This window comes from Hoplias malabaricus, chromosome 7, assembly GCF_029633855.1.
Source record: "Hoplias malabaricus isolate fHopMal1 chromosome 7, fHopMal1.hap1, whole genome shotgun sequence".
Lineage (NCBI taxonomy): Eukaryota > Metazoa > Chordata > Actinopteri > Characiformes > Erythrinidae > Hoplias > Hoplias malabaricus.
The window spans coordinates 27467511-27537024 of record NC_089806.1 but is presented as its reverse complement, the minus strand read 5'-3'; the positions used below and the strand labels follow the sequence as shown (position 1 = coordinate 27537024).

Genomic DNA, 69514 nt, shown 5'->3' with positions numbered 1-69514 from the left:
TCTTGTCCCCATTTTTCAGTAACCTAAAAATAGACCCAATCGAAACTCCCAAGACTGAAGACTCCTCCCAAATTCAGTTTCCAGTCCAGCCTTAAACAGGTGTTTTTTTCTCCTTAATCCCTCCAAGCACAACAGCTTTTCTCGCTCTCTCTATTTAATTCATGTTAATTCTGTATTATACTATGGATTTGATGAATGAGTCTCCACAGTAAAAAAAAAAACAGCATTTACCATCCCACGTTGTGGATGTGTAATGTATTAATTTTGGACTGTTTTTTTTCAATCAGTAGGCGTAGATGAGGGGAGCTTACAGTGACTGCTGTTAAAAAGGAATCTGAAAAGCATCAAGTGCCTTTACCACGCATAAGATGTTGAAAACGTCAGACCAAAGCCCTGTTTCTCCAAAGACAATGGAAAGCATTTTAGTGTAAAGTATGATCCAGAGATATTTTTTAGGTGATGATGTTAGCTGAGTATTTCTTCTTATCTGTTTGGGTTGTTTGTGCATGATTATTTACATTACGCTGCTTAAATATATTCACAATTAAAAGAAAAAAAAGAAAAACATTTTGCTAGCTCTCCAGTCTGTTTGTATGGTAGAAACCTGTCTAGTGTATGTGCGTTTATGAAGACCCAGTGTCAGTAAATGGCTAGAAAAATAAAAGGGCCTCAGTCCTGTGTGCTAGGCTTTGCTCAGAAAACAGCATCTGTACAACAAATAGATCGAATATTGAAAAGCATGAACTGAGATGAGGATTTTGCTCTATTCCTGCAACATAGGTGGATAATATTATTTACTTATTTTTGCTGTTTTGTCTTAAGGTGGAAATGTCTCCAAATTCAGGAGAGTGCTAACTATAGGAAGGCGCAAACAGACCAAAGGGCTACAAAACTAAACAACTCGACTTACAAATGAGTTTCTGTGGTAATTCAAACATAGAAGCATTTTACCACAATTGTAGACATTACCAATGTAATTAAGTCAAAATGTAATGTTGCAGTCATTAAACTAGAGGGTCCTGGGGTTGGGAGTTCAAGCCCTGCCTCGGGTGATTGTGTGTGAGGAGTTTGGTGTGTTCTTCTCGTGTCCACGTGGGTTTCCTCTGGGGATCTGATTTCCTCCAACAGTCCAAAAACACAGATTAGTAGGTGGATTGGCCGTGCAAATCTGTCCATAGTTGCGAGTGTGTCAGTGAATATGAGGTGCTCTGCGAAGGACTGACGTACAGGGTGTGTCCCTTTTTTGCATTCAGTGATCCTAGGTTTGCTCCGGACCCACTGACCTGAGTAGGATAAGTGGTTACAGACAATCAGTGAATAGTTTTGCAATTGTACCAGTATGAGATGATTCAAGATTTGGTGAGGGGAAAATTTATATGAAAAAAAAAGTTAAAATGTTGTGGATAAGATTGGTGACCCATGCTCTATACGGTTAGACTGAGACTGTACCAATTACTGAAAGGCCTTGAACGCACTTAGGCTCTAATTTTATTTGTTTCTTTCTTTCTAGGCATCAGCACTGACCTCTGTACCTGACAGTATTTTTACTTGAGGATATTCTGGACTTGAAACTGTTTGCATTGGCTAGGATGCATTCGTTTGGGTTGGACCCCAAGAAAAGACTCCACTGAAGCCTGTAAAAATGTTAAATTCATGTCGCCGTCGGGTTAAATACACATATCTACTAAAAGCTTTTCAGGAACAGGAAAAATATTGTATTTCTCTCACAGTAACAGTAAAAAATAAACCACAGATAATGTGATTTATACCCATTACAGCTCAAATGTATAAATATATTTATTGGGATGCTGCAGTGTATTCTCCCAAAACACTGCCGTTATGAATCTTCCTGATTACTTTATTGGATTGAAATCAGCATATTTAAAACTTACTGTGATTACATTTACATGATTAATTATAGCCACACTGGTCTAATATTTCACGTGAGTAAAAGTAAAGAGCCGTTAACTTCAGCACCGATACTATGGAGTGAGATCACTGTCTTTTATGCGAGAGTGCAAAAACGACACTAAATCAAGCAAGTCAGACTCAATGAGCGCATTGAATCAAGAAAACAGCAAGAGCAGAAAATCTAGCACTGTGCTCGCTTTCTGTTGGAGGAAGGGTATCTCTGCAGGCCGGAGGCAGCTCCAAGTGGGCCGTACAGCTCCGAGTAAGCACGGAAGGACATTTTAAGCATGACTCAAGCACGTCTCTGGCTTCGAGATATGTAGTTGGCATAAAGGCTCTGAAGATGACCCAGAGGCTAAAGAATCCTTTTTATTTGTTTTTGAAAACGGGTGATATGGAGCTGTTTCTGAAAGCTTGTGTTGATGAGCAGGGTCTCAGGGTCAATGCGATGTTTGTGGTTATGACATGCCCCTCACCCCAGAATTTTTAAGGCATGGAAACTGGACTGTAGGGCCCTCACCTCAATTCTTAAGGCAGAGATACTAGACTGCAGGGCACCTTATACACCACAGTTCAGATAGTGTGTGTAGTTTGATACTTTTAGAAACCTACCGAGGCTGTCTGGTTAACTTTGATGTCGTGCTTTGTGTAAAATGACCTGCACAAAATAGGTATCCTAGGTATTTTCTTTCTTCTAACACATTTCTATAACTAATGCAGCTCAAATTGCTGTTTGAGAATTGTTTGGAAGTTTAAGAGAATGTCAGTGAGTTCTTTGGGATATTGTGTTAGATTATTGTGTATTTTTTAGTACAGCTGTATGCCTGGTGACCATGTAATAACTGTTTTGTTTTCAGTATTAATATTGTGCCTTGTAAACATTGAGTACATTATATGGAGTACATTTTCAGCATTATGTGATTTACAGACTTATTTGTGGTTGGCTTAATATGTGTAATTCTTGCAATAAAAAGAGAATAACCATTTAACTGAGACCACTGAGAATGATAATGTTTGCTTATATATAGCCTACTACTCACTCCCTAACAAGAGACATGACAGTAAATATGGGTTCATCAGCACAGCTCAGTGCTGGGGTGCTATATATTCTTCGCCTGGCATTAGGTTCATGTTTCTCTAGTCCAGAGAATCCAATTCTATTCTATCCAATTCTATCACAGTATTTCTCTACAGGGATTAGAGATGCAGTGTGTACACGTTTGCACATCTCGGTTAGTAATGGGTGCAACATAATGTAGAATACATTCATTACAAATTTGTCCTCAAATATTTGTACATATGGTGTATTTCTGAAATAAATTAAACTGAATAAATTAACTTTATTAAAATAAATTGATAGCCCTTCGGGCGGCACGGTGGTGCAGCAGGTAGTGTTGCAGTCACACAGCTCCAGGGAACTGGAGGTTGTGCGTTTGAGCTACACTCCATGTGACTGTCTGTGAGGATTGGCGACTCAGTGTGAGTGAATGTGCCGCCCTGTGAGGGACTGGTGTGTTCCTGCCTTGCACCCAGTGATTCCGGTTAGGCTCCGGACTGGACCCACCGCGACCCTGAATTGGATAAGCAATTTCAGACAATGAATGAATGAATGATAGTCCTTCTACAAATTCACATGCACAATCCAGGTAAGAAGAAAGGGAGGCTTTCTGACAGTCTAAGCCAGTGTTATCCAACTCTGGTCCTATTCTACCTGTTCAAACAAACTTGATTCAACTAATTTTGTGAGTAGGGTGTTCCAGGACCTGGTTCTGATGCCAAATCAAAGCATATGTGATCATCTGAACACAAAGAGTAATACATAATACTCTACAACCAGGACATACTTCTATAAAGAATCATTTAAAACCATGCAAAGGAACTAAATGAAGTACAGTGATTTTCTCTGAATGTCTGTTTATATTATATGTTGAGCCAAATTTCCTGACAGGTTGCACCACTATCTTGGAGTTCATTATACCATAACTATATTACAGTGAATTTCCATCTTATTAGGTTCACCTAACTTGTAGCTACATGCACTGACTATACTGTCATATACACCCACTACGACTGAGTGCTCATGGTAGGTTTGCTGAATATTATGATTATTTGCAAATTATTAGCACTATTTCTCCCATGTTTATTTATGGAAAGGAGCTGTTTTAAATATTTATTTGAACAGTGGGCCATTTTCTATAGTGTTACTTAAGGGTTTACACATTTAAACTGTTTATAATCCAATACTGTGCTGAGTACAAAACAAATAATACAGTCCTATAGTTCTGTAATCAAATTAAAATAATGATTGTAGACATGAGAGACCTAATGGATTTCTTACGTTTGCAGTTCACCCCATAATCAGATTACCAAATGTATATAATTAAAATATCAGAAGTGCTATGTATTTCGTTTTCACTGAAACCTAATATTTTAAACTATATAACTAGTAGAGGGTATCTAGTCCTTTTTCAAATCACAAAGGCTGCTTTTCCTACATTCACCTTCCCAAAAAACATTGATCGCCCACTTGCTGCGTACGCCCCCCAACTTGCTGGCCTCCGGCCTGCAAAGATATGTAGTTGGGTGACCAAAACCTCAAAGTGCTCTGTGTATCTCGCGAACAGATGTCACATTATACAGCTTTTAAAACCGTGTTTTGTGTGCATTACAACCATGCATTAGTTGTTTAAATAAAATAAACCACTAAAACTAAATTGTTGTGCATTTCTTCAATATCTCATTGCTGATTTGGCAGAAAACTTTAATGTATGAATAATATATTCTGTTACAATACATAAAACAGTAATATATTAAAAATAAGTTTAGAATACACTTATAACACACCCTGATGAGGCACATTGGGAAAACTATACTGTTGTAATTACATTCACAGTGTTGCAAGTTGGCACTTCGTATGATATTCGGTTAATATCTAAAATTATAATATTCTTGCACAAACACTTGAGCAGGGCTTTCGATAATACATTTACATTTATTACTGTGCAAATCCATTGCCTGTTTTTTCATTAGGCGAGGCTCATATGGGCTTGCTTTATGAGGTATTTAACATGAGAGAATTTTGTGTGCATGCCTTCAAGCTTCAGCTTTAAGAGTGCCATCACTAGGAATCGGTTACCAGGTTTTGAATCTGTGACGTATTTCCTGTTAAAACCAAGAAGCCAGCAGATTTTTGAGAAGCAGCTCAAATTTTTGAAGCGAGGAAAAAACGCGCACTGAAAATAGTGAAACATGATTAAGGTTACCAACCGCCCCGTATTTGGAAAATAATAACGGCGTTCTGTTTGGAAACGATACGGTAGGCGTTTTATTCCGTATTTCTGAGGTGAAACTGTTAAGACGAAGCTCCACAGCTCTCCCTCAGGCAGAGCGATAAGCTAATACTCCACATCAGGAGAGAACGTGCTTCACATTGGTTGTCACTATAGCCAATCAGCAGCCAGAGTTAGCTGTCCATCATTCTGTGCTGCAGCCAATGGTGTCAAAGTCCTTCCTAGATAAACTGCACAGGAATACAGTTTTAATCTTACTTTAATAGCCGATCAGAGATATTCAGTTTAATAAATATTAAACCATATTTGTTTTAATGAATTGCACAGGTTCATGTATAAGTATGTTCAAACTGGGAATTCAGCATGCACCCTGTTGATAAATTGAAACATTTAAGAGTTCAAATCAAATCAAATCAAATTTATTTATATAGCGCTTTTCACAACTGATGTTGTCACAAAGCAGCTTCACAGAATTCCAGTAAGACAAGATTTGACATGAAATGTAAAGACAAATGTAAAACCCTCAAGTGAGCAAGCCAGGGGCGACAGTGGCAAGGAAAAACTCCCCCAGCTGAGGAAGAAACCTTGGGAGGAACCAAGGCTCACAAGGGGTGACCCATCCTCCTCTGGTCAATCTACTGGTGATGATAGTTAGTAGTCCATGAGAACTTCAGTGTAGGGACAGCTTCAAGGCACTTGGTGGTTGCTGGAGCGTGGGCAGCTGGTCTGAAGCGTGGAGGAGGATCTCGACAGTCATCCATCAGTGTCCAGACAGACAGGTGGGCAGTCGTTTACTCGGAAAGATGTAAAGGGATGGAATTAGTTTTGAACTGTTTTGTGTTTGTAAAGTAGAAAATATGAAAATTTCCAGAGTGTGGCTAATGACTCCGGCAGATCTGACTATGACAGCATTAACTAAAAGGAGAGAACCAGAAGGACACACAGACACGGGAGCATCCTGAAACACTGGCATCCCTCCGCTCCACCGTCAACAAACCTGAGTGATCGCGAGAAGCGGCGGGACGACAGCACCAGCGTCTCAGTATACTATAATTCCCTGTGTCCATGGACCCCCCGGATCTGCCGCCTTTATCTATGGGGGAGCATTAGCTATCAAATGATAAACTAAACAAATGAGTTTTTAGCCTACATTTGAAGATTGCGACTGTGTCTGAGTCCCGAACATTTTTTGGAAGATCATTCCAGAGTTGGGGGGCTTTATAAGAAAAGGCTCTTCCCCCAGCTGAGGCCTTCTGAATTCTGGGAACATTTAAAAATCCAGTATTCTGTGATCTGAGTGAACGTGGAGGCTCATAATAGGAAATTGTATCTTGAAGATATTCAGGAGCAAGCCCATGTAGAGCTTTATATGTTAATAACAAAATTTTGTAGTCAATGCGGAATTTAACAGGCAGCCAATGAAGTGATGATAAAACTGGGCTGATATGTTCAAATTTTCTAGTTTTAGTGAGGACCCTAGCTGCAGCATTTTGAACTAGTTGAAGTTTTCTTAAATTGCTGCTGGTGCATCCTGACAGTAGTGCGTTACAGTAGTCAAGCCTTGAAGTAATAAAGGCATGTACTAATGTTTCTGCGTCCTGGAGGGATAAGGCATTTCTAATCTTAGCAATATTGCGAAGATGTAAAAAAGCTGTCCTAGTGATACTACCTATGTGTTGATCAAATGATAAATCCGGGTCAATTATGACACCAAGATTTTTTGCTGCTGAACCAGGTTTAACTGGAAAGTTAGCTAGATCTAAAATTAAATCTGATAATTTATTTCTTGGACCCAAAAGCAGGACCTCTGTTTTGTTGCTGTTTAGAAGGAGGAAGTTACGCAACATCCAGCCTTTCACGTCTTTTACACAGTCCTCTATTTTCTTTAATCTGTGTTTGTCATCGGGCTTGGCTGAAATATACAATTGTGTGTCGTCTGCGTAACAGTGAAAGTTAATGTCATGGTTTCTTATAACTGTGCCTAGCGGTAACATGTATAATGTAAATAATAATGGTCCTAAAATAGAGCCTTGTGGAATTCCAAATCTTACTTTAGAATAATTTGAATTTAGATTGTTTACTTTTACGAATTGATAACGTTCCGTTAAGTAAGATTTGAACCATAATAGGGCTGTCCCTGTGATTCCAACCATGTTTTCTAACCTTTCTATGAGAATATTGTGGTCTATTGTATCGAAGGCTGCGCTTAGGTCAAGAAGCACCAACAGGGATACGTGGCCTTGATCAGAGGCAAGAAGAAGATCATTTGTTATCTTGACTAGAGCTGTCTCTGTACTATGATGTTGCCTGAATCCAGATTGGAATTTTTCATATATATGATTCTTATGTAGATATGAACTAAGTTGTTGGGCCACAGCTCTTTCTAAGATCTTAGACAGAAATGGCAAATTAGAAATAGGCCTGTAATTAGACAGTGTACTAGCATCAAGATTTGGTTTCTTGATCATAGGTTTAATAACTGCTAGTTTAAAAGCTTTGGGTACATGGCCCAGACTAAGCGATGAGTTTACTATAGTTAAAAGAGGATCAATAATAGCTGGTAGTACTTCTTTGAGCAACTTTGTGGGAATTGCGTCAAGTGTGCAAGTTGTACAGTTTGCGGAGGTGATAATCTTCTCTAGTTCTAATTGTGGGAGTGGGTAAAAGGTTTCAAGTCTTTCTTTTACAGTTATATTATGTTTTATTTCATTCACATCAGGTGGCAGCCAGGATGGATTTGATCCTGTGGCTAGAGTTTGTTGTCTAATATTCTCAATTTTATTATTAAAAAAGTCCATAAAATCTTTACTGGTGAGAGTTGCTGGAATTAGTTGTTCAGAACCTGCTTGATTTTTTGTAATTCTAGAAAACACACTAAACAGTGCTCTCGGATTATTTTTATTATTGGAGATCAGCGAGGCCAGATATGCTGAGCGAGCTTTAGTGAGGGCATTTCTATACTCTATACTCTATACTCTATAAGAGTTGCTGCTGATTTGTAATTGATTAAAGCTTTTGGGGTCTGGCCCACCTGATATTGAACTGAATGTAATGTGGCCTGCTACCCACTGAGTTTGACACCCCTGGTTTAGTGTATTTAGCACAGTACTGCAGTTTTTCCTCAATGTGGCAAAAATGCCCTGTGTTTTTCTATGTTGTTGTTTACACCATGCTATTTTGAGTGTATTAGTTAAGTACTCACATATTAAATTAATCTCAAAAGCAATTTCCATGTGCAACCAACACATTAATTTATGCAGTTTTAGTAGAACTGTACTATTATACCAAAGCCCCTCATAGTAAGATCTGTATTCCTGCTGGGTTTGACCTTACAAACATTGGGTAAAGATTTCATAGAGCATTTCTTCTTGAGGCTAATCCCTGGGTCTCCTCGCAGTCTAGGCACGCCCCTGTTAGCTGCTATGAACAGATAGAGATAAATGGCCACACTTAACACATGTAAAAAAAAAAAAAAATTGAAAACCGCTTAAAAATGGAGATGTGTTTTTAATCGGATTTGTAAGAGGTGTCTAAGAGGGTTCACGCACTTGGAAAAGCATTTGGTATCATTTATTTTTGCATTTTCATGGTGGAAATACAAAGTAATTTTTTTGCGTTTTGTCAATTTATATATATATATATATATATATATATATATATATATATATATATATATATATATACACACACGCACACACACTGTACACTGGAGTTAAAATGACTTCGGCATATAATAGGACACAAATCATTGGGTCATTTGTCGTTTGGCTACGATTTATATTCTATCTACCTTCCCCATAACCATGCAGTTCTGCTCATGGCGCCATTTCTGTGCACTTATGTTAATAGCTTTATTTAACATGGATGAGATTAAGAAACTGGCACATGGACACATTGGAGTGGCAGAATCGAGACCGGGAACCCACATTAAGGCCACAAAAGCTTCTTTGTTTTTTATTTAAAATGATAAAATCCTATTGTCCACATCCCTGCACAAGCCACATCTTCTTGACTACTGCAGAATAGTCAAAGTCCTGTGCTGTATTTATGTGATTTGACTTCACAATTTTGCAGTTCCTTAAACCCTATTTCATGAACTGTTGAGTTGATTTGATTAAAATATGTATGTCACCATTTACCTGTGAATGTAGTATATCACATCAACACAATTATTGCCAAAGGTCACATAAAACACAAAACTGTGCTGAACAAATTTGGTTGTTGTAGATGCAGAAATGCTCAACTCATTTGAGTCAATTCAGTGCCATACTTTTTTCATGGTTGTGTAAAACCAAAACAAATATGGAACTGCATGATCAGAGAAAGAGCTCAGATACTGTAGATGTGACCTGGGCAGGAGACACACACACACAAACATTGGATGTCCATCGAGAATAACCATATGGCCGGAAGTACGCCACATTTCCCTCGAATAAAAGCATTAAAGGCTTCCAACGATGCATGCTATGCTATGAACTTGGAGAAAGCGACTTAAGTTCTGAGAAGCTGGGGTGGATCGGCTCCTCCTACTTGCCCACTTCATCCAGGTATTTGCGGTTTAGCTCTGCCTGTTCCCTTTGGTTCTCGATCCGTGCCATTTCAATCATGTTGCGGAGCAGGTGGAAGGTCAGGTCAATCGATATGGGGGGCTCCTCATTCCTCTTGGAGAAGCCCACCAGCTCTTCCCTGGAGATGCTCTGGTCCTCATGCCAGTGTCCTCTCTCTGGAGCCTCGGCGCCTTGCCCCAACCCCTGTCCTAGCTCCAGCTGCACTGCAGGGGGATTTAAGGCTGTGCTTCTGTGAGTGGGCTTCCTCTGCTGCAGATACTGCATGAGCTTCTCTCCCAGCAGATAAGACACAGCACTGTCCCCTGCCCTCAGCAGCACCTCGTCCAGCTGCTTTTTATACCCACGCCCATCCAGAACACTCAGGTCCCAGGGTCGACACACACTGAGGGGTATGTGGGTGGTCAGGAGGACAGTGGCCAGCAAGAGGACAACGGGAATGGGCTTCATGCTGGACACACAGGGCTACAGACAGAAATTTGACAAAAGATTTAAGGCAAATAGATTTTTTTGTCAGACCACATACATTGGAGAACAACAGCTTTACACTGATGTTAAGATGAAAGTAAATGTGAATTGAATACATTCTTGAGAAATTCGCCCTTAAAAAGGTACTGCAATGGTTCTGTTTTAAAGTCAGTAGTAACACAGAAGCCTTAAAACTCAAAGACATCAAAGAGCCATGTGGATGAATGGAATGATATATAGACCTTTAATTTTTATATACTTTAGACATTGTACATTTTTATTTTTCTATTAATATCCTTTTCTGGTAATGCTTTAATTTGGTATATATGCTATAATATTATATTATTATTTATACTTAGTGTTGTAAAGCACTTTGAGTTGCACCTTACCTTATTTGTGCTATATAAATAAAGCCTATTATTATTGTATTGTGATTATTATTAATAGTTTATCACCATAAAAGATTCCATTCTTGTCACAATAATGATTAAAAAGAAACATTTACTGTATATACATTAAAACGTTATTTTAAGTGTATTGTTCTATATAAAATAGGGAAGAGTGATCCAAATGTATAAAACACATCTGGAATTTGGGAGAACTCTGGAAATATATATTTTAAAATTTGTCCAAAAACTATACAGTCAGGAAAAACAGGCATGTTTTGTTCACTAAAAATACAACCAGTTTAAATGTACCCTCAAATATTTGTTCCCTAGAATTACTCTACATTCACCCTTCCTCATGAAAAAGTAGATCTTTCTGTGAGATTTCATATTAAAAGCCTTTTAAATAAAAAACCATGAAGCCTGGAGTTTAAAAGCGTGTATAAAATCAATGAAACATAAAAATATTCTATTATAATTTAATATGGTACAAATATGTTGCCTGATTAAATACACTAGGATGTACTCTTATATGGTCCACCACAGAGTGTGTACAACAGGTGGTCCATTAGAGAGAAGAAACAATTTACCACGCAAACAAACAAACTAATGTTCCCTCGAAGAATATTTATTTTTATTTATTTATTTTTTTAAACGTGTAGCGAAGTAAAATCGGGTTTATTGAGCATTAGCCAATAGGAAAATAGAGTGTCAAAGAAGACAGGAAAAAATAAACAAATAACAATGAAATAACCCACATCAGCTGCCCTTCACAGGGTACAGAGAAAGAAACTTACTGAGCGCGTTCCGAGTCTTCAGGAGTTGAGACGGTGTGTGAGGTTAGAGTCTAGACTTGAAGAGGATGAGTCCTTCCACACAGCTTTGGGAGTGGAGCGCCTGCAGCTGAGAGGTTATATACATCCAAGATAGCCCCATTGACGTCAGTGCGAGTGCATAAACCCCGCTGTAAATGAGGCAGCTCAGGACGCGTCCGGACGGAGACTAGGCTCTGCGGGAACAGAACGAGACTCCGAGAGAGAGAGAAAGAGTTAAAGTCCGCTCACGCCGAAAAAGAGAACAGAAATTTCTCCTGTTAGAGCTCGAAGGACTCACACTACAAGCTTTGCTCATATTGAGTCTAAACCGTCCTCACACAGGTTACATAGCCGAAGTTTGTCATTGGATTGCCTTGTGTGTGTGTGTGTGTGTGTGTATGAGGGAGAGAGAAAGAGGATAGAAAGCGGAGCTCTATGGGGGAACTGACACTCAAAGGTGTCCACGGTACTAAGCCCCTCATGACTGGACTGTGGAACCGCAGAACTGCATTCCCAGGAGAGGGATCTCCATCCTAAACCGTTAGGATTTGCGAGTGTGGTGGTGTATGAGATTCAGGACTAACCATCCAACATCCAAACCTGATCCCACTGGTGTTCTTAAGGCTGAATGCCATTCTCCCATGCCATTTCAGCAGTTCCCTACGAATAGTGCAAATATTTGTAACACTTGAGAGTCCTCTGCTTTAATTGTAGCTTCATGTTTGTGGTACAGGTTTGGAGTCCATAGCATTCCTATAACAGAAGTTTTGCCCTCTTTACGTTATTCTAGTCTCATGGGCTGCCTACCTTACACTGAAATTTTCATGGACTCCTAACTATTCTTCTACTACTACTACTACTAATAATAATAACACTATCTTCATCATTGCTTACATTACACATGCTATGATTGTATCATTACCCATGAGCATAACAGCAGACCTATATGATGTATAGGGCCCATTTATTTTGGTCAATAATTTGTAAGTAGATTGACCAACAGAAGATAGGTCCATCCTTGTGAGCCTTAGTTCCTGCCTAGGTTTCTTCCTCAGCGCTGAGGGAGTTTTTCCTTGCTACTGTTAGATGTTATATATTTCTGAAGCTGAAGAATGGTTCAAACTGCTGCATGAGATCATTAAATGTTGAGCAGAGGTTTGGTCATAAAATTAGAATAACATGGAAAAAGTTGATTTATTTCAGTAATTCCACTGAAAACGTGAACCTTGTATATTAGACTTATTCCGTACACACAGACTGATACATTTCAAGTGTTTATTTCTTTTTATTTGAAGATTATAACTGACAACTAATGAAAACCCCAAATTCAGTATCTCAGAAAATTACAAAAAAAAAAAAAATACTTAGTTGGGGCTTATTTTCCCTGAATTAGTGCAGCAGTGTGACGTGGCATGGAGTGGATCAGTCTGGCGTATTGCATCTTCCTATTCACAATACCCAATAGATTTTCTTGGGGGGTTAAGGTCAGGCGAGTTTGCTGGCCAATTAAGAACCGGGAGACCATGGTCCTTAAACAATTTACCATTTAGTCCTGTTGGAAAATGAAATTGCATCTCCATAAAGTTGGTCAGCAGCAGGAAGCATGAAGTGCTCTAAAACCTCAGAAAACACAGTGGACAAACACCAGCAGATGACATGGCACCCCAAACCATCACTGACTGTGGAAATTTTACACTGGACCGCAAGTTGGATTCTGTGACTCTCATCTCTTCCTCCAGACTCTGGGACCTTGCAACTCTGGAGAATGCACTAGCTCCGATATCAACTACCCTCGCTTCTATCCGCCAACTGGCAGACTCACAGAACCAACGTATCACAGATTTAGAATCTGCGTTATCAAGCTACAGCAATAGGATTGTTAACATGGAAGAGACACTCACTCAACTAAAGACAGACAACAGACGTCTCGTCGATAAAGTGAACGACCTAGAAAACCATTGTAGACGCTCCAATATGTGGATTATAGGCCTGCCGGTGGGAGCTGAATGCTCAGATGCAGTGGGCTTTGTAGCCGATCTGCTTTCAGAAACGCTGGGCCTGGAATGTCTTCCTACACAGAATTCGTAGAGTGGACAATACGCACTCGAAATCCAGAGCAATGATCGTTCGCTTCCATTATTTTCAGGACAAAGATAAAGTGCTTCGGAAGAGCAGAGAAATCGCGAACCACCTTACTTTCAAAGACAGGAAGATCAGCTTTTTCCCAGATTTCAGTGCCAGTGTCGTCCAGAGGAGAGCGGGTTTCAAACAAGTGAAGTCTCGACTAATTGAAAGAGGGATGAATTTTGGAGTTCAGTACCCTGCTCGTCTGTGGATCCTGTTTGACATCAACAAACGCTTTTTCGAAACTCCCCAGGATGCACAGACGTTTCTGGACCGTCTGAATCCTCCAGAGTGAGAATGTTCGGAGCTAAATATTCATCTGTACCAGAAGTGTCACACGAAGCGGTTATTATAGCTCCAAATATCCTTAACTTTCATTATGTTGTCGCTCTGTTATTCCCTTTATTATCAGTTTATTTCGCATGGAGCCCCTTGTTGATATAATCTAAATCTTTTGTCTTAATGACAGTATTAGTTAAATGGGAACCAAAAGGTTTTGTTGGCCCGCTGCCGTCTTTGTTTGGGGAAAGGGGCTTAGGGCATAAAGTGTATATTTGTTACACCTTAAGTGGAAATCTGTTAGCACACACATATGATGTAATCAAGGAGACATATATGCAAACCCTTTGTTGGTGATATTACTTTTGCAAACAAACTACTATCCTCAATACCTGATTATGGATACCCACACTTTATTTTTCGGAGGAGACCTCAATTGTGTTATTGACCCCCTGTTGGACCATTCAAACCCAAAATTTCTAACACCCTCAGCGATGTCTAAAGTCTTTTCTTTTATGAACAGAAACGGCATGGTTGATCCTTGGAGACACTATAATCCCAACAGAAAGAAATTCTCATTTTACTCCATGGTCCACCAAACTTTCTCACGTATAGACTACTTTTTTATTGACTGTAAACTAATAACAGCTGTAACCAGAACAGAATACTTGCCGGCCGTCATCTCTGATCACAATCCCTTATTACTCAAAATGAATCTTTCTCACTTTCCCCAACCCAAAGCTAACTGGAGACTTGATCCTCTTTTACTTTCGGATAAGGTATTTATTATATATATATATATATATATATATATACATATATATACATATATATATATATATCCTCTGCTATAGATACATTGTTAAGTATAAATAAAACAGACGGAATTTCACATTCGCTGCTCTGGGAATCCTTAAAAGCTTATCTTCGAGGCCAAATAATCTCCTACTCAGCCCATGTTTATAAGGCTCAACACACAGAGCTCGACAACTTAATAAATTCCATTACAAACTTAGACAATCAGATCTCTTCTAATTTTAATCCCCACCTACTCAAAAAGAAAATTGAACTACAAGCTAAATTTAACTTACTATCTACAACTACTAATATGAATATGGAGAAAAAGCCAATCGGCTGTTGGCTCATCAACTAAAACAGAAAGAATCTTCCAGATGGATCGATAAAATTAAAAATGAGGCTGGAGATATCATTTCTGATCCCTTAGAAATCAATAATACCTTCCTTGCATACTACTCTACCCTTTATAAGACAGAGTTCCCAACAGGTGGTTCATTTATGGAAAAATTTTTGACGATATACAAATTCCTAAGTTAAATCCACATGCAATGTATCAGTTAGAGACCCCCCTCACACTAGAATATATTATTAAAACCATTCATAGTATGCACAATCACAAAACCCCAGGCCCAGATGGGTATCCAGCAGATTTTTTTTAAATTTAGCAATCAATTAGCTAGCACCCATACTTTTAGAAATGTATAATGAAGCATTTCAAGATAGATTTCTTCCTTCTACACTTACACAAGCAACCATAATTTTACTTCCAAAGAAAGGAAAAGACCCAATAGAATACACATCATACAGGCCCATATCACTTTTAAACAGACTTTAAAATTCTATCCAAAACTTTAGCAACTAGACTGAGTCCGTTTATGCCATCCATCATTGCCGAAGTACAGACCGGTTTTATACCTGGACGACATCTTTTTTCCAACATAAGGAAGTTGTTAAGCATAGTTTACACCTCTTCGCAATCAGACGATTCTGAGGCTGTAATTTCATTAGATGCCGAAACAGCTTTTGACCGGATCGAATGGCAATATCTGTTTACTACCCTTAGAAAGTTTGGTTTTGGAAACAACTTAATTAATTGGATCCAACTTTTATACGCCTCTCCACAAGCAAGTGTTTGCACCAACAACAACAGATCAAAATACTTTTCGCTAACTAGAGGTACACGCCAAGGTTGCCCATTGTCTCCTTTATTATTTGCAATTGGATTAGAGCCACTTTCTATAGTTTTAAGAACATCCTCTATTTTCCATGGTATTTTTAGAAATAATCGCGAATACCGACTGTCTTAATATGCTGATGATCTTGTACTGTTTGTTTCCAGTCCACTGACATCCACCCCTAAAATATTTTCTATTCTCGAAAAATTTGGTAGCTTCTCAGGTTATAAATTAAATTATCAAAAAAGTGAATATTTTCCCATCACTCAACAAGTCCCCTCCTCTCAGCTATCTACGTTACATTTTTGTATCTCTGAATCAGGCTTCAAATATCTAGGCATCTTCATTACTCCTATATTCTCCGAACTACACAAAGCCAATTTAGACACACTAATCCTTAAAACAAAATCAGACCTCCAGAAAAGGAAAAGTCTCCCTCTTACTCTTATGGGTAGAATACATGTGATCAAGATGACAGTATTACCTAAATTTTTATTTATCTTTCAATGTATTCCTTTATTTATACCCACAATCCACAAACCAGCTTATTTCTTCCTTTATATGGAATGGTAAACCTCCCAGAATAAGTTTAAAAGCTCTTCAAAATTCTCGCTCACAAGGTGGCTTAACTTTACCCAATTTTCTCTATTACTATTGGGCGGCTAACATCCAGAAAATCATCTTTTGGCTTCAGACCCCTGAAGCTGACTGGTGCCTTCTTGAGGCCTCTTCATGCCGTCATTTTTTCAATTCCAGCCCTAGTACACTCTTCACTTCCCATAGTATTGGGCAAAAAAATTTCCAACCCTATAGTCTATTCAACTTTATGAATATGGTCCCAATTTCATTCGCACATTAAAGCCCCTCATTTTTCCTTAAATGCTCCTATTAGAAACAACCATCTTTTTCTTCCATCTGTTATGGACTCTTCTTATGCACCTTGGCAAAATTGTGGCTAAGTCAGGTTCAGAGACCTATTCGATGAGAATTCGAAAATTTTCCTCACGTTTTCTGACCTTCGTAAAAAATTTAATCTTCCTGAGCGGAACTTATTCCGATACTTTCAAGTCAGAAAATTTGTACACACCCACTGCCCATCATTTCCAGTTCTTCCTGAAGTTGACCCCATTCACTTTTTAGATAAATTCACACACAGCCAGAAAGGTCTAATCTCTCATTTGTACAGTCATATTTTGACTCAAAATAGTGAAGACTTTGCGTCAAAGCAGAGGTCTAAATGGGAGGGGGAACTAGATACCAGGTTTGACGATGAGTGGTGGGAGACGGCCTTAAGCCGGGTTCATTCTTCAGCTTCTTGTGCTCGTCTTAAACTCATTCAATTGGTGCGGTGGTATACCTGCTAATTTAACACACATGTTCTGGGCATGTCACAAACTCCAGTCTTACTAGATCTCCATTTTTAAAGTGATATCTAATATCATTAAGGTTACTATAACACCATCGCCTCTGGTTACTATTTTAGGGACTCTGGATAACTCTTTGCAATTATCCTCTAAACAATCAGACATTATCGCTTACCCTATGAGGCTCAACGGACCGCGTCTACTTCTACTGGAGCACTTTTATTGACTATATTGCATCTTTGACAACTCTCCCCTCTTTCTGAATAAATATATATTTTACAGCTGTTTAGTACTTACCTATTCAAAGAGAAAAGGTTTATATGAATTATATTTATTTATTTTATTTTTTATGAATTTTTTCTATTTTTTTATTTTTTTTCTCCATACAGATGTGTGTGTATATACATTGTGCAATGGGTAGGGTGGGGTGGGTTGGGTTGTTAATATGTTATGTTTACTGTAAAGTGTTCTCTGGAAAAAATCCATAAATAAAGCTTTAAAAAAAAAAAATAGTGTGGCTTGACACAAGGAATGTGACAGCTGAAACCCATGTCTTGCATACGTCTGTGCGTGGTGGTTCTTGAAGCACTGACTCAAGTTGCAGTCCAGTCTTTGTGAATCTTCCCCCACATTTTTGAATGGGTTTTGTTTCATAATCCTCTCCAGGGTGCGGTTATCCCTATTTTATTTAGTGGTTAGCATGTTCGCCTCCCAGCGCTGGGATCTTGGGTTCAAGTCCCATCTGGGTGGAGTTTCCATGTTCTCCCCGTGTCTGCGTGGGTTTCCTCCGGGGGCTCCGGTTTCCTCCCACAGTCCAAAAACATGGAGGGTAGGTGAAATGACTTCTCTAATAACTGTCCTGCTGTGTGAATGAATGTCTTTATGTGTGAGTGAATGTGTGTGTGAGCCCAGATATGGATTGGTGCTGTGTCCTGGGTGAAACCCTATTGCCCGATTCAGTCCTCCAGGTGGACAGTCGTTCCTGGTCGAGAGTACGCTGTGCGCGTTTGGCTGCCGCTTCTCACCAGTGTGTGTGTGGATTGAGTGTTCTGAGCAGTGTGGATTGCAAAGCGTCCTTGGGTGTCTAGAAAGGCTCTATATAAGTGTAAAGATACATACATGCTTGTATGCTTGTGCTTTTTTCCACCACATCTTTTTCTTCCCTTTGCCTCTCTATTAATGTGCTTGGACACAGAGCTCTGAACAGCCAGCCTCTTTAACAATGAGCTTTTGTGTCTTGCCTTGTGTAAGGTGTCAATGGTCATCTTTTGGACTACTGTGAAGTCAGCAGTCTTCCCCATGATTGTGTAGCCTACAGAACTAGACTGAGAGACCGTTTAAAGGCCTTTGTAGGTGTTTTGAGTTAATTAGCTGATTAGGGTGTGGCAACAGGCGTCTTCAATATTAAACCTTTTCACAATATTCTAATTTTGAGATAATGAATTTGAGGTTTTCATTAGATTTCATTAATTATAATCATCAAATTAAAAGAAATAAACACTTGAAATATACCAGTCTGTGTGTAATGAATGAGTATAATATACAAGTTTCACTTTCTGAATGGAATTATTGAAATAAATCAACTTTTTCATGATATTCTCATTTTATGACCAGTACATGTATGTGAAGATTTAGATGGAGCTTTCTCTGTGAAAGGGTTGGGAGGACTTGATGTGTGAACTGAGTTTGTTGTCCTGTCTGCACTTTTTTCTTTGTGGTTGCAGTGGAACAAGTTGAACAGTTGAGGTTTGTAACATAGAAAAATCTTTATAGGCTTTGCCACATAAAAGAATGGGGAGGCAAGGGAGAGGGGGATGATTTCCTACTGTCCTCCATAATTTACATAGTGCAGAGCCCAAAGTCAATGGAGGTCAATAGAGCATCACCACGATGTTGAAGTTGTAATTTTAAGGCAAATATATTATATAGTAATATGTAAGATTTAGGTTTTGCCCCTGTGGCTCCCCCTAGTGTAGTTGATTGTCTGTTTGCATACTCAAAACCAGCCCAATATGTTTACGAAACCCTGGTGTCAGTACACAGGTAAAAAACGGTGTCTTTTCCAGTATGCAAAGCTTCTTCTCTCTCTCTGCTCATGACAGAGCAAAGGCACCTGGAGATTTAGACAATGGAGAGAACTCCAAACACTGAAAAGCATGAATCAAGATGAGGATATTGCTCTATTTCTGCTCCATAGATGGCCAATATAAACTTATTTTTGTTATTTTTAATTCCTTAAGGTGGAATGTCTTAAGATTTAGGAGACAGCTAACTGCATGAAAGTAAACCAAAGTCAAAAGGACTACAACACTAAATAACTCAAGTTAAAAATAAGTTTGTGATAATTCAAAGAGTGATTAAAAACTTACAGCCATGTAGAAACAAGTCATCTTTTCCTCTCAAACATACCATTCTACCTTAAAACTCACAGAGCTTCTGAATATAAACAAACTAAAGGACATTTGTAGACATCCCCTTTAAGGGTTTAAACCACACCCATTCATCATCCTTTGCCTCATCTTCAACCAACAATTCATTATAACATCTATATATGGACCTAAGATTGTCCAAGTATTAAAATATTCTTCATCTGCTTAAAGACATGACATGTCTCCTGTATGTTTAAGTATAAGATTTTTCCGTTTTTTTTTTTTTCTTTAGATGCATACTCACTCAATTCTAGTCTTATGGCTGCATTTAGGGGCTAGACCTGACATGGACCTCAACACATTTTTTATAGTGTCAGCCATGCTTGTTTTTTAATTAAAGCTGGAGCAAACCAGTTTATCCAACACCATCACCCTACCTCATGTCTTGTTCACATATAAGAAAACCCACACTAGCTACCTTGATGTTCCTTCTGGCTTCATCGAGGCTCTTTTTGTTGGAAGTCTTCTCTACTGCCTTCCATAATTTCTTTGTTTCTTTGCACATATACTGTTTGGGCCACTTCAAGCTCACCTCTTTTCTGAAATGTTGGCATATGTGCTCAATACAGAACATGTCTTTTAGTGTCCATATACATGACAGTTCTGTGTTTTACAGGACAACTTATTTGGTGGGGCTAAAGTAATTATTTTATTTTTTAAAATCTGGTCTAATGATGCCACTGTCAAGTCTTAATTTCTATCCCTTCGAACAATCTAGTCTTTTCAGAGAGTCTCCTATAGCATGACTCTTTAAAGCACCCAAGGGTACATATTCTTTATTCTATTATAATTGTAGTAAACAATCTATTGATTTCAAAAGCCCAATTTCATTTCCAGGATTCCTTTTACTTTACACACTTTTATAACGAAATCTTATAAATATTCAACTCTCCCACTGAAGAGAATGTAATGTACTTTTAGGGAACACAATAGGGTTTTAAAACTGCTGTTGTTCTTTTAAAGGTACATTTAAACATTTTGACCCGTTTCTCTTAGCATCACCACAAAACAAATCCCTGTAGGCAGGACTGTGACTCCATTGGCTGCAGAACTAAATGATGGACAGGTAACTCTGGCTGCTGATTGGCTATATAAAAGTGACGAGAATGAGAAACGCATTCTCTATTTAGGAGCTGTGGATTATCTGCCCCTCCTTCCAGCTGAGGGAGAGTAGAGTGTCTCAAAGAAATCATGGTATTAACAGTCTCACCTCAAAAATACGAGATAAAAATACAAGACACTAGTGAGTCCAAAACACAACACTGCTTTTAGTGTCCAAATATGGGATGGTTGGTGACCCTAATCACATCCCCTCTCACTACAACTCCAAATCTGACTCGCGGGAATGTGGGTTTGTCTGGAAAAATCAGAAAGTAATGTGTCCGCAAACGTGCACTCATGCACGGGAGTTAACTCTGGCTGAATGGCTGGGTCAGGCCCACCCGTGGCTACACCCCTAGTCACAACAAATAAAAACATGGCTCTGCTCAGATCAGCAGTTAGAACACCGTTAGCTGTTAGACAGACCGTGAGCGGGAGACACTCCTCTCGCTCTGCTGCTATTCTGCTCCTAGAGACGGAGCTGCGGGAGTCACAGGGTCTCTGCTCCAGAGCTGGAGCGTTGAGAGACGGGGCTCTCTCTATGTGGCTCCTCTGCTCCAGAGATGAAGCTGCAGGAGAAACAGCTCCCTCGACACAGCTCCTGTTCCCTGAGACGGAGCAGAACAGTCTGTCTGCATTGCAGTTCACACAGATCAAAATGTGCAAAAAGTGCTACCAAAGACACATTTGCTTTATGTTGAATTAATTTATTTTTCTTAAGTCCTGAACTGAGATCACATAATTGATTGAGACATTCAGCTTTATTCAAACAGTAAACACATGAGTTATGAATGTATGACACAGGACTGAGAAACAGCGAAACATCACGTGTGGCGTCACTTAACAAGCAGATACAAAGTATGTGAAGTTCAAACTGCGGTTCTTTGTAGAACAAACCTGGTGAGTTCAACTCGCGAGTACAAACTCCAGAGGACAGGAGGACGCTATGGTCATTTTGTAATTGGAACGCTAAACATACTTAACTCACTTTCACAGAGATGGGAAAAAGGCCATTACACTGAGGTTGGTGCAAAATGCATTTTGGGATATCAGAATCTCTCGAATCTACAGAAGTCACGTCCCAGTGCATCCTCTACATTACAAGCAGAGAATGAAAACATCCTGGTATTTGGACTGTACTTGGCTAGATGTGGACTTTTAAAATGGAACAGTACTTGGGCTACAACTGATTACATTTCCCGAGAACACGAGAATGTAAAAACACACAAGAATGCATATTGAGCTAAAGTGAAGTCGTGATGAGGACCCACTACCGTGGCCAGCAAAGTCAGATCACAACAACATTTACAATGTGTTTACAGGAGCAGGAGCAAGTGTGAGCTTGCCACCTAGAGGAAATGGAGGATCAGACTTAAGATCGACCTCAATTAAGATAAAACAGATGAGTAAAATAATGTTTTTTAAAAAGAATAGGTTGCTCTCAAGAGTTCAGTGAATTCCAGTGTGGTACAGTGATGGTATACCACCTGTAAATTTGTGAAATTCTACTAAATATTCAACAGTCAACTGTCGGTGGTATTATAATAAAGTGAAAATGATTGGGAATGACAGCAACTCAGCCACATAGTGGAAGGCCACATAAAATGACAGAGCATGGTCAGCAGTTGCTGAGGTGCATAGTGCACAGATGTCACCAACTTTCTGCAGTCAATCTTGACAGACCTCCAAATTTCATATGGCCTTCAGATTAGCTTAGGAACAGTGCATGCAGAGCTTCATGGAATAGATTTCCTTGGCCAACTGCTGCATACAAGCCTTACATTACCAAGCACAATGCAAAGCATCAGATTACATGGTGTAAAGGAGTTGGGCTCTGCCCCCTAGTTCCAGTGATAAGGACTCAATGTTTCAGCATACCATGAGATTTTGGACAATTTCATGCTCCCAAATTTGTGGGAATAGTGTGGGGATGGCCCCTTCCTGTTTAAATATGACTGCACACCAGTGCACAAAGCAAGACATGGATGAGCAAGTTTGGTATGGAAGAACTTGACTGGGCTGCACAGAGTACTGATCTTCACCCAATATAACACATTTGGGATAAATTGGAGATTGCGAGCCAGGCCTTCTCATCCAAAATCAGTGTCTGATCTCACAAGTGCACTTCTGGAAGAGTGGTCAATTCAGCCTTCAATAATAACAAACTAAATTATTTTATAGGTACTATTTATAACAATTAAAAGGCTATTGGGAAAGACTGTAACTGGCAAGACGTGTTTTTTTTATATATATGGAATATTGAAATGTTGCACTAAAGTCATATATCCCAAAATACACTGGAAAAGGAAACCTTGCAGGTATTAGTTTATGTGCTTCTTAACAAGTCTCCTTTAGAATAAAGGGACAGAATGAGGCTAAAGGAAGCACACTAGTAAAGAATTATTTTATTCAAAATTTAGGATACACGTGTCATGTGCATATAAACACTACATAGTACTGACAATTATACAAAAAATAAAATACAACTTAATTGTGTTAACATAATCATAGCGATTTTCTGTTAAATCCTGTTTCCCTCCTAAAATGTATCATGACCACTCTTAAGCATTGCATTCCAACAAAGACATTTTTTACGTACGATATAAGAAAAGGGACTTGTGAGAAGTTTCATTATAACTTATTGGCTTTCCAGGAAAGGTAGGAATTCCAAACCACAGCAACAATTTGGACAACGGCTAATCTGCAAACAGCAAACACAGAAAAAAGAAGAAAAAATTTATCAGCATTTCAGATGATATATGGTGATTACATGGAAATTCTATTACATCTTCAAACACACACAAGAACATTCACAATGAAGCATTATTCTAGATGTCTCTTACCTGTGATGAAGTGGGATGAAATAAAAGTTGGCAATCTGAACAGCTGGCCACAGCTGATAAAAATCAGACCCAAAATTTTGTGGATTAGTTTCAGAGCATTAGAACCAGACGGTATACACAGCAGTTCTAATTCATCAAAACTGTATAAAAATGAGTGTTATGCTTGACCATGCTGAATGATGTACGAACTATTCATTTTCTGATTCATAACATTTTCGTACAAGGTGGGACAAGTGGTGTTTCAGAACAGCTTATGAATCAGTTTCAATGTGTGAAATCAAGTGTTGCCTGTCTGAGCCTCATTTCCATATAACTTACATGAAGCCAGCCCTACTTCATGAAAATGTTTGGGTAGTGAGCAAATGATAATATGGTATTCTTAGGCTTGTGAGACAGAGGATAGTCTGGTTGGAGAAATATACCAAAGAGGAAACTGATGAATATCATAATGGCCAGTGAAATTAATATGCCCTATTTTTACGATGAAATGTGACTCTACACAACTTTAAAAAGTAAAGAACAAATGCTCAAAAATGAGTGTTCTATTTAAATGAGGGAAACCATTGTGAAAACAAGTATTCTGTTATACATGCACAGCTTGTATAATCTCCACAGAAAAGCATGAAGCGATACTGAGCAGCACATTTCAATGACAAATCTGTAATACAGACAGTCAGTTAGTTTACAACGCTAATACTGATGCTATTTGCCATTCAGCATTCTTATCTGAATTTCTGGTTCCACCTTAAATAGGCGATTATTTAAAGCTAAAGTTAGTGTTGCAGAAATGCTTATTCTCAATTTTATTGATTTTAAACTCAAATAAAATGGCTTTTGCATCCTTTAATCTGTTAAATTTATCTGTCTAAAACTCAAACTGCAGAGTTCACATGTCTCATCTGCTCTGTTAATTAATTTTATTTATTTAAAACACACGTTTGCATCTGTGGTCGTAACTCACTTATTTGTTAAAAACACACAAATCACAGAGTTTAATCTGTTATCTGCTCTTCAAACACATACATCTTTTACACCTTTTATCCATACATAAGCATCTTTACATTTACAGTTCTTTAGAACTGACTTGCTTACCTGTTAAGGAGAAAACAGCCAAATCTGCATGCCTCTTATAGTCTATAGGCTCTAACATGCCTACATCTTTCAAATCCATCACCATTATTTTCTCTCATTTTACTATGTATTTGGTCATAGAGCTTTTTAGCAGGATGCCAAAGCTTTATTTTTCAATAAAATCTAGCGTCTCTCTTCCACTGCTCCCTTTTTTTTTTTTACCTGACATTTTTTATTTATGGTTTTATTTATGGAATCCAGTTACCAATAGGACTCTGCCCTGGAATGGGCATTTCTCAAAGAGGAATATCTTGGCTGAAGCACTGCTCTCAGGGATGCCAGTGATTTAACTTAGCATGTTTCCTTAATCTCAGATGAAATATACTGGCTATTTTATTATTTAGTACACTTAATCTATTACAGATGGTTTCTAAAATTAATATTACCACTGTTTTAAATAAATAAATAAATACTGAAGATTAGTCTGCTGCTTAAAAATGATAGTTAAACATGGACTAATTGAACTTGGCTAAAGAAAGCATGGATGGAGGGAGATACGGACTGAAACAATGGTAAGGATTATAAAATGCCTTTAAAAAGGAAACACAACATGGCATGCAGCAAAAGTGCTGAACACACTAACACTGGCCCTTGTTCATCAGTAACTCTCAAAAACCTGATTCTAACACTTTGTCTTTGAGTTCCACTGACTCAAAGTGCAACTTTGGCCATTATAAACACACAGCAAATTTCAGAATCATTGTCTAACACTAAAAAAAGGGCTATTTCGGCTAAAGTTAGCAGACTCAAACCCTGGGTGACTGCTCAGAACGCGCAAAAACCTGATAACACTTTCATCAACAGAACTTATCACTAACTAAATGAGCAACACATGGAAAAAGGGCAAGAAATACTTAATACTCCAACTTGTGTCTTCATGTCTGTTAGAGCTCACTCTACTAAGTAAAAACAGTTCAATATTAACTCTAACAGCCGCTCACTCTCTTGCTCTCTCTGCCATGTCTATATTTGGAAAACCAAGCTAGATTCTCCTTGTAGTGAGGTAAACACCCATGAGTTATGTGCCGAAAAGCGTTACACATTTCTTGCGCGAGATCTATGCCCCGTGGTTGTGAAGTTTCATGGCCAAGTTTTTTTTTTTTTTTGAGAGAAGGCCTGGGAGCTGTGAGAGAGGCACTATTCTTCCAATTACAGTCCGGAGGATCTTCACAATCTTTTTAAAGCTGTCATTTTTTAGGTAAAAATAAAGGGATAGTGTTCCTTTAATGTCCTTTAGGTGTAGTTAACATTTTTGACAAGTGGTTGTATGTTTAACTTCAGAAAAAAATGTTGGATGAGCAAGTATCCACAAACTTCTGGCCATATAGTGTACAGATGTGTCAGTACTAAGAACTTTGTCTGACTGTGGTGTCTAGACACTGCTTGAAATTTGAACAATTTCTGGTACGGAAATTGAATCATTCTTCAAGAAGAAGTGACCCAGTATCACTCTAAAGGGTTCAGGGCTCCTTAAGACTGTAAGAACTGCAATAAACTGGATGTGATCCATCATTTTATTGACTTTATTACAGGGGAAACATCCCAAATAACACAATGATGATAGTGTTAGTACAACTGGATTACTTTGTACATAAACTGCCACCTGCAATCAGTCCACTCCAGGTACATGATGGCTGTATGGTAAATTCACAGCATACTATCTGCTATTGCTTTAATTTAGTATTTATACAGATCCAAAATCTAAATATTAAAGTTTGGTCCATTTTAACACACATAATATATGGCCAAAGCATACCAGCTTGTCCAAGGTTTCTTCTGAAAACAGGATCTATCAGGCAGTTCTTTCCTTCTTTGATGTAGTAACCTTCTATTCTAGGAGGACTTTATGCTAAACACAGGAACAATGCGCAGTGGACTTTTGCCACATAAACAATACTGGAGAACATTATACAATTCATATCCACACTGTTCTCAATTCTATTGGCATTGCTTTTCCATGAAAATTATGCAAGCTCTGTGTTTACAACTGAAACTGTGACAGAAATAAGTGCACATTAAAATAGCTGAAATCACTCAAAAGGCAGTGTGTCTACAAGATTTAAGAATATAGTGTACCCAACTCATGCTTTGAACATGTCCACTCGTAAACTTACATAGTAATTGGAGATCAAGGCATCTTTATAGTCCTGAGGAAAAAAACAAAAACAAACAAACAAACAAAAAAAACATCGGTTAAAACAGGTGCTCAATGTGTCACATGCATTTTGGTGAACATGCATGTCCAGAGTACTTGTTTTCTCTGAAACCCAAGCAAAGAATAGACAGTACAATATTTGTAATAAAATTAGTTCAACTTGATCTGTCTTCTACAGGCAAAATACATTTTTTGAATAGGAAGATTAAGTGAAGTTTTAAGGTATACGTACACAGTTACAGTAAAGCACGTGAAGTTTTATGTGGCTGTGTGCAGCTATATGGAGTTTTATAAACACATTAATGCCACAAAATGTCTCCCCACAATTCCCTTTACCATATTTCAGTTTTTATTTAAGACACACACTCACAAGAAATAAGAAAAACTAAGATGTCCTCCTCTCACTCCTCTCTCACGCATGCATATTGCAACATTAGGAGTCAGTCAGTAAGGGAAAATGCCTCTTCTAGGCCCGCCCATTAGGCAGTCCGGCAAAAATAGATATTAAGCCAAAAAGTTATTTGCACCCCTGCGTTAAAACATTCAAAAAATTTTAGGGAATTATTTGCTATCATAGTAACTATTCTCTGTTTTATCATTTGTGTAAATCTCTCAATTGAAGATTAATTGCTTTTATCTGATTTCACTGTGCTGTAGCCCAGCCTTGTAGAATCTGAATTATCAAATCCTTTACCAGAACAGTTGGGACATGTTCTAAAAACTGAAATTTGTGATTTGTTCATTCACTTAAACCATTATTTAACAAAGAACAAATAAAATATTTTTAGTTTTCCATGAAAAACTTTGTATTTGTTAAATATATACAATTTAGAAACTGATACCTAAGAAAACAAAACAAAACAAAAAGCAACCCTGGGACATATTTTCCACGGGGTCACATCAAATATTAATTTAATTGTAAATAGATAATTTTGATCATTTGGGACTGAGCTGTTCAACAGCCTATGCTCCCTGTTGTCCTATTCCCTTTATAGCGTGGTATTTTTCAACTTTGGCACATAGCATCCATGCTTTCAAAAAAAAACACCCTGTGCACTCGTCTCTTTGCATGAGATTACTAAGTGCAGAAAGTGAAGCACCTAAATACTTTACATTCTTGTGCTGAGAAATGTTATATTTGAGCTGACTGACAATCCTGTTATAAAGTCTGGCACAATGTGGTGAAACATGACCCATCTTTGCTAAGCCTTTTGTGGATTCTTTTTTTAAACGTAATCTTGACGACATCACCTGTTATTAGTTAAAACATTTACTGTGGAAACCTTCAGAACAGTGTTACTTGTATAATCTTTTTCATTCTTATTTTACTTTTGTCCCAACACTTATGAGTGTGCTGCAAATGTATAACCTATTATTTTTATATATAAAATATACCATTTAGTTTGTCAGTGAAAACATTGAAAATTAATTCAATTATAGGTCAAGGGATGAAACAATTCAGAGTTTTTAGCTTTTATTGTGTTTTTAGAAAGTTTCCCAGCATTTCTGGACATGGGATTTGTACATCACAAGTTAAACATGCTTCCTTTTATCCACACTTCAAACTCCTCCTTAAATGCTGTTTTAAAACCAGCTCATGTGTACCAGTGTCTCATCACTAACAACAGTAATGATTTTGAAAGGTCAGCAGAGCAAAAAAACAGTTGTATAATAGAAGGAAAGCCTTTTTTTCTTGCTGGTGTTCCTTGCATTAAAAGTTTCTAATTAAAACCTAACAAGAGACCACCTGGGGTGAACCTGCTGCAGGTGAGACTTGCAGTGGCATTATTTCGCCCTAGTTTGACGTCACACTGATTCAAGCCTGAGGTCTCAAACAGACTAAGAGCAGCAGAAGACAACATAAATATAGAAGAGATGGGTGATAATGTGACAGAATTATTCTTTCTCTCCACTGGCAAAGCACTTCAAAATACTTGCTGGATCTTCTAGAGGCAAGCTTGAGGTAAAAACACAAAAAAAAATTCCCCAAGAGGATGCTTCCAAAGTCTAAAGCCCTAAAAAAAAAAAGTTGTTCCTTTATTTAATTTTTTAAATAAACATTCTCCATACAGAAATTTAGTCTCTTAAACCTATTTGAAATTTGCGAGGACAAAACTGCTTAGAATAATTTATACCTATTAATAGAAATGCCATTAACTGTGAAGTCCAATCCCAGTAATGAAATGCCAATCACACTCACTGGGGGTAAAGACAACAACAAGCTTGTAAGACTGTAAGAGCCTGTTGCAAATATTTCTGTCACCTCATTACACTCCAGACAACTCTATTTCACATCCAGGACGCATAAAGTGTCCAGGAGCTCATAATGAGAGCTGTAATGTTTGGATGAAGAATTTGTTGTTAATCGTGTTGTCTTGAGAGCTAATGCGTCCTTGACCTTTCCAACAATTATTGGCTAAGTCAGTAGTTCTCAGTCGTGATCCTGGTGGGCTACTGCCCTGCATATTATTGAAGAAACCTCTGATCCTAGCACACTTGATTCAACATTTGAGCTAATTAACAAACCCTTCTGAAGTTGAAGTGTGTATGATGAAGGGAGGAGAAAAAGTTCTTTAACCCCCAAATAAGCTGTTATATACAATACGGAATTGCACCCTACGTACACACTAAAACACTCGCTCCATATTGAACCAATGTGCTACATGATTTGTTTCATATATTTGAGTTTAGATTATTAATGATGGATTAATGGTTTGAGACAGTAGCCAGGGTTATTTAATTTCTCCACCCTGAAAAGCAAAAGTGGTTTGACCCTAGAGTTGGGCCTGTGCTAATATTGCAAGCTTTCTGCATTCGCAAGCAAGAATGGGTATTATATATATATATATTTTTTATTATTTTTTTTTTTTTTTTTTTTTTTACACACAACCGTAACGATCTTACATATAAATGTATTATCACGCATGGGATTCTTCACATTGATAAAAGGAAAATTAAGGTTGTACTCAAATGAAAATGTACAGGTGTGTGCTATACACATCTTGCACTCCTGTGCGCTTGGTGTCTCTCTGAATGACTGTTTACATCTCAACATATGTAAATATGCAAACGCTTAGAAAAACTGGTGTAATTCCACTTTATTAGATGTCTGTCCATCTGACAGGATATGCTAAGACAGGAGTTTATAGAGTTAAGAATATTTTGTATGATTATACATTTATATATAATGTTAAGATCATCCATCCATCCATTATCCACTGCTTATCTGGGTCCGGGTCACAGGGGAAGCAGTTGGAGCAAAGAAACCCAGACCTCCCTCTCCCCAGCCACCGCCTCCAGCTCCTCCGGGGGTATACCGAGGCGTTCCCAGGCCAGTCGAGACATGTAGTCTCTCCAGCGCGTTCTTGGTCTGCCCCGGGGCCTCCTCCCCGTGGACATGCCCGGAACATGTCCAGGAGGCATCCGGACCAGATGCCCGAACCACCTCAACTGGCTCCTCTCGACATGGAGGAGCAGTGGCTCCACTCCGAGTCTCTCCCGGACGTCCGAGCTCCTAACCCTGTTTCTAAGGGAGAGTCCAGACACCCTGCAGAGAAAACTCATTTCAGCCGCTTGTACGCGATCTCGTTCTTTTGGTCACTACCTAATACTCGTGACCACAGGTGAGGGTTGGGACATAGATTGAACGGTAAATTGAGAGCTTTGCTTTTCTGCTCAGCTCTCTCTTCACCACAACGGGCTGGTACAGAGCCCGCATTACTGCTGACGCTGAACCGATCCGCCTGTCAATCTCCTGCTCCATCATGTTAAGATCATGTGCATTCAAAAAATAATAATCTTCTTGCTTGCCCAAAATATCAGCACGCATGCATGCAGAATTGCAGCAAAACAATAACATCATATGTTCTGTGCACTATTTTCCTCTCCCATTGGTCATCATGGAAACGGTCGACCATTAAAGACAAAACCTCATTCACTGCAATAAAACCCCAACACAGTTTTCCCTTAGTTAACCTCTGAAACATCTGAGGGCTTTTAGGCAACTCCCTTAAGGTAAGGGAAAATATTCCCTTTAGGTTTATTCTTATGGGGAATATTTAAGGTGTTTTATGCAACCAGCCATTTCTGTACTTATCTGAATTTTCATGTGGTCATATAAACAGTCTGTCTCATGTCAGTTGTGGGCGAGAGCACACCGTTTCACTGCCGTGTTCACTCTACTGCTGTGTCGACGCAGTGGCCTATTTTCAGCTACTGGCCGCTAAATTGCACAATGACTGCTAACTCTGGGACCCGATTTAACCCTCTGGCCCTGTGCTGTTAATTTACTATTCATTGTAATTTGTGTTGTCTTCTGTTGTACTCTTGAGGTTCTTTGTTTTTGCTATGTATGTGCTTTCAGTTCTTAAAAAGCGCTATATAAATAAAATGTATTAAAAAGGGGACATATTATGCAAAACTCACTTTTTGCATCCTATAAACATTCCAAGAGTGAAAAAAAATCAAAACAAAAACATCCATCCGTTTTTTGTGAGTCACTTGGATGGCTCCCTTATTGTGATGTCACACTAAGGAAATTTGCATAGAACCACCCTGGCATTTGTGAAGATGTTTATGTAGGCAAAGCCGAACATTCCTATACATTCACTACGCACGTTTTGTAGGGCCCAGCAAATTAACGAAAGCCCCTTGTCTCAAGTTACGGAGAGTTTATCATAAGAAGATGACAAGAAATGATCCATCAGAAAATTAAATGAGGAAAAAAAGACTCCGTAGGAACAGCAGTCAGGTAAACCTGTGACTGTTCTTCTCGTGGTTGAATTGCTAATAAATTATAGTCTACGAACATAGCCGTGGGAATATATTTAGGGGTGGCATACACTGCGCAGCTGCACTCCACAACTTTAGAAGCCTTGCAGTGCCACAGTGTCATGAACCAAACCTTGAAGCAGAAAATATACTACTTTTTTTATACTGCCTGGTACTCCTTTAAACTTCCCCAAACACACAAGTACAGTCTAAAAATTGCTTACTATTTCATTCCACCTTTAAAAAAATCATAAAGTTGTTTCCAAGTGCTGAATTGAGTTCTTCGTTTGAGGTTTTCATTAGACACCTTAAATGGTGAAGCAGTTACAGGCACCTGGACAAAACTACTGCATCATTTAAGGTGACACAAAGCTGTAGCTGGATAATAAACAGCTACATTTGCTTCTTTTTCTTCTATTCCACATCAAGAACTGCAGCTTGTTACAGAATCAGACAAATGCTGACTTGGATGCTTGAGGGCTGATCACAAAATTAATTATGTTAAAACTGTTTATTTATATATTGTTGCTTGACACCTCATTTTGTTCTGTATATAGCTGGCTGTTTATTCTTAAGCCAAAAAAAGGAGGGAGAGTACTAGTAGAGAGTCAGGTGGAACTGTCAAAAAATGGTCACATTTTAGCTCAGAATTCAGAATTTTGCTTAGGGCCCCAAGAAAATCTGGACCGGCTCTGTGTGCAGGTGGCTCCTCTTCTTCCTGCTATGGGTCCGGTTCAGGGTCGAACATACAGGGTTGGATAACACCTCTGTTTTCTGTCATATACCCATGTGGTAAATGCTCAGCGTAAACATGGGATGAGTGGGGTATGGCCAGCAACAGCTTATTTGCATAAAAGTGACAGAGCTCTTAAACGGTTCATTCTGAAAGTTATCTGATTACCCAAGTGCATGTAAATTTGATCTGATTATTCCACTTATCTCCAGCAGCCAATTACTGAATAGATCCTGCCCTTCACTCAAAACAGTGTCAAAACACAAAAGTGAGAACATTTTGGAACTGAAAGTGAGACTGAGAGGCACACAACCGAGAAAATGTGCACTAAAAAAGTGAAAACGGATTATTTCTAACTAAAAATACAGACATTTTCTGGTTATAAACCTGTTTTTAAAAATGCCTTCTCCTTTACAAAAAAACGTTTGTGGACGTCAAATAAACACTGTCTCTGTGATTCATGGATGTGATGAAGACAGGCCCAAGAACATTAAGAACGACAAATGGCCTCAAATTTCTGCTTGAAATCCTACAAACCAGGCTCTTCAGTAGTGACTGTCCTAATATCTAGCTCTACAGCAGGTATACTCCTGGACTGCCTTTCACCTTGCATTTCATCTCACATGAGCTGCCAATTTAATGAGCACATTTGTCATCTGTTTTCTGTCTTTTTCTGACATTTAGGTGATTGACCTTTCAGCCTCATTTTTACTGAACTACCTTCCTTACATAAATAATTGATGGCAGAAGTGACGAGAGAAACGCCGTCCCCCACCCTTACACATGAGTCATCAAACACTGGTCAACCCATGCTTTCCACCATCAACGGAAATGGTTTCTAATAATAATCATGTGAACCACTGCCCCTTTCTCAAGTAAACATCTACTCTGAGCTTTAAAATATGCAGCAAAAAAATCATTATGTAGAAGCATGTTTCACAGTTCAAACTGACCCTTTTGAGTTTAGCTGTGTTCTCTTCTACAGTCAGCCCATTCAAAGCTCCAGAGATTCCTAGGAACGCAGCAAGAAAACATGGTGCAAAGCACACCTGTAAAAAAAAGAAAACATAAACATGAACACTGCTTCATTCATAAAATTGTTTTCCAGTGTTGAGGAAAAGAATAAGTCATTAACATGCAATAACAATTTACTAGGAATCTATATATAATATCAGCAAAGATATATCCAATATTTAGCATCTCTGCCCTTTGCCATTATTACAACTTCCATTCTATTCAAGAGACTCACCTCCAGTTCTTTTGCAGAGTTAATTTTTTGACAACTAAAATGTGACCCAAGCACAATCAATGTTGCTGAGATCTGGGCTCTGGGGTGACCAGTCCATTGTTCTTAAAAGAACACTTGAAAACACTTTGAAATTGTTGTTTCTTTACAGCTACACATTAATTCAGACCCAGTTGTTTTTAACAGTAAAAAATGGATAATAAAACATTTGTAGTTTTTAGTTTTTAATTAAAATTAAATTTTAATCTTGTATTTCTTGTTTAGGCAGTTTTGGTGGTTTACCAGGTCTTAAACGATTGTGGGGATACAGAGAACTGGAATTCTCTATATATTTTATTAAAATCAAATAAAAATAATACAATGGAATACTCAATATCTATCTCCCTAGCAACCTCTTGAAAAATGTGAATAACTTGTTATGCATTTTGATTGAAAAAAAAATTGCTTAGAAAATTAAAAATCCTTAAAAATGGCTTAGATACAATTCTGTACCTTCATCGTCTTTCCGTGCATGCAGATCTTTGAATATCCAATTTGTACCTGACTATTTCCCTTTACTCCTCTGCTGCTAACCTGTAGCTTGAATTTACACTGAAAGCAGGGCCCTGCAAATAAACAGGATTGGTTCCTTAGGGTTATGATGTAAGAAACACTGGCTGCCTGAATCTGCCAGTTTGATGCAGTCTTTGGAACATTGCAATTTCAAAGCTGTAATGCTCAGCTATGGCTTTGAATGTTTATTTTGTGCATTATATATCTTCTATCATATAAACAACCCAACACGGAACCCTCTAGTTACATTGCATCAGATTCACATCTGTCTTAGCTGCAAAACATCATGCTTAAAAAGTCTTTGTTAATTAGTTTGAGTTTACAGTAAAAATATGAAAGAAAACTAACTTCAAACATTTGTTTCTGTGCTTAGTAAACCTTTTTTTGTGTGTGAATTTGTCCTGCAGAAAAAGCCAAACCAGTTTTAGCAGCATAGGTATATGTAATCTAACATTACTTGATGCTAGGCATCTAAAAATCCCTGCACCTTTATAACAAACCCAGAACACCACAAATCTACAAACAAACCCTACAATGGGGATTAGGTATTTTTCTGCATGACCTTCACTCTGTTTAACTTAAAATGCTCTGGTTGCAGGTGGATTCTAGTGAATTTGGTCTTGCAAACTCAAACTGTTTCATACAGCAGGAACTTTCTTCTGGAAATAGATTGTTGACAAAGAGGTTTCTTCTAGAGGCTTAGGGTGTGTTCATGGATAAGTGAGTCAAAACAGCAACATAATTTCTTCCATATGATGAACTAAAGAATGTTTCTGCTACAGAGATTAGACATTAGTATTTTTGTCCTATGCACTGTAAAAAGTGTCTGAATGTCTGAGGGCTGAATATAGGTTGTAGTATGGCTATATCTAAGTATATGTATAGCATGTTCATTTGTTGTTTTTAACACACTCTGCTCCCTTGCAGCTTGATTATTGTTTACTCTTGGAACTTTATATCCTGTGTTTGGTTGGTTAGAATGCATTTGTTTCATTTTAAGTTCATACTTGAAGTAATCTGCACCAGAGTTTTTTTTTATTTTTTTTTTTTAAGACATGGACAGACTCAGCTGCTCAGATGGCCTCAGTCCACTTCTTTGTTTGCGCTCCAGAGTTTTGCAATAAACCGCTCTAACAGCAATCGCACCAGCTTTCATTTTGATCAAACCAAACCTGGCAAGTCTGAGCACACCTTTAGTGACTCCAGAATAGTCATTTAAAAAATTCCAAAACAAAGAGTAAGCATTTGAAGCTTTCATAATGTAATCCCTCCTCTGATTTACTCTGATAGAAAGTGATAACTTGATAATGCAAAGACGATTCGATGAAAGATGGTAAATTTGGGACCTTAAAAAGACTTGAGTACCATAAACATATTTTCACATAGCCTTATTAGAAGACTTTTTGAAAATATTTCTAACTTTTGAGCTGCAAAATTTTTATTTATTTATTTATTTTTTTAAAACACATCAACCTGTACTTAATGATTGTTGAAATGGTTTTATTTTACACATGTAGTAAAACTTTGAGTATACATTTGGTTATTCTACTTATATTTGGTTATAATCTTAAAATTCAGAAGATTAAAATTCATAACGTGATGACATTTATGCAATGAAATGTGCACATCTCTTCTACACAAAAAAGCAAAACTACTGTGGCAAAATAATTTTCGCTGCTGAAAAACGGGGTTTCTAAAATCAGTCCCAGTGTCTATGTCTGAAAAAGTAGGGGGGATAGGCTGTCTTGTTTGTAATCCGTTTGCCTGTAAATGGCCATACAAGTACATCACTGTCTCTCTCATCCTGTGCATTCTCTTCACCTAAATCATGTTTACAAAGGATTATGGAAGCAGCCATTCATTTCACAACTTGTTAAGGCAGGGATTAGTTGATATGCACAGCGGGAGGTGTATAAGCAGAATGATTTAAACACATACAGAAGCACGATGGGCATTCCTGCGTATTTGCATTCTGTATAAGTGACTTGCAGGCATCTCTAAGGACATCTTACCTTGGTTCTGTCCTATTTAGAACAGCAAGAACTATATTGTACAGATTGTTATGAAGTCAATTCTGTTCTTAAACAAGCTGCATAACATATATGTTCTGCAAACAGCACATATACAGAGTTCTGGATAAAATAAAATGTCTTACTGCTTTATTATTCAAGGTGTAAAATCTCTGAGTTGTTAATAAAAAAACCTATATATGTATATAGTGTACTACAATATACTTTTTAATGTACTAAAATGTAATAACCATATATATATATATATATATATATATATATATATATATATATATATATATATATATATATATATATATATATATATATATATATATATATATATATATAACCTGTGACTCTTTAGTAGCACACAAGCAAGAATGAATTATGAAATAAAAGAATGAACACCCTGTTGTACATAAAATTGCATGCCAAATTCTAATAATATTTGATTCAAAGTTCAAACTGATCAGCAGGAGCTCACCCCTCCACCCCCCAACATGGCTGCAATACATTGAAGCTTAGTCAGAGTTCCCCTTCAGCCTGACAGACAACCCCCAGTTCAATGATTCCCTCAGTGAGCCTTTGACAGTCCTGTGGGGAAACAGGTGATTAAGGAGAAGAATGAGCATAGTGCTAAACTCCATACAGAAGCTTGATCACTTTCCAGAAAGCACAGTGAGAAAAATGTAAAGGTGGAACAATTCTGCTGTTTGACCTTTACAACACCAAGTATCCTGGGGAGAACCTATTCAACAGCAGCCTGTCAAGACAAGACACTCAGGGAACACTGCTCACAATATCTTACACTGGAAAATTTTTTACAGTGTAGAGGCCATATCATCTGAACTTTTTTATTTAGTGAAGGCTTGAACTGAACAAAGATTCAAAACTTAACAATATTAAATATATTTTAATAATAGTTGCAGTAATAGAAAGAGGGTTTCAGCAAACTTAATGTAGACATCAAAATGTAAATTAACATCTCTTGTTATTGTATCTGTTGTTTTATTGTGACAATATATTTAACTTTTTTTTTTTTTTTTTTTTAATAAAAAATCAGTTAAAATAGCCCGTGTGTATGAAACTGCTAATACACAGTTTGGTTAAAAGGCGGAGACTGGGCTCCCAAGTCTCCCAGCGTTGTAAGTGTCGGCACTATAACCTGGAGATTGCAGGTTAAGTTCCAGGTGTCTAGGACTCCTAGACGGTACAACTGGCACAACTGGAATCATAAATTGTGTACCAAGTATTGAATATACAACCCTACCTGGTCAGCTAGCATTTTCTTCAGTGCAGTGCCTTTGGTCCCTCCAGTGATAATTTTGTCCAGCACCTTGTACCATCCACCAACAACTGGTCCCTGGAGTAGACACATAGGCCAACACGCTCATTAACACATTTTCCTATTGATCTCCATATGTGCTGCCTTTTTGCAGTAGGAAAACAAGGCTAATGTTATTGAGTTTCTCTTGCACGCGCTGGACGAGTGTGCCAATCCTAAGGCACTCGTTTCTGCCTGAAGCAGAAAATCTCCCACTGTGAGCTGCATGTGTGAATGACCGTTCTGGGACATCTCCAGGCCCGATACTCTGGAGTTTCTCTAGAAATTCTCCAGAATTCATGTGTGGTGTGAAAGGGAGAGCCCTGGCCACCAATGAAGAGAACTTGTACATTTCTTTGAGGCAGTGAACTGCTGGTTTTGAAGGGAATGATGCGTGGGAGGTGTCTGACACTGCTTTCCTTTTCAGGTGCAAGTGGTGGCTTCAACTACTGAATGAACTTGAGAGCCTTAGCTACTCCATGCTTTCCATGTCTTGCTTTGAATAGCTGAGGACTGGAACTAGAGGTTGGCAATATGGCCCTAAAATAATATCATATATGGCCCCAATAATGTTCTATTAATAAAACATTTAGGGTCTTTTTTATATGTGGGACCATCTTTTCTAAGACTGTGAAGGCAAAAAGACCAGAACAAACCATGAGATACTCACGACAAAAAAGAAGCCAATGCTCATCATCTTTGCAGTGCGTCTCACACTGTGGTTGGCTAAGCCTCGCCGTTCAATCAGCTGCTGAGAGATAACATCACCCACCCCTACCAGAGAGCCTGCAGGAGAGGTGTGGAAACAGAAAAAGGTAATAAGAAGTAAGAGAGGGTAAGTTTTTGTGTGTGTGTGTGTGTGTGTGTGAAAGAAAGCACAATTAAGACACATAGAAGAAGAGAAAGAATGTGAAAGGGCGGAGGGCATCTGTTTAGCCCCACGTCTCTGCACGAGAGCCAGTGATGAGATAAACATGCCAACATTTGCATAAAGTCGAACAAAGAGGAAAGATTGTTTAGATGAATAATACCACCTTCACCTCCACACACACATACTCAAAGATGCCAATGAAAGGCAAAACTGAATACCTTGGCATAAATGTTTAGGCAGAGTTTGGGACATCCAGGGAAATTACTTTTTCTGCAATCCCCTATATGCGACATCACATCCTTAAATATGCTTTATAGGCCTTCAATCCAACACACTTTTGGTAAAATTCAGAGATTTTTTTTGCTGTGTTTTGCTAGCTCTTTGCCCTTTTTGGGCACTGGAAAAATAATATGAGTTTTAGGGGGAGCGCTATCCTAGTAATCCCAATCCCAGGGCCTTACTGTAGACAAGAATAAAAAAGGCAGGCTACTTCACAAATAATGTATGAAATATGCATTGAAGCTCCTATGTTGTTTTTTGTAAAATAAAAAACAAACAAAAAAAAAAAAACGGAAAAAGTTTGAAATCTGTAAAGCAGCAACATACATTCAGATTTTTTTTCATGCTTTACCATGTATGTTTAAGCTTAATTTTCCCAGTACAGGAAACAATAATTTTAGCTCCAGTAACAACCGTGCCCTTGCAACAAAAACATATTTGAATTTAAAAAAATGTATTAAATAAAACCAAATAGAATAAAACAGCACTTAAAGTAGAGTTCAGCAAATAAGTTAAGCACAGCGGAACTTTATGCAAACAATGTCCGCAAAAGTGATGCATCTGAGGTTTGAGTGACGTGTCCACAGTGAAATATGTGAAAAATGTTTTTCTATATTCCAAATGGATTTAGTGGGATGTGATTTTAACTGGATGATGAAGGGAACACCTATATTACACTGACATTGAAATCATATCTGTTGGTGCACTGGAGCAATGAAAATGCACCGTAAGACTGGACAAGCAAGCCATGCAATTTCAAAAATAAATAATGTCTGATATATGGTTCTTCACTTTAAGGGCTCATTATGGCCCTGGTGGTTTATGCACAAAATTAGTTACCCACTAGTGAAAGGGCAAGAAAGTGGATATCTTACAATTTTCTGAGATTTACCCTAAACACCTATGGTCTCCCATATGTGTGTACTTTGGAACTGGGAATTTCACTTCTCTGTTATTACACTATTTATTAGTCACGTTTTACCTCATCCATTAATGGAAATCACATGGCCTGCCATAGGAAATAAGCTAAACTGACAGAATAGTAGCATGTCAGTGTTCGTTGTGCTCTTAGGAGTACTAAGCATGGCAATGCTGATGGAATTTTTACACTTCATGTTGAAAGGTTTGAGAATAGTAAAGAATGAAGAAGAGGTATAAAATGACTTTTTGAGCATGGAGAAACATAAGCTGTACAGTACGGTCAGGTTACAGAGTGAACAATATGCGTACAAATTCTGTCAAGGCACATTTATTTTTACAGCACTTTTCACAACCTGATGGTGTCACAAAGCAGCTTTACAGAAATTGAGAATTATAACAAAATGTAAACTAATATATTAATATCTTATTCATATTTTTAAATTAATATCCCCAGGTGAGCAAGCATAGTGAGAATAACTCCCTTGAAGCTGGAGGAAGAAACGTTGGAAGGAAACAAGCTTCACAAGGGGGACCTAAACTCCTCTGGTCAAACAAATTATAACCAGTAGATATTTAACTTAAAACTGCAGGTAGAAGCAGCCTTGGGGTCTGTATAGATTGTGGAGGTCTTTAGTAAAGGTCTGTGCTGAAAGACATTCTTGTTAAAATCAATTTTTTTACTTTATTACTATATCCATATGGAGATTTTTTTTAAATAACTGATTGTGAGCAAAGCAAGCTGTCAATGCCATGATTAAGCATTTTTACTTTGAAACATCAAAGATTGCAGCATCCCGAAATAAACAAACTAAGACAGACAGGGTTTGAAGTCATAAACCTCAGCCTGAACCTGTCATAAACCTGAGGCATTAGAGGATATATTCTTGGAAATAACTTCTAAATACAGAATTCAGATGAATAAATAAATTGCCCATATCTAGTCACTGGTGGTCCCTGTCTAATGACAAATGGAAAAAAGAGGGGCCAAAAATTTGCTACAGATAATTTATGCGCACAACGCTGAATATAGCTGAAAGACAATAAATCAATAGGGGAAATAATAATTTCCAAATAAACTTTAAAGCACTTAAGTCCTCCTACACTGAGGATTTCCAGGCCAAATAATTTTGATGTAGGGTTTTGGATCAAACTGTGTGGCACAATAGCTTCAGTATTTCCCTGCAGCATTTGAGGGGATGTAGCGCACTGAACAGTTCTGCTCCAACACTACTGATTTAAAGGGCATCATGGCTTAGAGATGAAATGAATCAGGCCTGTTAACAAACAATTGCGAACCACAGGACTGAAATAAACAAAAACTGTGAGAATTAACAAGACAGCTGTGAGAGGGACATTTGTTGATGAGATTATTAATACTGTGCAGTGATATCATTCTCGCTTACTACTTGCTCTGGGCTCACTACATGATGATGACTATGAATGATTAATATTCTTGAGCACACAACCCACAACTCAATATCTCGTGTGAGAATTGTGAGCAAAAAACATTACAATTTTCCCCACTAAATTTAATAATAATAAAAAAAATCTCATCTTCGAAATCTGGATTCTTCCAAAAGATATAATGATACATTTGATTCCTAAACACTAAATGTATTTTAGGAACACAATGTATTTTTGTGACTACTTCCAGAGGATATACATCATTTCTTTATAACTTTGATAACATTTTAATATAACTAAAATAAGTTATTAACATGTGAAAAATATTTTTTAATTTTATTCACAATATTTTATTATGCAAACTTCTCATTGTGTCATATGGTCTTTCAAACAAAAAAACTACTTTTTTTTTATTTTACATAATATCAGCTAAAATAAAAACAATTGCCTTGGGAAGGACTGGCACCCCCTCCAGGGTGTATTCCCAGCTTGCATCCAATGATTCCAGGTAGGCTCTGGACCCACTGCGACCCTGAACTGGATAAGTGGTTACAGATAATGAATGAATGAATAAATAAAAAAAATGTCTTATCAACAGCACAGTTCAATGGGAAGTGCCAAAGGCATCAAGGTTTCTAATCAATATGGTTTGTGGTCAATAATTGTTAAAATATTGATGTCATTGATGAGGTTGATTAGTTGTTGAAGCTCTGGTGAAATAATTTCCACTTCAATCACATACCACTATTTCAATCACATACCACAGACATGAGGATAATGCACACTTGATTAAAATTCTAACAATTTTCTATATATGTAATATGTTGCATATTTACAAGTGGGAAAGATGATTATACAAAGAAATCCACAGTGCATTTTTAAAAGCAGTCGATTTTTGATTGTGTTAACGATAGACATTATTACCACTCAATTCAATGGGAAATGGAGAGCGAGGAGCTTCTCATGTCTGGAAAATTTTGTTCTGTCACAAATAGTGCTTTTCTACCTACATAGTGCACTTCACAGGTTATACAAATAAGAGTACTAAACACAGACAGGCGGACAAGAAGCTCATATCAAATATTAATTGTTTTATTTTACCAAAATAAAATGCAACATTTTAGTGCAGAAACTATTATTTTATGACCTACACTGTGCACTATGAAGTGTGGTATGACGTGCATTGTCCTAGCAACAGTTCATCACATTGTTAAAAAGAAATGCTGTAGTATGTTAATATTTTGTGGACTAGCCTGCCAAACTCGTTATTTAGGTTTGTGCATAGTATATTCAGTATAGTATTAGCATGTAGTAAAAAGAGGGCACAGAGAAACTTCTAATGGTTTCGCACGTGATCTTTATTTTATGATCATTCACAGAACTGAGAAACAAATTTAATGAACATCATCCACATGATCAAATCTATTACATTTCTAATTCTTAATAATACACCAATATAAATATCCAACACTACAAAGTGTATACATGTAGTTCAGCGCTTCCAACACAAAACTGACATAAGGCATTCAAAAAACAACTTTGCCCACTGTCACAGGAGGCCATGACTCACCTCAGATCAAACAAGCTTTTCAAAATCCTTCTCTAGAAGAGAGCATCTCTCTGTGGACCACACTCAAAGATTTTAGATTTAGAGTTTATGCTTTGCTCCTTATGTATCTGCATGCACAAGTGTGTATGTATTTGGGGGGGGAGGTGTTGTCAACATTTTTACTTTATGTCTCTGACTGAAAGTGCAAGCAAAAGTGAAGGATATATACACAATGACAAACATATATATCCTCACTGTCCAAACAAATACACATATTTCCAAAACTTCTTAACTTTCAAGGGAAACCAATACTTACAGACAAATTTGGAGCATTTCTATTGATCCATTCACAATAAAATGTTCATGCAATGTGAAGGATAAGTATGTTCAAGTAATGTAGTAAACTAAAAATCAACAAAAACAGATAATTTTTCTTCGGACTGAGACTGTATACATAAACACACACTGAGTACCACTATTAGCCTGGGAATGAAGCACTGCTCTTTTTTATTTGGGTTCTGGTGACTTATCAGGCTCTTCTTGTTTTGTAACTTCGTTCCAAGGATGACACTCAAAAAGAAGGGATAGTGTACTGCACAAGGGTTTTGTTTTAATTGTGTGTCTGTTAAAATTAATTTAGCATTATTTTTTTCCTGTGACCCATGATTTCTGGCTAGCGAACCTTGGATAGATTTAAAAACCCTGTATTAATATAACTTCTTAGTGACAAAACATTTCATCCATACTGTGCACAAAGTGTTCAATGAATATCAGACACCAACCGATCACAAAATAAGAAACACTGCACGTTGCTCTTCCTTCATGCAAATCACAAGTGGTGCACAATTGAACAATCTTCAGTTGATTGTTGTACCTGATCTACTGCACAGCAGTAGCCGGGGAGACAGCAACTTCATACAGAGAGGGTTGATAAGACAATGCAGCCAACAGAAATTTTAATATAATCTGAGTTGCGATCATTTTTGATTAACCATCTTAAAACTCCAGATTTCAAGTTCTTCTACTAAACTCAGACAAAACAGATGCTGTTCTTCTCAGTCTAAAAGGTGCTAAATGCAAAATGTCTAACTTGATGTTGAATTTGAATCATTTCTCAGTGTCATCAGGCACATCCATGACAAATCCTGGAGCCTACCTGGAATCACTGGGCACCACAAGAAAATAGGAGCACTGGAGGAAACCCACATGGACACAGGTAGAACACACCATACTCCTCGCAGACAGAAGTGGGGCTCAAACCCACAACCTCAGGATCCTGGGGTTGTGTGACACACTGACTGGTTAAGAAGCATTCTAACCGTGCTGTTATTTTGTGATAACAGCACAGTTTTTTCAAAACCACTGTATCACACGTTGCTAACGACTCTCTTTACGCTGCAGCTGTCCTCATTACATTTTTCTTTGTACTTGATTTCACTGTTTTAAACATGCAAGTTTAAAGCATTTCTTGTATTATCATTGCTTTCAGTATGTGCTTGTGCCACATCTCAGCTGTGCTTTTATTTCAAGATAACACACTCCCTCGTGATCTATTGCTTAAAAGAGAAAGGATCACCAATGTAAATCAGTGACTATTTTCATTCATTCATTGTCTGTAACCGCTTATCCAATTCAGGGTCGTGGTAGGTCCAGAGCCTACCCGGAATCATTGGGCGCAAGGCGGTAACCCACCCTAGAGGGGGCATCAGTCCTTCAAAGAGCGACACACACTCACAAATTCACACACATACACTCACACCTATGGACACTTCTGAGTCACCAATCCACCTACCAATATGTGTTTTTGGACCGTGGGGGGAAACCGGAGCACCCGGAGGAAACCCACGCAGACACGGGGAGAACACACAAAACTCCACTCAATAGCTACTTCCACTGCCAAAATGCATGCACATGCTTCGTTGGTCCTTAAGAGTCTATTAATACCATTCACTTCAGCAGAGGTATTGGATGAACAAAAAATATTGACCTCATAAATCTACTGGCAATTATTCATTCATTCATTCATCCATTCATTATCTGTAACCGCTTATCCAGTTCAGGGTCCAGAGCCTACCTGGAATCATTGGGCGCAAGACGGGAATACACCCTGGAGGGGGCGCCAGTCCTTCACAGGGCTACTGGCAATTATTTTCTTGGAATAAGTTAACATATTACACATAGGCAGGCATTAAATTAAGAGAGCAGAGAGGAAGTTTAATGACATCATCAGCAATCTACTTCTCTATATATGCATTTGGTGGGAGTAGATTGGGAAAGCTTAAGGAACTGAAGCTGCTGAACCTGACTGAAAGCAAGTGACGTGAGAGGTGCCTGTACTTGACTAATGCAAACATACACAATGTGTGCCAATCACACTGACAGAGCCGGCTCACCCGATGGGCTTGAAATGTCACAGGTCCTCTCTCCTTCCACTGTGGCTTCGATCGGCTTCAGTCAAAGCCGTCTGACCAACACGGAATAAAGCCTTGCATTATACATGGCTAATATCAGCAGACAGCTCGCAAACACAAAGTGCAGAGGGAAGCATCCCATTATTTTTAGAAACATATAGGTCTGTGAGATGTCACACATGCAAGTAGCTCAAACAAGTGTGTACTGTTACACTCCCAATAATTGATCCTAATCCCTCAGAATCAAGTAGCTCATTTGGATATTGACTATGTGTCACTTTATGCCTCATGGGGTTTCTAAGTGTGATCTTTCCCTAATACATATGGAGTGGCAGGTAAATGCCAACACTTCCACAACACACCCGTTGTTCTGTGAGGCAAAATAAGCACTGGGTGCACAAACTGACCTACAGAAAACCATAAAATTTACTATTTTAATACAGTTAATTATTGTCATTTCCTAGTCCATGACATAGAAGTCTATGTAACATGGTTCATTTTCTATGCACTACTTAACCAGACTTTAAAATTAAGCTTATAAAACACAGAGTGTTTTTAGAAAGCTAATTATTATATTTGAGAAAAAAGGTATAAAAATTTAAATAAACAAACCAACCTAACCCTCAACAAAATAATTAACATATTATGTTGTCAAATAATTCTTACAAATAAACTATTTTACAAATATTTCTTGTAACATATAACTAATTGAAAATGCAAGTGTTATTTTAACTTAAAAAAATCTATATTAAATATTAATACCATTGCTAATATCAATATAATCTAAACTCACAGGTTCTATTCGATACAATATTATCCCCAAGAACAGAACACATTGATGCACATGCTTTTGCTGCACTTTGTCCTTTATGGAACTCATAACAAATACAGCGACCAATTCATTCTTCATACTTACTTTTTTTTACCTTTTTTAGGTTGAATATAATCAGTATTGTCAATTTTAATGCTACTTTTTAGTGAACGCTTTTTAGTGCTAAACAGGACTGTAATCAAAAAGGTTCTACATAGAACCACATTAACACTTCTTTCATCAATCAAGAACTATTACATCTAGGAAAAAAACCTATTCAGAATGGATATAGTTCTATATAGAACACATGGTTCTAACTAAAACCATCACATTAACCTCATTTTAAGAGTGTAGATGACTTCTCAAGAAGGTTACGTTATAAAACTATGTCCTTATAGGCATAAACAGCCTACACCTGCAACTGCTAATGAACCAGACTAGTCAGGGGTAGTGGCATACCAGCTGGCCATTGTAAAATCCCAGCCGTGAACCTGGATCAAAGGATTTGAAGTCTGCTATACTGCAGGAAGGTTAACATAAGAAATCATTTGGATTCGAAAGAAGTAAAAAACATTTTTTGTGTTTCATTGACAATCAGTTTGAACATTACATTACATAGGTTATGTTGCTACACTATTGTACATTACTGCTTCACTTTTCATTCAATAGAGGAAATAAATATGCCCAAGGAGGCTTTTCGTTTTCAAAGATGATGCCTGTGAATGGTATCTCAACTCTGATGTGAGTATGACATATGAGAAAATGCTGGAGGACACTTCAGAAGCAGAAAGGAACAGAAGGTGCAGTGAAAAAATTAAATATCTCTGTATGGAAAGCTTTGAGCTCTGTGCTGTCTCCAGGCCAAACTCCCTATGTCCCAATACTTGCATGCTTCCCGTGCCCGCCTAAGTGTGTATGGCGTGTCCCCATTCTTTTATTTCCCTCAAGAAGCGTGCTCAGGAACACCCCTTGTGTGCACTTGATGGGCCATTCTCTTAAGTCTGCATCTGACAACACTTTTGTTAAGGGAATTACCCATGTTCCTGTGACGTTCCTCCCAGAATCCAATAAGAAGATGCCAGAAAACTAAGAAATATTAACCCTAAGTGCAACTAGAATCTTTTTTTTTTCTTTTAGTAGTCTAAGACTACTGGGTGTGATTTGAGTCATGTTTTAAAACTGTTGATGTTAAGGGAAAAGCCCTGTTTAACTGTAGTCATGTAAACATATATAAAGGAATTTCAGGAAAAGACAACTTTATTTACATAACAAATTTTTAAGACAACAAGTGTCAAACAAAGTGCTGCATAATAAAATTATAACCATACACAAGATAAGATATATCCTATAAAATATTCTATTCCTATCCATTAGAACTTAATATAGGGCCCACCCCTCTCTCTTCCTACCTGGAGTCACAAAAATCCTGTTATCACCCATTGTTCCTACACTTAAGCACTAAGGTCGCTGTGGCCATTTATAATCCAGTCAACAACCAACTACCCTTAACAACTAAGATTACTCACTGAGCCGAGCCCAGCTCATGAGTACTAAAACCACCCACTGCATCAATAGCTCTTCACAGTGATCATCAGGTAGGCACATCCTCTCAACAGTTTTTCACTAAATTAAGCCCACGACACCTCTGGAGAGCTCAACAGTGAAGTCTGGAGTCCCAGACCCAACCCCCTCAACAACCGTAAATCTAAACTGGCCTTCCTGGTGACTAAGGCCATACCTAGACCCACTGGTACCGTTAATGCATGCTCAGTACCACCAGTTCCATGTGATATTTATTTGCTACATCACCAACAACCACAACAGCACCTCTACAGTGCATTTCCCCAACTAGTCTGTTTTCTCCTTAGCCACAACAACTGACTAAACCTTTCAACTGTTCCAGATAACTCCTTCACAGCTGCCCTTAGTTTCTGGCCCCTGATGCCGAACTACACAGCAAGGATATGGCAGACTTGGCTACAAATCCCCTAAAACCTCCACCAGTCTTACCTGCCACCGACATTCCCTCACCTCAGCCGCCAAATCCATGTGCTTCAGCGTCTTCCTTTCGAGTGCTTCATCTACTGCATCCTCAAATGGAATTGTCAACTCTATGAAGTAACATTATATATGGCCCCAGTGTAGTTAATGCAATGCACCCTGGGAACTGCAGATTTTTACGCATGTTCACCAACAATTTCCAATCTCGTGCTTCAACCAATATTTATCTACATCTACCAATATTTATAGCATGCGCACACTCTCAAACATGTTCCCCTTCACACACAAACCTAACCTTTTACAGGTTTTCTCTGTCGTTTTGGAGCATTTATCAGAATTTAATTTCACAAAATGACTTGTTCAAACTCCACATTGTCTAGTTACATGTGTACCTCATAAAAGATGTTTCTCATTCATTTTGGACAAACAGCACATGCTAAAGTTAATCATGCAGATGATGTTGTACAGCTGTCTACTCTTTCTTACATTGTCAGTTACTTTTATCATGTTGATTACACTGGTCCTCTATTGAACAGTTCAACCCCCAAAATATCCAGGCACTAGTTCATTACTTAAATCAGTAGACTCAGAAATGTTGATCCAGTTCTCATGAGCTGTGAAGCATATTTTTATGTTTCTGTATAATTCTGACATTTTTGGTAAATGTCTATTGAACTGATGAGTAGCTGTCAGGTAAACCAAGACTTTAACTGACAAAGGGGAGTGTTCATCCACCAGTCCTCTAAAATAGCTCAGAGTTGCATCTCATGAACCTTCAATTGTCAAACTCATATAGACAGAGCACAACACAGTGTTACAGATTCTGATAACAGAAGAACATTTTGGGACATGAACTAAGGACTTTGAGCAAGTTACAGGCATTTGTCAGTAATCAAGGATGTGGTGCTGTTTGTATGAAATGTTTTGAGAAATGCAACATAGAATTCTGCAAATATAAATGGTGATTCGAGAAATGCTCCAAAGCAACTGAGAAAAACTGTATTTCTAAAACCACACTGCAATGAATTAACCTCTAGGAATTTGCTGTCAAATAAACATGCTAATACCCTAACCACCTGATTACGTCTCCATGTATAACGTGAAAAAACTAAACTTACAAGCTGACAGAATATGCTTCAGCATGCCAACCCCTGTACACGATCTACAACTAGTGTCTTCACCTACCCACTGTCCAAGATTTTGCGGCATTGGAAGGACCTCATAAGTTGCTCCCAGGAAAAACTTAATACAACTTGTCTTCATTGCCCACAGCTCTTCCTCTTATCTAGATTCTCCCAACAAAGCCACTGGCCTTGTTTTGCCTGTGAGGCTGCTGTTGCGCACCGTGTCTCCTATTCCTGCTCATGAATAAAACTAGTCATCATTCGCCTTCTCTCTGGTGATGTGGCCTTACTAAAGGCTTTCCACAAGTCACCTGACCCAAGGCCTGCTCTTCCACATTGCACTTGGCCAATCACATCCCTAGCTCTAATGAGCTCCTGGCTCACTGCACTGGCTAGTGACGTCATTACATAAACAAATCAGAATATCATGATTATCATTATTATTTTCAACTTCCTTTGCAAAGATCAACTATCAATGGTATCTATATCCTTCAATCTATAGTCTTTAATCCCACCACTGGCTCATTATCATTTAGAGCTGCACTATACGATCTACCTAATCTCTTCCCTGGTCTCTCCACTACCGTAGGGATCATTTATCTCTCCATCACAAAATTTTCTTGTACAAGCTTTCCTTTGAAAAATGACAAACTTTTAGACTTGCTTGGTTTAACTTTCAGCTTAGCCAAACTTAGATTATCATTTAACTTCCCCAGCAACCGCCGCGTGCAGGGGGAAGCCGTCGCCAGGGTTGTAATGTCGTTCATGTATGCCCAAATTCAGGGGAGCTGAAAACCATCACACAACCTCTCACCGCATGCACTTAGAGGTCCTAATTATTACCTCCATTGCCATCGTAAACACTAACAGTGAAATCGTACATCCAGCCATTATACCTATTTCTAATGACTGCCATGATGTAACAAATTCCCCTCTACTAAAGCAAAATGGAATATCCTCAAAATATGCTTTAAACAGCCTAGTAACCTTGTCTGGCACCTGGAAGAACTCAAAAGCTTTACACATAAGTTTATGTGGCACTGAGTCAAATGCGTTATATAAATCTAAGAAAACAACATGTAGATCCCTACCCTCTTTTTTTGCTGTCTGAGTCTGATGCCAGATCATGCTGCTATGTTCTAGACATCCTGCAAAGCAAGAAACCCCTGCCTTTAGTACTGATGTTTCAATTCATTTGTTTGCTTTCTAATAAGCAGCAAGTCGCTGAGCTATCGAAAATCTTACCCTCCACATTAAGACGACTTACTGGACAAAACCCACAGCTCTATTTCACCTAGTGGTGGAAAATATTGTGGAATCTCTAGCTCTTCTGCTTTATCTTATCACTTTATCACTATACACACTACTGAAATGCTCCTCTAAGAACATCTTTCTAAATTTTAAACTCCCAGATTTCTCCTTACCAAATAAGGTCTTCACAATATTAAAATAATTCCTAAAGGAGGTTTCTTTAGCACATTCCTTCTTTTTCTCAAGGTCTCTGCTCTTCTTAACACTGCCAGCCTACACTTAACCTCTTTCTGTAGTGCTTTAAACCCGTTTCCTCCTCCCCTACTCGCCTCCACTGTCTTCTAAGAGCTTCTACTTGCCGTCTTGACTTCACTATGTTATGTTCCCGTTCCTTTTCCTGCAACCTACCAAACCTTGCCATTCTATATTCATAAATAACCAAATTAAGAATTAACTTAAGCCCATGTAAAATTTCCTATTTCTAATTTATAACATAAATAAAGCCATATATATTGAGAAGTCTTTTAATGATATATAAATATGTAAAATTTGGATAGTGCACAATAACCTACATAACCTGGAGATTTTGTGTAAAGATTTCTGTGGTGAATTCATCAGAAATGTATGTGTCCATTGAATTAGTATGGCTTATGGGGAGAGACGAGATTATTATTATTTTTTTTTTGTAAAAGAGCAGAAAGGTAAATGCTTGTGGGTCATAACCTCCAAAAATTCTAAAAAGTATAACATATCTAATAAAACACTGCACATTTAAGCTTGGTTTGATTTTAAGCCGCTGTGTTTCGCATTTAACCTGTATTAATGGAAATACCTGAGAGGCAAGAGTGTCTCATTCTGCTCTAATCGCTACAACACCTTGGACGTCACAGTGCACACTTCCAGGAACACCTTCGGGCAAGAATTGGGACAGGAGGACTGTGTCAGTAATAGAGATTGACATGATTAATCAATTATTAAGAAAAAAAAAAAAATCAAACAAAATAAACCAAACAAAACCTGTGCTGTTGTATACTCCACCATCCACCCCCAAAAAATGTTCTTGGGGTGGGGATAATTGATTAGTAATTGATTAGTGTCATGAAAAATCAATGATCAAATCTGGCTGAAATACACATCCTCTGTTATTAGTGTGTGCAGAAGAGTGAACCTAGACTTTTTCCACTCTAGCCAAAGCAGTGTTGTGAGGTCTATTCTTCAGTACACACATCATACTCCCACAGATCACAGCAGGAGAGGTCATGCCTCATCACAAAGCTTCAAATAAAAACATGACTAACTGTAATCAGTCAACAGCAAGTGATGGCTGCCCTGCTAGGGTGGTGAATTAGTAAACAGTAACATCACATTACATTTATATTCAGGACACTTATTTCTAAACATGATGCACAATGTGCACAAAAAAAAGGGTGAGAAAAGTATGCTGATGCAGACCTAGGACGTGTGATGTTCTGGCACATATGTACATAGAAAGATCTCTGGATCAAGAAAACCTATTCTGTATTGCATCTATAGTGAGTGGACAAGTTTAAAAACTTGAGCAGCACTGCCATGTCTGATCCACTTGTACAATGATTCAATGATTAAAGTCATTGAATTAAACAGCAGAACTGTAATAATTCAAAGGTAAATTTATGGTGCCACCTTTCTGTGGCCAATTTTGCTATTAATACTGCCTTAAAGATTAATAGCAGCAGACGTACATATTCCCGTTGTCATTTACATCATATTTAAAATGTCATTAAGTACACTTTTAAGATTAACATAACATTTAATATCACATTTTAATATATTATTTCTACATTTGTGCATTTTTTTTGGGTAGGAGTAGGGCAGCAAGGAGATAATCAAGCATCTTGGCAGACCCACAACTCTCAGACTGATTTCTGTCACATGATCTTTGTAAATCTAGTTTTTTTCATGTGAAGCCCATAACTGGTGCTCAGGGTTATGACACCCTTAGAAATTATTCTGAAAGTAAAGCCTTGCTAAGACTGGGAAAATGAAACAGGGTGGGGATTAAGAGAGAGAGAGAGAGAGGCCTTGAAATTTATGGGACAGACGCTACCTCCTGCTCAACCAAATATCATGGTTTACAAAGGACAATGTGCTGTAATGGTGGACCCTAGCAAGGCAAGATAGTCCATTTTATGCGATCTAACCTTTTCTTAAAATGTCAGAGAAGTAGTAATAATCCAGAATAGCATAGTGGAAGGACACTAGAACCTTTGCCATGCTTTTACTGGCTTGTCTTATTAAAAAAGCCTTACTCTACTGACCATAGTACACAGGGTACTGAACAGGAAAATGTAAGCAGTGTGGAACGGAGCAGCAGCAGCTGGCGGAGGGTAATAATACATGCTTTTTTTGCCACTGTCTTGCTGTAAATGACAGCTAAAGGACTGAAGCACACTAGAGAAAGTCTTTAAAATAGGTTTAAAAGAGGTTACCCACTGTTTGACTGACCAGCAGGTTCCTTCTGGCTGCATGCATTCATGACTGAAGTCAGCTATAAGATACAGAAGAATTAAAGTGGGGTAAAAACAGCCAACAATTAAAATTATGTGAGAATACAAAAACAAAGTCATAATCCTATCCATGGGTTGCAGCTGACATAACAGTGTAGAATAGCTGCAATATTGGGGACCTTTTAATTACTCAAACATAAATAAAATAATCTCAAATAAAAACTACTTATATAGATTTGTTTCTGTCAATGTTTTTAGTTCATTTAGGTGTTAAAACAAATGTCAGTATGGTTACCTGATCCCTATACACATCACGTTTGTTGGTCTTTGTCTGTCAGTAGAGGAGTTTGGGGTGTATCCCAAAGTAGTGCCATACTTCCTACGTAGTGTACATCTCAGATAATAAAACTAACAATACTGCACCCAGACAGTAATTAAATGTTAATTTGTTATTTTATGACCTACAGTGTGTGCTATAAAGAGAGCATAGGGAGACATTTTGAATTTGGCCTCTGCTTTGCTGTGACGTGAAAAGGTCACTCACTCTTTCAGACGAGGAGGACTGCTTTAAAGTTTAAGCTAAACCAGAGAAATAATTTAGGCAGACTGTCATGATAAAACATTATTCTCCAAGAATATGTTCCACTCTCAGAGCTCGTGCTAACAGTTTCACATTAGATCCTATGTTACCTATGTAGAGCATGCCCTTTACTATAAGCAGTTAGCAGTCTCCTGAATCTGGAGTCAGTTCCATCTTAAGTAATCTGTAACAACAAAAATAATTGAAGGTTACCCACATATAGAGCAGAAATAGAGCAACATTCTCATCTCTTTTCATGCTTGTCAACACTCTGAGGTTGCTCTAACGTCCAAAACCTCCAGATGCTGTTTCTTGGCTATGGTTCAAGCAGCAACATGCAGAGAGAAAACATGAGCCATTTCGGACTGAGACCCTTCGTTTATTCTCAGATAGGGCTGTGTACAAAGACTGGAGGATGTTAAGGAACAATCCTCTGAATATAATAATAATAATAGTAATAAATATAATAATACTACTAATAATAATAAATGTGTTTTGTTGCAAGCCTGGCAATGCTAATGCATTTTCCAAGTAATACAGATTGCTTGAAAGAACACTTTCAAACTATATAAAAATTCCAGTTTTCTGAATAGTAGCATTCACAACACTTTGCCATTTAGTGTAGATATAAGTGAAGCCGAAAAGAGCAAACTATATATCTTTATAAATATTTATTGGAACTTTAAGTTTATTCATTTTATTGATACAAACAAACATACTGACACATTAAAATTAGGTATGCAGTGATTTTGATTTTTTTGGGCCAATACGATAAACGATTATTAGCATCTTGGTATAGCTGATACTGATATCAATAACCAATAATTTTATCTTTTTGTAATTTATCTTTTGTAAATAAAATTCACTTTGCAAAACAAATACTTTTTATCGTGGATTGTCATAGGACATGCATTTTCTTCAGTATTTGTACATTTCAATGTTATCTTTTGAGATCATTAGTTGTAGTTCATTTATATTTTTATCAAAGTTTTACTGCTGGTTCTGCATGAATGGTTTCTAAAGGGGCACCAATTACTGCAGCACTGGATTTGATTTGAAGAGCAAGTGAGGGAGAGAGAGTTTGTGTAAAGGTTTATAATCATGTTTCAGTAATAAATTCCGATGCTGAATGACTCAATTTCTATTTTCATGCGTTTTATATAAGAAGGGCTCCTGCACTGTGGTGGTTGAGAGTGTCTTTCTGTCGGTTAACCTGCTGTGTGTGTGTGTGGGCGCGTGTACTGAGCGTCGCTGATATTTTTAAAATTAAATTTCACCCCTGCGAAATTGAATCCCAGAAACTGTGAAAACGGTAGATATTAGTGTGTATTTGCAAGCATCAGTGCTTATCCGCATGCACAAAAACCAATTTATCGGTTGTATTATCAGCTAAAATTCCAATATTGGGCCGATAACAATAACTAAAAAAATCCAAATATAGGCAAATAATATATCGGCCACTGATATATCGTGAATCACTAATTAAAATATATGAAAACAGTCACACTGAATTTAATTAATACAAGCCTGCATTTCTGTGGGTATATCATAAAAAATAAGTGTTGATTTTAACACACCCTTACTCACAATCTGTCCAGTGTACGGTGCCAGAAAAGCACATGGCACTGAGTGGAATGGAGCCCACAAGAAAGCATAGTGCTTTGCAAGCAAAGTGCTGATATCAGCACAATGTTCCCTACTGTCTGTCCTTGAAGGAGAGCCTCTGGGGGCTAATAGCCCTGACTGATGCATCTTATGTCCGGATGAAATTATCTGTGATCAATTTGGCAGTGACGTAGCTTCTGCTTGTTCTCTTTTCCACAGGGACCATAGCACCCTGCCATTTAGCTGATGAAAACAGTGCAACCCAGCCAATCTGAACTACGGCAAACACCTTCAACTTTGCCTTCATAAAGTGGCTTACAAGTAAAGTACTATTGACACCAAGTGCAATTATCCTCACAGATGTGATCCTGTAACATAATATAAGTCCAAAAACTAGAGATTATAGGGGTACAAACATGTTTTGAAGCATTTTTCTATTCTATTTTATCATTTTATGGAACTGTGGCATAGCTTAAAAAATTACAATTGTCATTTGATCCAACAAAAATAAGCTAAACATTAAGTAGTTTAATAAAAGCAAGCAGTCAATGCATTCTTTATGAGTTCTATCAAGGAGTGTAAAAAAGTGCTGTAAAACATGGGCATCAATTTGTTCTTCTAGGGGATAATATTGTATCCAAAAATACATGTGGCTTTTGGGTTATATTATTTAAATATGATGGTTTCATTGTTAGTGATCATGAACCTATAGTAGAATGTATGTAGTATGTTTTTTTTTTTTATAATATATATAAATGGTCATTTTTAATAATATGCAACATTTACCATAAAGATGACAAGAGCAGGAGAAAGTTTGAATTCAAAATAACAATTATATGTTATGAAAAAACACATTTAAACATATTTGTACACCTTATACTTTAAAGGCAATATAGATGGTTCTAGGTCATGCTGTTTTCACCTACCCAAAATGCATAAATAATAAATATTAAATTGAAATTTCTTGTTTTTATTTCAGAACTCTTGATACCATTTCCTCAAACATTTATAAGTTCTCATAAATGTATAATTCTGTTTAAAACATTCAGTTAAGGCCCAGGTTTTCTGTCTGTAACTGTCATTTTTGTGGTACTAGGTCTAAAAAGTTTGAGAACCACTGGTCTAATGAACTCCAGAAGTCTAGCATATTAGACTGAGACCCTCTTTTTTCTGTTTGGAGACACTGGGGCTTCATAAATACATTAGACCGGTTTCCAACATGCAAAGACTGGAGAGCTAGCAAATGGTGAGGAAATATCCTGTGATTCTGTAATCCTGTGAGGTTTGTGTTCATTCAAAATCTCTGCCTCTATTAAGGTGGAACACCATGTTTGAGCATAAAACAGCTTGTTTGTGGCTGAAGTTTAACTTGTCTGTAAATTTGTATTGACTGTTTAAATCACCACAGAAACTTATTTGTAACTCATTTGTCTACTTTCATGCAGGTAATGCTCTCCAAATTGATAAACAATAAGTTAATGTTATCCACCTATGAAGCAGAACTGGAGCAACATCATCTCTTTTTGTGTTTTTCAACGTTCAGAGGTCTCTCCACTGTCCATATTCTTAAGAATATTGTTTCTCGGCTTTGGAGAAACCTGAGCCATTTTAGACCAAGAACAAGTTGTTTCTGTTTGTACAAATAAATGGATTGTTCAAGTAGAAATTAATCATTTTTCTTTCAAAGACATCAACCAGTGGGTAAATTAATCAACGAATTCAAGAATAAAATCTTTTTGCATACTACATGGAATTAACATTGAGCCATCCAGTGGACTAGGAACTGTGTAAGTTTAAAAAGGATGTGGTGAAAAAGAGCCCCCACCCCACTAAAAACAGCTACCTAACAGGGCTGAGAAAGAACTGAATAACACATTATTATATATCTGAATAAGTCATTTGGCTTTGAAATTAATGTCGCATTTTGAATCACGCAAAAGCCCCATCTGCCCCATCCACACAATTAAAGCATGTCCTCTATACATGCAGAAGTCCTCTCCTCTGCTATCGATGTGAAAAATACAGGCGATGAATCACCAACCAAATCTGTAATGATGATTACATAAATTTGCACCACAAAACAGAGTAGCCAAACAAAGCCACTGGCACTCTATGCATTTACCAAACTGAACTCCTCCATATTTTAAAGAGAAGTACAAAGAAACTAGTTACTTAAAAAGTTTAAAATATCAACTGGAATTCACCATCTGCGCAAAAAATTAGAGAATACCAAGAGTATTTTAAGAAAGACTTGAAGAACACCATTCCCATCCACTTAGCAGCTCTGACTCAAGGAGTGGGTGATTCTTTGTTGACATGACTGGTTGTTCCTCATTATAAGCCATTCATTGAGACATGAGATTACATTTCTGAAATGCAAGTCTTGCCTAGAGGCATAGCAAGTGATAAAACTAAAACCAGCGTTTACACTGAATCAAAACATAAATCCACCAAGAGGAGTCTTCCTGACAACGTCTGTTCATATTTTTTTTATTTTAAGTTGGAAATGTCCTCTCACTCCCCCACAGGCCTGCTAACTATCAGAACTGCATTCATACTAAAACATTCTTTTTGGTTGTATTTGTTATAGACAGCATTGACATCCAGCTATTACATACACCAAGGATGTGAACTACTTTTGGACTACTTTCAAAATCTGAGTATCTAAAAAAATTAATTATGAAACATATGAACCTATAATACAATTATGACAATCAAATTAAATGTCACCTTTTAAATGATAGCCCACTTTGACATTTATTAAACTAAAACAGTACCACAACAGGTTTTGTAGCCGAATAATAAGATGAAAATAAATCAAATATGCTTTAAGTTTTTTGTTTTTGTTGTTTAACTAGCATATCACATTTGCACCTGTCACTGTGTTGGCTATATATGTACTGCCTCACTCAGTTTGTTTGTCTCGTCATTGACTGTTAGTGGTACCCACGAAAAGTCATTGTTTAAAGGGAAACAAACAGTTTTCTATTGTTCTGTGGAATGAACTCCATGATAGCATCCAAACAGCTGAAAATTAAAAAAAATAACATGTTTAAAAAATATTTTTTTCTTTTCGTGTTGCCTACTGTACATTATTAATTCATGCATTGTCTGTAACAGCTTATCCAGTTCAGGTATGCGGGGGAGGCCTCCTCTGAATCACTGGGCGCAAGGCAGAAACACACCCTGGAGGCACCAGTCCTTCACAGGGCAACACACACTCATACATTCTCTCACACCTATGGACACTTTTGAGTCGCGAATCCATTTACCAACATGTGTTTTGGGTTTGAACCCACAACCCCAGGACCCTGAAGCTGTGTCACAGTAACACTACCTGTTACACCACCATGACACACTACTGTATATTAGTGTCTGTAATATCTCAAATTATATTTATCTTGTATCATGTATTGTTTTGTACCATTCCATTCCTACATGTGGTAACAATGCCAGCAAAAGCACAATCCAAGGGGATGGGTCACAGGTAATAAAAGTTTTGTGGATTGTTTACCCAACCACAACTGGACATCATCAAACCACTCACCATTTAGTAATGTTGGATTTCCCCTCAGACATCCACAAAGATGCAGGACTTCGAATAACTGATGCTGAATTAATAATAATAATTCTATTACAGAAATATTAAAGGTGACGTTCACAATTTTAAAACAAGCTCGATCAAATATTTTGATGACCTCATTTTCACAGTGAAGGAATGACAATTTCAAACTCTGGCATTTTGTTCTGAGATCTTAAAACCACATTCCCATTCATACGTCACACTGGCACAGACAAAACAGACACTACAGCTAAACATCCAGTCAGCTTACATCTGTCTTAAATTTACTGATTGGTGCTTTTGCTTGCATTTTGTGTATTACATTAAATTGTGTCTTAATAAATGTTCTGTTTATTTCCACTATTTCCTCTCTATTCAGATATTGACTGCAACCTGATGCCTACATAAAATAATTCATATTATTTTAAATACATCTTAATATAAATTTGAAATACTTCAGAACTGATCCTTAATTGTTCATATTACTTTCTATACTTAGCAGTTAAAAATTCTTATATATACATTATTATGTTTTATGATCTGGATCACAAGACTGGAATATTAATTTGAGACTGATTCATTAAAGAAGCTGATTGTTTAACTAAAATATTTTTGTAATCACATTATACTGAACACTGAGCCTACAGTGTAGAGTTCTTGGCCCACTTGAAAAAGACACTATAAATATAAATTGCAGTAGCTTTGCCACCAGGGATTGTGCTGTCGTTATTCATCAACTTTACTCACCAACTCAGTCTCATTCCAACCTCCCCTTTTCACAATCTGTCACAGATACAGGTTTCCAATATATTTATTACAATCGGCCTGACCGAAAATATAATCAACAAAAAATGCTTAACATATGAAATATCCAAAGATTAGGAAATTAATATCTAACAAACTGGCATGCCACAATATATTTCAGACAGAGTTGCATGATTAGAACAGCCACAATAAGCCAGAATAAACTGAATAGTTCAAGATAGTTTTATCCTAATTTTCCGTCCTGCTGACGGGCTGAGGGCAGTGCACGCAATGTTCTCTGCAGCCTGCAGCACAAACAGTGACCACAATGACAGATTTTATTTGTGAAAATGATTCACACACTGCCAATCAAAGTTCCAGCCAGTTTCACACCCACAATATACAACTCCAATGAAGTTGGGACATTGTGTAAAACATAAATAAAAACAAAATACGATGATTTGCAAATCCTTTTCAATCTATATACAATTGACTTCACTACAAAGACAAGATATTTAATGTTCAAACAGATAAACCTTTTGTTTTTTTGCAAATATTCACTCATTTTAAATTTGAGGCCTGCTCAAAAAAACTCCTGTTTGGAACATTCCACAGGTTAATGTCATGATTAGGTATAAAGGGAGCATCCCCGAAAGGCTCAGTCGTTCATAAGCAAGGATGGGGTTAGGTTCACCACTTTGTGAACAACTGTGTGAGCAAATTGTCCAGCAGTTTAAGATCAATGTACAATTGCAAGGAATTTAGGGATTTCATCGTCTACAGTCCATAATATTACCAAAAGATTCAGAGAATCTGGTGAAATCTCTGCAAGTATGCAGCAAGGCCGAAAAACCAACATTAAATGCCTGTGACCTACGACCTCTCAGGCAGCACTGCATTAAAAACCGACATCATTCTGTAACAGATATTATCACATGGGCTCAAGAACACGTCAGAAAACCATTGTCAGTGAACACAGTTTGCAAGTGCAAGTTAAACTCTACCATTCAAAGTAAAAGCCATATATCAACAACACCCAGAAATTCTGCCAGCTTCTCTGGGCCTGAGCTCATCTGAGATGGACTGACACATAGTAGAAAAGTGTCCTGTGGTCTGTCCACATTTCAAATTGGTTTTGGAAATCATGGACGTCGTGTCCTCCGGGCCAAAGAGGAAAAAGACTGTCCGGATTGTTATTAACGCAAAGTAAAAATGGGAAAGAATTCCACCTACAAAGCTTCAACAATCAGTGTCATCAGTGCCCCACTTTTATTGAGTGTTGTTAAAAGCAAAGGCGATGTAACACAGTGGTAAATATGCCCCATCCCAAATTTTTTGGAACGTGTAGCAGGCCTCAAATTCAAAATGAGGGAATATTTGCCAAAAAAACAATTTAGTTTATCCGTTTGAACATTCAATATCTTGTATTTGTAGTGAATTAAATTATATATAGGTTGAAAAGGATTTTCAAATCATTATATTCTGGTTTTATTTATGTTTTACACAACATGCTAACTTCATTGAAATTAGGGTTGTATTAATTTATTATACTTTACCTATATCAAGATTACAATATTTAGTAGAAATATTACTTGTATATTTTTATGGTTATTTTGCTTGTGGTAACCAGTCAACTGTGCCCTAATGCCCTTGGAGAACAAAACAGTCGTAAGAAGATGCATTTATACTATTAAATGCATTAAGTGTACAAATAGGTTTTAAAGCATTTTGTGCAATGTATAATTCATTCCTTAATTCATTGTCTGTAACCGCTTATCCAGTTGAGGGTCACGGTGGGTCCAGATCAGAGGCGATTGCTCTAAGACTGCAAGGGAAGCTCAGCTTCCCCTAAATGTCAAAAAGTAAGTGATAAAATATATACTGTTGTGTGTACATGTCATTGAATAAATATGCACTACAACGCGCTCAACATTTTTCAGAATCAGCTTCTTATCACTGGTAAAGACAGTGCTTTAAACAGCGTCCACAGAGTTCAATAGCGAAGCAGCGAAGTGCAGCGAAACGAGACGAGTCATTGGATAAATGCTGGGCTTTGTCCCGCCCATCGGACGCTCAGTGTCTCTGGGGGTCTATGGGGCAGTGGGCTGGCCTCGGCTGGCCCGGACGCTCAGCTTCTGCATGATGATTGGATGATCTGTCTGAGGCTGAATCCCTTTTTGATTGACAGCGAAATGAGCGAATCAGCGATCCTTTGGTGTAAAGATCCGTGCGAGCATTATATTTTAATTCTGTTCTGAGTTGAACCGGAAATTTTCTCAAACCTCTTAGCGCCATTTTCTTTGTTAAAAATGACTGGCGACAAATTGAGCTTCTATTTCTGGTGTTTTTTTTTTTTGTAGCTGCTTGTGTTTGGAGACTGACATCTATCACTCTTTCTGACTTCTATCGCAGTTTTTGTCCAGCGGGTGCTGCTGAGCCCCTCCACCGTCACAAAGCACTCACAGGCGGACACACTTCACATGGGCCAAGGCCGTTTAAGCAGTCTAGCTCTGCTGGCCATTGAGAGGACACAAGTCCCTGGAAAAGACGCCTTGTTGGTATGACAGGGTCACAGATCATTTTCTTGAAAAGGAACAGAGGGTAGAATTTACATATAAATAAACCGACACATTTTATGATGTAGGCCGAAATTGAGCTTCCCCTCCTTGAAAGACCAGCATCCGCCACTGGTCTGTATCCTACCTGGAATCATTGGGCGCAAGGCAGGAACACACCCTGGACGGGTGTCAGATGCCAGTCCTTCGTAATGTATAATTATAATTCAGAATTCCAATGTCGTCCAGCTCTTTTGTCATTTTATGCCAACTATTGCATAAAAATAGTATTAAAAATGATAGAAGTACCATTTTATTTGAAATAATAAATCAAATAAACGTATACATATGTTATGTTTACAGTTGCTAAAAGCTTTAAATCCTCTAAACTGAAACGCTCTCAAACTTTTAGATACAATACTATCCCCAAGAACAGAACAAATCGATGCATTTGCTATTGCAGCACTTTTTACCACATGTAACGAATGCAGTAACAAGTAAATTCTTCTTGCTTGCCATTTTCAAATTAATTTTAATTTTTTTTGTTGGGGAAACAAAGGTTTAAAACTTATTTTTACAGCTAATATTTTATCTGTAAGGTTAAAAATGCAGTTAAATCTTAAAAGAAAAATAATAATAATAATTTTAAGACTGTCGCCCAGAAACCAACTTTATATCAATTATATCAATATATTGGTTAATAATTAATGCATTACAAAGCACAATGTAATAATTCTACTCTGCTTGAATATAAGCTGATACAATGTCTGATCTGATTTTATTATGTAAAAAAATTTTAAATAATGAATTTTTAAATGAAGCCCAGTAGGAAATCATTGTGTAATCACTCAAACATTCCACGTCAGCACCAGGACAATCACATGGTCAATAAAAGGAGTGTGTGATATTTCAAGCTAGATTTGTTACAAGATTGGATCCATATATTTTTTCAATATTCAATCTGGCATTTTCTGCTAATGTAGGCTAGGATCCCATTAGTATCAAATTAGTACCCTCTGTAATAAATGAAGAAATGATTAACTTCAATACCAAATACATACCCAAAGGGTCAATGAGCCTCACTCTTCTAGCCCTCCAAGTGTCTATATTCTTTACCAAATATTCTCCATAGTTTCCTATGAGATTACAAATTGATACTCTGATTCAAATGCATGTGTACAAGAAAAAAATGTAATTTTAATTCATGCATTTCTTATCTGGCAATGCTTAATTCCAAACTACAGATTTACTTTAAATCCATATCACACTCCACAATAACAAACCGATCTTATTAAAAACCCTTCTTGCACACTGCCACCTTGTGACAATAGAGAGTAGATGCATTTAAAATGACCTCTGCATTACTTCTTATATGGGAAAAGAGATAAAAAGAACGTGCCAAAATAAGGAATAGTTACAAATATGTTCATGTTACTATTGTTTTAAAAAATTTACTGAGAGTACAGTAATTGGTTTAAGTAAAAATTGGCTACATACAGAGACACGTTACTGAAAACGTTTTTTGGAAAATTATCCATAGCCACTACTACAGAGTAGTGTATGCAGTAAAATAAATTTAACATTTACAAAGTACACACACCATTCTTCTATTTTGAAACTATGGGAAACTATCTCACATTTATCTGGAGTGTTTTGATGATATTGGCCAGCTGAACAGGTAAATGTTTACTCACAGCAAAAAAAAACAAAAAACAAAAATAAGGCTCTTGAGATAGAACTGACCTAAAGGGCACCAGAAAACACAAACTTTAAATGACAGAGTATGGAAGGAAAAGCCATTCCACTGGGGTTTGTGTAAGGAGAAAAGACCTTGGCTTTCCTACCAGCTGTTATGATTTGCACAGTCCATGGACGTCTGGCCATTAAAGCTTGGTAAGATCTCCAGAGGCCTGCCATTATCTTCTCTATCAAGATCAGGAAGGACAAATCCCTGGAAGGAAAAATTGCACACAGACATGAAGTACAGTTGTTTATAATACAATAGGTTTTTTAGGACAAGATTGTTCTTAAAAAAATAGACTACTCAGAGCCAAATTACAGTATTATCCATCCATCCATCCATTATCTGTAACCGCTTATCCAATTTAGGGTTGCGATATCCAGTTCAGGACGGGGGAGGGGGGGGGTTCCATCAATTAATTTGCTTATTTAAAATTTTAAAAAACCAAATCATTATACGCCTACTGGTCTGGAGGTGTCACGTATTTTCTACTAAGTCCTCATGGGGCTTTAGCTCTCATAGGGACTACAAAAGCAATTTGTTTCTTCTTCTCATGCGAGTTGTATTTCTTAGAAATTAATGTTCACCTATAAAAGCTCCTGCTGAATGGCATGCAGTTTTGACAGCTCTTCAGATATATTATTTCAGCACAGCATTTACTTCAAATGCTTGGCTCTATCATCTGGGGCTGGTTTTAAAATCTTTTAATCCTGATCCAGATTTCCCAGATAATCAAGTTCTATCAAGTATTAAAATAATATCTCAGATTTTTTCCCAGTTTTTGCCTTAAGTTTTACAATTGCAAAATGTAGAACCAAATTTTTTCATTCAAATATATATATACTGTTTTGCAAACCCCATTTGTTAAGCTTAATCTAACTATATTGCATTAATTATGGCAGGATAACTTTTAAGAAACCACCCCTTTTTGAGATAAGTTTAAAATTGGGTTGTTGGCTCTATCCTAAAGCATGTTGACCTGTCCAGTGGTGTTACATTAGTGGCAACTACACTGTCAAAAAACACCACTGCCACTGTGAAGGTACCCTAATGAAAAGGTACATATTCTGTACCTTTAATTAGGGAACATAATTGTACCATATTCAATTATAATTGTAGATTTTAAATTTGTGTTGATTTCTCATGCCCCATTTCAGCTCCAAGACATATTATGATCTTTTGTTTTATGCAGTTCTATAAAGAAATCTTACAAAGAAATCCCCTCTCCTTCTAGAGAAAAGATTGTAATGTACCATTAGGAAACAAAACTGGACTTTAAAACCACTTCTGTACCTTTAAAGTTAAATTACACTGTTTGTTCCTTTAGTGACCAATAAAGTACCTCTACTTTTTTTCTGAGAGAACACAGTATGCCTCTAAGAAGAGTTTGAAAGCATTTTTTATGCAGTTGGAAGTATTTCAGAGGGATCACATCATAGGGCTCCAGATGGACACAAGACAACATGCACAAAGTGTGCTTAACTCTTCTGAATGCATACTTTGGTGTGCTTTTCTAGCAACACAATGCTTGTAAGCATACTGCTGCCATCTCAGGAGTTTGCCTTGAAGACACATACTATGCCATGGGTTTGCATGCAAAATCTCTACTCAAAATGGTTTTGGAGGTAGTGCTGAATGTAATTGGTAACCAGCCAACAAGCAGAGACGAATGTGATTGGCTATCATACATTGGGTGGAGATTTTCAAATATCACACTATAAACCTGTAAATCGGCTCGACCTATCAGCAGCATTTGATACGGTCAACCACCACATCTTACTAAACAAACTTACTGACATGGGCTTCAAGAACAATGCACTCTCCTGGTTTGAGTCTTATCTCACTGGACGATCCTTCAATGTGTCATGGCTTGGACAAACATCAGCGTGACACCACCTCACCACAGGTGCGCCCCAAGGCTCAGTGCTGGGTCCCCTCCTCTTTGCCCTGTACACCACCTTTCTAGGCCCAATCATACATTTGCACGGCTTCTCCTATCACTGCTATGCAGATGACACACAGCTCTATTTATCCTTTCCTCCAGGTGACACTTCAGTGGCAACTCGAATCTCTGACTGTCTCTCTGACATATCTACATGGATGAAGGAACATCACCTCCAAATGAATTTATCCAAAACTGAACTACTGGTCCTCCCAGCCAAGCAAGCTATCCTCCACAACATCAGCATCAAGCTAGAGTCCCTATCAGTGGCTCCCACCAAGGTTGTAAGAAACCTGGGTGTCATGGTTGATGACCAGCTGACCTTCGCAGATCACATTACCGCTGTAGCTCGATCGTGCCACTTCTACCTATTCAACATAAGGAAAATTAGGCCATACCTAACTCAACATGCAAAACAGCTCCTTGTTCAGACGTTAGTAATCTCCCGTCTAGACTATTGCAACGCCCTCCTGACAGGTCTTCTGGCCTGTGCTGTGAGACCGCTACAGATGATCCAGAATGCTGCAGCACGCCTGGTCTTCAACCAGCCTAAAAGAGCACATGTCACGCCCCTATTAGTTGAGCTGCATTGGCTACCCTTAGCTGCTCACATCAAATTTAAATCACTAATGATGGCCTTCAGAGTATTCACTGGTTCTGCCCCCATCTACCTCAATAAACTCTTAAAACCATACATTAGCGCCTGCCCTCTCCGTTCCTCAAAGGAGCGCCAACTAACACGACCAACAGGTCAGTTGAGGCTATTCTCATCTCTGGTACCATGCTGGTGGAACGAGCTTCCAAGCACTATCAGAGCAACAGAAACCCTCTCCGCATTCAAGAAATCCTTGAAAACCCAGCTCTTCCGAGAGTATCTTTTGCACTGAAAGTCTTTCTTTAATGCACTTATTACTTCCTGGTATCTTGCACTTAATGTAAGGTATTTTGTATAATTTCTGCTGTAGTTTGAATGTTAGATCCTCTTTTTGTAAATCGCTTTGGATAAAAGCGTCTGCCAAATGCATGAATGTAAATGTGAATGAATGTAAACCAATAAAGCTCTGCCTAGACCCATGTGGTGCATCTGAAGGAGCTACTGAATGACAAGTATTAATTCTCTGCTTCTTTAAACACATGCTATTCCATTTTGTCTTAGCCTCTGCCTCAGAGAGAGTACAGAATTGTTGTATAATTCTGTAGCTCCCTCAGAGGAGGCAGTCATAACTCAAAGGCGCAGTAGAGTACTTCTTCAGCATCTGTCTCAGAGACAGCAGAGCATTATAACATTCTGCAACTACCTTAGAGGCATTTACATTATCCTCCATTCAAGCAAAACAAAATACAGATTTTTGCAGCACTTCCATCAAATTATGAAACAGAACTAAGTCTACCCTAAAAGAAAAGAAAATCATATTGCACATGTATTTCTTCCAAAGTCATTTCTGGCAGTTAAAGCAGGCAAACACTAGGTTCTATGCAGAGCTTTGCTAGTTCATGGCACAGTATTTGAAAGTCTCTGCATAATGTGTATCAACTAATCACATTCATCCCTGCCTGTTGGCTGGTAACCAATTATATTCCTTCTGCCTCAAGGGTAGTGTTGCCTCCAGAACCATTTTGAGTAGTGATTTTGCACACAAGATGCCATGCATGAACGCATCACCACATATCCCCGAATGAAAATGTGTGGGGTGCTGCTGGACGCACTATCAACAAACCAACCCCTACTGCAATATCTGCAGGAAACGCGTGAGACTATTCAAGCTGGGAAGGATTTTCGCAGGACACCATTAAGAACATCTACTGAGACACCTGGCACTTTGTATTAGTAAACATGTTGGCCCGACACCATACTGATGCAGCAAGTAGTGTCTCTGTCACAGAGCTCCAGAGTCCTGGGGTTGGGGACTCAAGCCCCACTCCAGGGGAATGTTTGTGAGGTGTTTGGTGTGTTCCGGTTTCCTTCCAAAGTCCAAAAACACACGTTGGTAGGTGGATTGACTACTCTAATGTGTCGTCGCCCTGTGAAGGACTAGAGCCCCCTCCAAGGTGTGTTCCTGCCTTGCACCCAGTGATTCCAGGTAGGCTCCGGACACACCACTAACCTAAACTGAGTAAGTGGAAGACAATGAATGAATATGATTATTCTTCTTAACTTTTATTGTCCTTCTGAATATCATTCCAATCCAACACGTGCAGCTGTGTCCTAATGGTGGTTAGAGAAGAGGGCTTAGGACTGAAAGGTCATTGGTTCAATTCCCACAAAGGAAAATTTGGGATGGTGTGAGTGAGTGGACAGCACTGTCCACTTCCCTCAATCCACAGCTGAAGTGCTTGAGCTAGGCACTAAACCCACAACTGCTCCCGGGGATGGCCAGGGAACGACGTTGTACAATGACAAATAATTGCACATATCCATTACTTCCTTCTGATAACATTTCACCCACACATCAGTATTGCTGCAGCACTGACCCACCACCCAAATAGTAGGTACATACTGGGGTGGTCCTGAGAGCTGGAGTATAAAATAGAGAATGAGTGTGCATGTTATTTTGGCCAGGCAGTGTATACATTTCTGGATTTTGGTACAATAAATAAACTCATACCAAACATTTCTGAATTACTTTGTTAACGGTTTAACTATGCCTAAATTCTGAAAATAATCAGTGGAGATATTTTAAACACCTCTGACACTCTGCTGAGTAAGTAACTGAGACATTTTATTTCATGGTTACCTCAAAAATGAGAATGTTTTAAACCTCTAGTAAATGCTCTGGTTTTCTCATCGACATTGAGTGAAGAGCTGTAAAGTTGTTCACAGTATTAACTAATAATCTGTATAGTGGAGCAGGTCAGTCAAAAATACATACTAATGGTAACGTTACCTCAGAGAGGAACTTAAGTTGCCGCTTAGGATACATATCAACGGCTACTTGCCTAATAGTGATAATAAATAATGTGTCATACCGCGTGGAACGCTGTTTATCGTTAGTAAATTATGTTTGTTCGTGTGAAGTAAAAGCCAGCTGCTTTGTTCTCATGAACACAGCGAGTTGTCTCCAGCGACAATGCTTCAGGTGTTAGTTTTCATAATCAAAGTATAAAGCTTTAGCTAGTTGACAGGTTAACAGTTATAGAGACGGAATTCTTACCCACTCACTGACTACGACTCCTTCTCTCAGAACTAGACATGTCCGACTCCTGCATGAATCATGACACAATTCGACTCTTTGTAATCGGTTCACCTGATTCACAAGTCGGAAATAATTTGCAATTTCACGTTTTTTTTAAAACATTTTAAATATATTTGAAATATTTATTACACTGTATTTATAACCTTTACGTTACATACATAATTAGGAAATATCGAGTGACTGCTGTCTCGAATTCATTTCTTAATCCATTGTCTTGTGATCTGACGTTCGATTCGTTCAAAGGAGTGAATTGACTCGGTGAAATTAATCGAATTCACAATCGCTGCAGAATTTAACTAGACGCACGCGGAAGGCGCTCGATATTTTTTTCGCACAAGGGACTTTTGTTCCCTCAACAAGGTCTGACAGGCAGCGCTTCCTGTGAGGCAGCGCCAGTATCGCCCCACCCACGGACATCACAGCAAACCACAGTCGAGCTGAGCGGCGACACTGCAACCAATGAGAGGAGCGAACATTTGTGCGCGGACGTTTTGCTTTCTTCCCTCCAACCTGCAGAAGGTAAAAATCACAGAAACTTGTATTTTCATATTTTTAATTAAAAATTATTTTGCAGGAATGGTTATAAATCATACATTTCAGCATGGATATGCTTCGTTAGCTGCAAGTTGCACTAAGATGTTACTAACTATCTTAGTTAGCCAGCCAGTCTATGCTAAAAATGTACCCAAATCATCAAATAAATCTCAAGTGTGACGAAGATGACTAGTAATGGTGAATAAATGCACAGCTATTGTCTAGATGAGGACTAGAATTAAGGTTAATTAAGGTGATAAGTAATGGGTGCATTTATCAGATTTTATTACAATTATGATATGCCCCAGAGACTGATATTCAGTTCTAGATGACTGTAAGGCAGATAATTAGTGAATGAACTGATAACTACTTCCAGATGCATGTAAGACAGATAGGTAATGACTGCTCTTAGATAAATATGTTAAAATGGTTATATGCCTCAGAGGCTGCTAAGGGATATGAATGGACCTCCAATTGT

At 37.9% G+C, this 69514-nt stretch overlaps 3 protein-coding genes across 4 annotated transcripts in view; 1 reads left to right on the top strand and 2 right to left on the bottom strand.

Annotated features, from left to right (window-relative positions):
- The window catches only part of LOC136701835 (E3 ubiquitin-protein ligase TRIM63-like), a 10321-nt gene extending 7545 nt beyond the window's left edge, over positions 1-2776 (top strand). The window contains exon 4 of the mRNA XM_066676576.1: positions 1511-2776. The gene's annotated coding sequence lies outside the window, so the exon portion shown is untranslated. The remainder of the gene's footprint in view (positions 1-1510) is intronic.
- Positions 2777-8899: 6123 nt separating this feature from the next.
- Positions 8900-11553, bottom strand: uts1 (urotensin 1). Its single transcript, XM_066677593.1, has 2 exons — positions 11418-11553; positions 8900-10231 (listed from the first exon to the last, which is right to left on the bottom strand). The coding sequence occupies exon 2, from the start codon at positions 10214-10216 to the stop codon at positions 9728-9730; it is 489 nt and encodes a 162-aa protein (XP_066533690.1). The 5' UTR covers positions 10217-10231; positions 11418-11553; the 3' UTR covers positions 8900-9727.
- Positions 11554-21411: 9858 nt separating this feature from the next.
- Positions 21412-68857, bottom strand: mpv17 (mitochondrial inner membrane protein MPV17). 2 transcript variants are annotated; one of them, XM_066677043.1, is made up of 11 exons: positions 68661-68857; positions 68461-68553; positions 63470-63576; positions 53270-53343; positions 52566-52620; positions 38142-38257; positions 37418-37510; positions 33291-33386; positions 26794-26826; positions 23549-23601; positions 21412-23406 (listed from the first exon to the last, which is right to left on the bottom strand). In XM_066677043.1, exons 5-11 carry the CDS (start codon positions 52606-52608, stop codon positions 23337-23339), a joined length of 504 nt encoding a protein of 167 aa, XP_066533140.1. In that variant the 5' UTR covers positions 52609-52620; positions 53270-53343; positions 63470-63576; positions 68461-68553; positions 68661-68857; the 3' UTR covers positions 21412-23336. The 2 variants fall into 2 exon arrangements, with proteins under 2 accessions (XP_066533140.1, XP_066533139.1); XM_066677042.1 differs by lacking the exons at positions 52566-52620; positions 53270-53343 and having other exon boundaries at positions 68661-68856.
- Between the last annotated feature and the right edge of the window lie 657 nt (positions 68858-69514).

What these genes read in the sequence shown, in the direction of transcription:
- mpv17 (XM_066677042.1), bottom strand. Translation starts at nt 63,542, where the DNA reads ATGGCAGGCCTCTGGAGATCTTACCAAGCTTTAATGGCCAGACGTCCA. An exon ending in TGTGCAAATCATAACAGCTG is followed by an intron (nt 38,258 to 63,469) that starts GTAGGAAAGCCA and finishes CCTCTCCTGCAG; the next exon opens with GCTCTCTGGTAGGGGTGGGT. An exon ending in ACACAGCTAAACTCAAAAGG is followed by an intron (nt 26,827 to 33,290) that starts GTCAGTTTGAAC and finishes TTTTTTCCTCAG; the next exon opens with GACTATAAAGATGCCTTGAT.
- uts1 (XM_066677593.1), bottom strand. Translation starts at nt 10,216, where the DNA reads ATGAAGCCCATTCCCGTTGTCCTCTTGCTGGCCACTGTCCTCCTGACC.